This window comes from Hermetia illucens, chromosome 1 (genome assembly GCF_905115235.1).
Source record: "Hermetia illucens chromosome 1, iHerIll2.2.curated.20191125, whole genome shotgun sequence".
Classification (NCBI taxonomy): domain Eukaryota; kingdom Metazoa; phylum Arthropoda; class Insecta; order Diptera; family Stratiomyidae; genus Hermetia; species Hermetia illucens.
The window spans coordinates 146,882,067-146,940,453 of NC_051849.1; the positions used below are offsets into that span (position 1 = coordinate 146,882,067).

At 42.9% G+C, this 58,387-nt stretch overlaps 6 protein-coding genes across 6 annotated transcripts; 2 read left to right on the forward strand and 4 right to left on the reverse strand.

Annotated features, from left to right (window-relative positions):
- Positions 1-567: 567 nt before the first annotated feature.
- Positions 568-1,609, reverse strand: LOC119653391 (farnesol dehydrogenase-like). Its single transcript, XM_038057951.1, has 3 exons — positions 1,037-1,609; positions 744-881; positions 568-691 (listed from the first exon to the last, which is right to left on the reverse strand). The coding sequence occupies exons 1-3, from the start codon at positions 1,607-1,609 to the stop codon at positions 650-652; spliced, it is 753 nt and encodes a 250-aa protein (XP_037913879.1). The 3' UTR covers positions 568-649.
- Positions 1,610-11,138: 9,529 nt separating this feature from the next.
- On the forward strand, positions 11,139-12,352 carry LOC119653448 (farnesol dehydrogenase-like). Its single transcript, XM_038058055.1, has 3 exons — positions 11,139-11,736; positions 12,072-12,206; positions 12,260-12,352. Exons 1-3 carry the CDS (start codon positions 11,164-11,166, stop codon positions 12,299-12,301), a joined length of 750 nt encoding a protein of 249 aa, XP_037913983.1. The 5' UTR covers positions 11,139-11,163; the 3' UTR covers positions 12,302-12,352.
- Positions 12,353-25,288: 12,936 nt separating this feature from the next.
- On the forward strand, positions 25,289-26,512 carry LOC119653384 (farnesol dehydrogenase-like). The gene is made up of 3 exons (XM_038057937.1): positions 25,289-25,969; positions 26,179-26,316; positions 26,372-26,512. The coding sequence occupies exons 1-3, from the start codon at positions 25,397-25,399 to the stop codon at positions 26,411-26,413; spliced, it is 753 nt and encodes a 250-aa protein (XP_037913865.1). The 5' UTR covers positions 25,289-25,396; the 3' UTR covers positions 26,414-26,512.
- Positions 26,513-31,428: 4,916 nt separating this feature from the next.
- Positions 31,429-32,651, reverse strand: LOC119653445 (farnesol dehydrogenase-like). Its single transcript, XM_038058043.1, has 3 exons — positions 31,994-32,651; positions 31,611-31,748; positions 31,429-31,555 (listed from the first exon to the last, which is right to left on the reverse strand). The coding sequence occupies exons 1-3, from the start codon at positions 32,564-32,566 to the stop codon at positions 31,514-31,516; spliced, it is 753 nt and encodes a 250-aa protein (XP_037913971.1). The 5' UTR covers positions 32,567-32,651; the 3' UTR covers positions 31,429-31,513.
- A 9,145-nt stretch (positions 32,652-41,796) lies between these two features.
- On the reverse strand, positions 41,797-43,384 carry LOC119653436 (farnesol dehydrogenase-like). Its single transcript, XM_038058020.1, has 3 exons — positions 42,660-43,384; positions 41,964-42,101; positions 41,797-41,903 (listed from the first exon to the last, which is right to left on the reverse strand). The coding sequence occupies exons 1-3, from the start codon at positions 43,230-43,232 to the stop codon at positions 41,862-41,864; spliced, it is 753 nt and encodes a 250-aa protein (XP_037913948.1). The 5' UTR covers positions 43,233-43,384; the 3' UTR covers positions 41,797-41,861.
- Positions 43,385-53,618: 10,234 nt separating this feature from the next.
- On the reverse strand, positions 53,619-54,931 carry LOC119653369 (farnesol dehydrogenase-like). Its single transcript, XM_038057915.1, has 3 exons — positions 54,260-54,931; positions 53,768-53,905; positions 53,619-53,714 (listed from the first exon to the last, which is right to left on the reverse strand). Exons 1-3 carry the CDS (start codon positions 54,830-54,832, stop codon positions 53,673-53,675), a joined length of 753 nt encoding a protein of 250 aa, XP_037913843.1. The 5' UTR covers positions 54,833-54,931; the 3' UTR covers positions 53,619-53,672.
- Between the last annotated feature and the right edge of the window lie 3,456 nt (positions 54,932-58,387).

Genomic DNA, 58,387 nt, shown 5'->3' on the forward strand with positions numbered 1-58,387 from the left:
TATCTGGGAACAGATTCGATAAACCTCCCCTCCTGGTCGTCGCCGACATATTGGGACTGGACTTTTGACCATCGCAATTCTGATTTTACCATCACAGGTGGTTATAGGAAATGCTTGCTAAGTGCTAAATATTCCGACAGTTTCACATAAGCTTATTTTCCATTGTAAATGGTTTCTGAAGCAGGAACGCGCTTTAGGGATGCTCTAAAAATAAAAGCAAAATCCCATATTGCATTGAAAGGAATACTCAGGTCTGAGGAACGTTGGAGCACTGCAGATGCCAATGACGAAATAAAACCACCGCCGAGAATATAAAGTTCGTTGACCCGAATCGGAATCCTTCTTACGATGCAATAAATCATGTTGCTCTCCAAGAGGTGGTTCTACTGGGTATAATAAAATACACAGTTGCAACCTGGTGCAGAAAATTTCCACATTTTCGTCAAAAGAAACTGCTTACCCCCATTACCTTGAGAGTTTTCTCTATTCATATCCGTAACGCTTACTACGCTTATTATATGATATAATTAGTTATTAGTGACTAAACTTAGGATAGGATAAGGATAATTTTTACAAAAAATTCGTAATAAATGGACCACTTTATTATGTGTTTAAATTTACAACTCATATAAACATCTGTGCTAATTGCTCACATTTTCTCCCCAATAGGTTTTATAGTCAATTCGTGAACCTGAAAGTAAATTATTTAAAATTCCCATAATTTTTCAAGAACACTTTCTTACCTGGACATGAGGAGGGGTACTCAACACATATAGGACGGCATTAGATATATCTTCAGCGTTCAACAGTGGGTGACCCGTGTCTCTAAGAGCTCCCATATCCGGTATTATTTCGGTTAAGACACCGCCAGGGCTGATACTCTGTAATAGGGAGTGAACATGGTGTCAGTTGATTATGTTTGCCTTTTCAGTAGGTACAAAGTTGGATTCTGTTCTTACTGAGAACATTTTTGAATGGATTACAGCAATAAGTAAAATTGTTCGTACATAAGAAAGTCAATAGTGCAAACACTTACCGTAACTTTCACTTTCGTCCCAGCGTTTGCAAATTCCTGACGATAGGTCTCAACCATTGCGGTCACCGCAAACTTAGAAGCAGGATAGATATTCATTGAGCCTGTAGGCACCACGGGGATGTAATGTCCAACGATGCTATTTATGATCACAATATGCCCGTCGAAGTTCCGCTTTTTCATTGAATTGAAAGCTTCCCGTACACAATAGACAACGCTCATAATATTCGTCTCCACAATATTCCGAATGGGCGCGGTATTATCTACGCCTGATAGCTGCACGTCTCTAGCTACAACACCGGCATTGTTGACAAGTATGTCAGTTCCTCCAAATTTCGTTTCGATCCAGGCGAAGGTATCCTTTACTTGATCTTCATTAGTAACATCACATCTTCTGGGATGGTACCGAGATTGCAGATTTTCAGGAAGAGTCCGTTGATTCTCTCGAAGACGTTCCTCACGTCGGGCCAAGGCAACAACAATAAATCCATTTTTCACTAAATCCGCAGCGATTGCTGCTCCAATACCGGCACTAGCACCTGTCACCACAGCAACTTTATTTTCCCAGCGTTCCATTCCGCTTTTCTGATTGTTTAGCCTCCGCTTACGAACTGATTGGAAGATTAGAATTTTATTAGTCAAACTGAGCCAGCTTCCGGCATAAGCAATTCTCTTAAATAGAAAAATCTGGAAGAATGAAGGTAGGGGTTTATTAACAAATCATGCACACTCAGCATTAATAGATTCCGTGGCCCATTCGCAGTGAGAAATAGATTAGAACTGCTAAATGAGCGAGAGTTTCTGCTAGATTAATCTGAGTGTACGTTATGCTTTGCGAGTATATTAGATATGGTGATATCAGAAACGAAGCGCCGTTTCCCCTAATATCAAGTGAGCATTTTGGCGCCTATTGCCAATATTTAGGCATGGGAAAGATACTCTTATCATACGGACTATTTTTAGCTAAGTTACTTTCATATCTTCATACATCACATCATATACATACGCTACAAGATCTAAAACCTTAAGAAATTTATGTAATTTTGGTTCATCTTACAAGCTAATAGATGACCAATGACCAACCAATCTAACATAAATTATTAAATTTTATGATGCCTCAGCATGCGATCAATTTACGGAAAAAATAATTTTGACCTCCTTTAACTCTTTGAAAAATAATAATATTTGTAACAAACTCTCGTAGTATCGCGTTCTTTATCCATTACTTCTAAACTGAATTAAAGGAAGGTTTCCAGTAAATTAACGGAAAGTATTAAAATAAATCCCGTTCATAAAAGGAGCAGGTATGGATAGCCTCAATCGGAATGGCTGTAGGTCACCAGAATATCTCAGGGGTAGGTAGGGAAGGTGCAGCAGCTTGTATGGTTGCAGAGTACTCACAAAAAGCTATCACCGCACCTAGCAATTAGCTATTAAATTCAAATCCTTTAAATGCGGAGAAAGAGAAACCTTAGGTCCAGTACGGATAACCATAGGGAATTATCTGCCTTGGTGACTGGGTTGGGCTCCAGTAACGGACATCACGGCCTCGAGCCCGCTAATCATGGACGGTTCGACGTCGAAGAATTTTCGGAAATGCATCCTTTGCATAAGTAATGTATTCCCAGGGTTTATGCATCTTCAGCAACTCCGAGAATTCTACCTCAAATCAATGATGAGATTGCATCTGGACTGTGTGCTGATATACTGCAATTACAATGTGCACGAGGAACCAGCGGACTCTTTCCAGATCACTGAACGACTCTCAATAGGGCCGCCAGACAGTGCAATTTTCGGTGACTGAAGCAAACGAATATTTAGATCAAATTTACTCACCCAGCATGCTGAGCGGACTATCGCCAAAGGCACTCGCCATGCCACTACGCCTGGCATGAATTTTGCAGATATTAGCGAAGAGAAGATTCGATGAGCCATAAACAGCTAGACACATTGAAAAGGTCCTAATCTTTATCGGGTGCAGAATTTCTGGTATGAAAATTTCACCAGTACACACAGTCGGTTGGCGCATAGCATAAATCAGGTCATCAGTCAGCCGGAGGAATTTTACACCCTTCCACAATGCGGAAATTACCTACCTCGTCCTTTTAAAGGACACAGTGCAGAACCCCACTGACAGACGGCGGATTACTTGCTCGCCAAGACTCTAGAAATTCATAACGTCCATTATTAGTGGAAAGATTAATGCGCACCTCAAGACCAACAACATTCTCCCCGAGGAGCAGAAAGGCTGCCAAGTTAGATCAAGGGACCGCAAAGAGCAACTCATTATAGAATCGGTAGTTGTAGGACAAGCAACTAGAGGCCGGAGGCATCTCTTTAGCTGCTATTGGTGCCGCACGCCTGGCTAGTCGGTGTCCTGCGTCTGCACCGTATTGATCTCAAAATATGATAGTTTTTGGCGATTCTCATGGAAGGTTGGCAGACCATCTTGTCAGCGCGTTCACCTAAGGATACCATCTTACAGGCCTCTTGCAGAGGGATTCGTCTTGTCCACTCTGGTTTTGCATGGCATTAAACCCCCTTTCATGGCCGCCGAATGATGCTAGATTTGATTTTTCTCATGCTGTCGTGGAAGGATACACATTGTATTCGAATGGAAGTTTATTGAAACAAGATGTCTAAGGGGATGCGTACAAAAGAAAAGATCTCCTTGGCATTCAGACAGATCCAGCAACTACCAACGGTTCACAGTCAACCAATTCCTAATAAATATCACCCTGAGGAAAACTTCCGTCCACTCCACCCATATAATCACGTCGTTCCATACTAATTACTACTCGGCCAAACGGCCTCAAATAGGGAATCACTCAATCGAAATGCCAAACCCCTTCATATATTTCTAGTCATCTTCTTCCCTGACTTCCAGTGAAATTCGAAACAGTATAGTTGCATCAAATAACGCAGTGCCACAACTGGCAACGAATTGGACACGCTTCGTCCAACTGCAACATACCCTAACGTTAGGTTAAGTGTAATACCCCACAAGTTCTGCACCAGTACCCCAAGAAGAAGGAGGGTAATCTTATCTGTATCAACGAGTTAAATACACATCCGGCGAGTTATCGTAGCTACCCGATGTCTGTGCAAGCCCACGCCGGCCAAACTCAGTCCATTCTTCATGCCAAACCAAGCCTCATCGCTCTTGCCAAAGCAACCCCTGAGGCTAAACCCTCCCAAACCTTATCTAACAATAACCACCAAAGCCACCCTTTGTCCTATGCATCCATTACGAGAAATGCTCCTCGTCCCCAGACCTGGTTTAACCTAAAAGCAGAAATCTAAACCCTCTTGAAATCGCGCACCTCCCAACTCAACCGCCCAAATCAATTCCTCCCCCTTCAGGAAACAAAAAAGTCATGAATTAGAAATTATACATCCCCGAAAATTAAGGAGCTGTCGTTAGTAACAGCTCCCCCTTTACGCCCAGCAAATTTTCATTTACACCGCCTCAAGGTAGTGAGCCAACTGTCATCCCTGTCTCCACCCATTCATCTGTTGAATTCTTTGCAAGCCTCTACTGTCCTAACTAATCTCTAGACCCTGCCGATATTGCGCATCTTGCCTAACACCTGAGGAGCCTCTCAATAACCCACACAGAGTTCATGGTACAACGCCGCTATGAACCCAAACGAGAATATATATGTCCAAAATACTTTCCCTTCAACGTCATTACCCTGAACCTAACTTCGTTTCACTGCCCAAACATACAACCCTACATTTACCTCTTCGTAGTTGGCAACCATCTCCGGACCCCCACTCCTCTAGAGCTTTGACCCTATCGTGAGACGTTTCGAACGGAACAGGTTTTGTAAGCTGAAATAGGCTCTGTTGGCTGTCAACAACCGTGCGCGGATTTCATCATCGTAGCTGTTATCGGTTGTGATTTTCGACCCTTGATAGGAGAAATTATCAACGGTCTCAAAGTTGTATTCTCCTGTCCTTATTCGTCCTGTTTGACCAGTGCGGTTTGATATTGTTGGTTGGTTCGTCTTCGGTGCTGACATTGCCACCATATATTTTGTCTTGCCTTCATTGATGTGCAGCTCAAGATCTCGCGTTAATCGCCGCCTGCTCGATCCGGATGAACGCAGTTTGTACGTCGTGGGCGGTTCTTATAATGATGTCGATATCGTCAGCATAGATCAGTAGTTGGGTGGACTTAAAGAGGATCGTACCTCTTGCATTTACATCAGCATCACTGATCACTTTCTGGAGGGCCAGGTTAAAGAGGACGCATGATAGGGTATCCGCTTGTCGTAGACCGTTGTTGATGTCGAATGGTCTTGAGAGTGATCCTGTTGCTTTTATCTGGCCTCACACATTGGTCAGGGTCAGCCTAGTCAGTCTTATGAATTTCGTCGGGATAGCGAATTCTCTTATCACCGCGTACAGTTTTACCTTGGATATGCTATCATGGGCGGCTTTAAAGTCGATGAATAGATGATGCAACTGTTGCCCATATTCCAATAGTTTTTCCATCGCTTGCCGCAGAGAGAAAATCTGATCTGTTGTTGATTTGCCTGGAGTGAAGTCTCTTTGGTATGGACCAATGATGTTCTGAACATATGGGGCTATCCGGCCTAGCTAGATAGAGGAGAATATCTTATAGATGGTATTCAGCAACGTTATACCTCTATAATTGTGCTGCACTGTGTGATATCTCCCTTTTTATGTATGAGACATATAATGCCTCGTTGCCAATCGTCAAGCATTGATTCGCTGTCCCATACCTTGAGCACAAGTTGATGAACCACTTGGGGTAACTGGCCGCCTCCGTATTTAATCAATTCACCTGTTATTCCATCGACTTCTGACGGCTTATTATCTTTTAGCCAATAAATTGCACGGACTGCCTCTCCTAAACTTGGTGGTGGCAGTATTTGTCCGTCATCTTCAGTTGGCGAGACTCATCAGAGTATTCAACCCATCGCTCTAATATGCCCATTCTGTCGGAAATCAGATTTCCCTCTTTGTCTCGGCAGGATGAGCATCGAGGTGTATAAGGCTTCATCCTGCTGACTTGTTAGTAGAACTTCCGCGCCTAATGCGGTTACTCCCTGTACTTTTCTAGTTCACAGACTTGTTGGTTCTCCCAGGCTTCTTTTTTCCGTCTGTGAATTCGCTTCTCCGCTCGACGGAGTTCGTGATGAGTGTCTGCGCATACCCGCGTTCTTTGAGAATGCAACATTAGTCGGTGTGCCGCATTCTTCCGTTCCGTTGCTAGCTTACATTCATCGTCAAACCAGCCGTTCCGACTCCTTTTGCGGCTGGGGCAAGTATGTTTGTGGCCGTATCTATGATAACGTTCTTAATGTGGTTGTGAAGATCATTTAGTGATGCTTCATATCCATCTCCCTCTCCATTCCCCTCTTATATGTGTCGCGGAGAGTTGTGCTATGGATGGCTTCAGTGTTCACTCTCACCTGATTGTCAGAGGGGATTCTAGGTGGTTTTGTTATTCGAGCTCGGACCACCATGCCAACAAGATAGTGATTCGAGTTTATATTAGCCCCCCTATATGTTCTGACATTCATCAAGCCTGAGAGGTGGCGGCGTTCCATCAACACGTGGTCAGTTTTGTTGAAAGTGGTCCCATCTGGAGAGGCCCACGTACGTTTGTGGACCGCTTTCCGCGCAAACCAGGTACTTCCAACAACCATTTCGTGTAACCCTGTGCCCTGTGCTTCGTGTGCTGTGCTCTTCTTGAGGAAACCGGTCCCTGTCCAACGCATCTCCTGTAACGCTGTTACATCAGCCCTATATTGGGAAAGGGTATCGGCTAACTGCTTATGAGCTTCACTGTACAGGGAGCGCGCGTTCCATGAGAAAATGCGCAAATCTTTATTCTGTTGTCGTTGCCGGGTTCGTCGTTGTATAATCCGTCCAGTCCGAGGCTCCTGTTGTCGCTTCGTAACAAGTTGTTTTCCGAGTAGGGTTACCAGCCCTACCCAAAGCACAACCTTGAGGACCAGTTGGTACGATTTGTCCGGTTTTTAGGCGCGGGAGACTCGCCTTCATCACTCCGTCTGCAGCTTTTCGTTAAGAAAGAGCTCCCAGCGGTCACCACGTGGAAGTAGAGATAGGGTTAAGTTTTAGAGCTGTTGGTGTTGGTTCAACAGGCATTTCCTAGGTCTTATACTACATCGTGGGTGCCAATCCACATTTCGCCCCGGAACCTACACTAATCTTTGACCACCAAGTTACACCCATCTTAAAGAAACGACAGTTGCTCCTAAACATCACTCCTTAAAATGTTTGCACATGTTCTCCACGATATCATCCTCCCTCATATTTCGGATAGCAATATAATCCTGTGTCCGGATAGCTGAGTGGTTAGAGCGCAAGGCTGTCGTACGGAAGGTCGCGGTTCAAATCTCACTGGTGACAGTGGAATTTGTATCGTGATTTGACGTCGGATACCAGTCGACTCAGCTGTGAATGAGTAACTGAGTGAAATCAGGGTAATAATCTCGGGCGAGCGCAATGCTGACCACATTGCCTCCTAGTGTACCATTACGGTCTTGAATGAAGTGCCCTAACACACTTCAAGGCCCTGATCCAGCATGGATTGTTGCGCCAAGGATTATTATTAGCAAAATCCTACCCTTCCAATTTGCAATCAAACGAGTCGTTAGCAACCGACATATGCTCCAATCTAAATATCAATATAACTACTGCCGCCTGTCTATTAAATATGCGGAAGGCATGAAAGCATAATCTATAAGTTATCTAATTTCCTTCCTTCCCTCAATATGGTAGATATCCCTCTTGAACACCCTGCCAACACGCGCTAAGCTAAGTACGCTGATGGCTTAATTTTGTACACCGCATCGCGCAAATTTCAGCTGTTCAAATCCACCTTAAACTTTCCATCTAATCCCATAATAAATTCCTCTCCTCCTGGGAACTCCTTCTCAACCCGAGCAAGTTGAAGCTATCGTCTTTTTCACGCGGAAGATGACAGCGGACGCACGATACCTGAATTGAAGGGGATTGATCCCTCTCCGTCTAGCTACGCCTGATTCTCTTACCCGTTCTAATCACTTCACTCTATGACACTGTGAACTTCATCCTTGTCGACAGATTTCCCTTCAGCGTTTATCTCGTTGATTGGCTAATTCTAAACAACCGCCAATAAAACAGACCCGGCCTTGTATACTCCAGCGCACAATAGCCTCAAGTTCCCCTATAAGCCTATCCTATTCTTTTTTCTTTAACCTTTGCCCCGTTCACAAGCGGGGTTAGCTCGTCATTATGACGTGGTGTAGTCGCGAAGCCATCAAATCATCATCCAACGTATGAGCCGACTATTGTTTCGCCGGCCTTTTTGTCGCTTACTATCTACTACGCTGTTCAGAGAATTCTCGTTAGCGTGAATTACATGTCCACACCACCGAAGACGCCTTTCTCACAATTTTTTCACGATTGGTGCAATCCCATATCGATCGCGGATATCCTCATTTCGGATGTGTTTAAGGCATGTCACGTCACTAGTCCAATGCAGCTCCTTCGCCTCCTTTACCGCAAGACGCCGTTCATTGTTTTTTATAGTTGGCCAACGCTCAGAAAAATAGAGGGCGGCAGGGTGGACGACATTACTGTAAATTTTAGATTTGAGACGTTTGCTGATAGTTGTGGAACACCACTTCATCCAGGTTGCGCTTATGCGTGAAGCAATTTCATTAATCTTTCATTTCTGGGCAGGTCACTGCCATTGACTGCGATAGTGACTGTTTCATAGGGGTCGGTCGTCAAAAATCTAGTTTCATTCAGATTCAATCTGAGGCGATCTTTCCAAGTCCCTCGAAATCATTTTTGCTATGAGACAGCAGGAAAACATCATCTGCATAAAGCAGCGTATAGGGAGATTGTATCTAAGGGAGTAGTAAGAGGGCGTTTTCTTGATGAACACCGACAGAGATACGAATCGGTTTTGATACATCTACCACACTTTAAACTTTACTTTTCCGATCGTGGGAGAGTAATTTAACCCAGCGCAAGATTTCTCCTGATATTAGATGTTGTCGTAGAGCATACCAGATGAGTTCATGTGGCACACGGTCCAACGCTTTCGCCAGATTCAGAAATGCAATGTTAAAAGGGTGATGCTTCTCACATGTTCCACCATGAATAATCACGCACCGTGTATTGCGTCAAGACTACCACATTTCACCACAAACCCGGCGTGATTCACTGTTATTTCATCAACTTTGCGAATACCATTCTCATCTTCATGGTATGGGACAGCAACCGGATCGGACAGTAATTCGAACATTCTGCTGGACAACACTTCTTTTGCCATATTGCCACTCAGATGGTGTTCTGCCTTCCTCAGGAACCGGATTGAAGAATTCACGGCGGGCCAGTACATTCCTCACACTCTTTTATCGATGGCTTGATTCGCAAGACGCCAACCAACGGCTGATGTTGTGCAATGGTCTCATAGGGAACGGCTTTGGTAAATGTCGGCGTCTTATTAAAATATAGTCGATTTGTGTTCTACTGTTCCCACTATAAAATGTTTGATGAACCATGTATTCCTAATTAAAAAGTAACGGCTCTCCGCAAAATTGACTTTCCGCTCGCCTTTCTCATTGGATGGACGCTCCAAACCCTTTGATCCATTGCACCTGTTGCTGTCTGTCTTTTTACTTACATCACCGATAAGGTCAGCTGCAATAACGGTCTTTTTCGAGTTCCTCGGTCTTTCCAGAGAGGGTGCCAATATTTAGTGCGAAGATACGTTTTTGATTTGATCGGATTGATTTACTTATGTCCTGATGCCACCCATACATCAAAAACCCTATTTCTCAACAGGACCGGGGCCAGCCCTACGGCGTCGACGAGGGTGAATGGCCTAGCATTTTTCCAAGGCTTATGACTCAACACGATCATTTTGTTTTTAAAGTCATTGGATGCATTTGCTTGGTCGGTCTATCATAGGAACTGTCACCAAGGGGAATTAAGTAGGATTTAGCAGAGTGGAATAACTTCAATAGTACTTTATTTATCTCTTTAACTGATCTCCACACCTTATTTTTGTTTTACTGAAGATAATACAAAGTACGTTACCTCCAACCCTCCTCCTTAACCTAGGGTTGAGACCAGTATGCTATGTAAATAACATAGCGGAGTTAAGCATCCTACCCTTATCAAGCCACGTATTTTATTTACACAACAGTCCTTAATTCAAGAGGGGTTTGCCCCGACTTTCTTTCCCCTCTGTAGTCGTAAGTCTTAGTTAAATTAGTATTTCGTCAAATTGAACAAAGAACTAAAGAATAGATTAATTTTTAGGTATAATGTAAAATTGTAAAAGGTAAGTCATATCGTTAAGTTTTAGTCATAAGCTATATGTACTCTATGTGGGTTAAATAATTTGAACGTGTTAAAAAAAGCCAACACTATAACTAGCAAATTGGGACGAAGCTACCACCGGCTACCTTTGAAACTCTTGAAATGTGTGCCAGAGCACCAAGCATCGCTCGCAATGAGGAGACTGGGAGAAAGGCTCGATAAGGATCTGTCCGCACAGTGGTAAGGTCAGAGTCAACATTATTTGTCAACACAACCACCAAGTCAACTCTGAAAAATGAAGTTGCAAAGAACTGACGGCCTCTAAGGTGGAATTAAACAGGTAAAACATGTGTACATTTTTCGTGAGTGATATATTCGGACTCACAATTTATAAATAAAATTAATAAATATTATGAAAATTCAGTTAAAATTGTTCATTCTCTTAGAAAATAGCATGTCTTAAGATACATTCGCAAATATCCTCCCCTAATTTTCAGAGCTGACGACGCTTTCTTCTTGATATACCGGCATTTAATATTATGTATTAAGGGACAAAGTTCATCTTTTCTCGCGCTTATCACTATAGATTGATCCACAAACTGTTGCAACCAATCTCCCGACGGACCTTGAAACATTAACTAGATAGCTCTAACTCTTCGGAAGTGATTTGTAAGCATGACTTGCTGAAGAAGCCCTAGACCACAGTCTCCTAGTGTTTTGTATTTAAGAGAGCGTCAGCTGGTCAGTCTGACGAATAAAAGCTTGAATCTCACGATCAGTTTGCACAGTAACAGCTGAACACTTGAAGAAGAATGGAACGTTGGCAAAACAAGGTAGCCGTAGTAACAGGAGCAGGTGCCGGAATTGGAGCCGCAACCGCCGCGGAGTTAGTGACAAATGGTTTTATTGTGATTGCTCTCGATCGACAAGAAGAACGTGTTCAGGAGAATCAACGCAAACTTCCTGAAAATTTACAATCTCGGTACTATCCCAGAAGATGTGACGTTACCAATGAAAGTCAAGTAAAGGATACTTTCGCCTGGATCGAGACCGAATTTGGAGGGACCGATGTTCTTGTTAATAACGCCGGTATAATAGCTTTGGGAGTAGAGCTATCAGGCCTAGATAATACCCAGCCTTTGCGAAATACTTTAGAGACCAACACAATGGCTGTCGTGTATTGTGTTCGGGAAGCATTCAATTCTATGAAAAAGCGACACTTCGATGGGCACATTGTTATCATAAATAGCGTCGCTGGCCACAGAGTTCCAGTGGCCTCTGTGGGTTCGCTAAACATCTATCCTCCTTCTAAGCATGCTGTGACGGCAATGGTTGAGACCTATCGTCAGGAATTTTTTATGGCTGGAACTAAAGTCAAAGTTACGGTAAGTGTTCTCGATTATCAAATTTATTATACAAGATGATTTCTATTCAAATTCAACGCATCAAAGGCACTTATGGGCAATAAGGGCAACAATCTTTCACTCCTAAGGAGTCCGCCAAATTAAAATTTATGTTATTTTTTGTGCAGTCCAATCTAACAAGATGCATCTAAAATTTAGGGGATGAATTTATCATATATTCCTAGGAGTGAAAATAGAAAACGTTTACTTGCAGGGATGGGCACAATTGTTCGTTAAGGGCACAGTGCGAACTCCCCTGACAACATTAGAGAAAAGTCGAATACTACAAAGCTTTTTCTCTCTGCTTTTTATTACAGAGTATCAGTCCTGGAGGTGTACTAACCGAGATTGTTCCAAACATTGCCCTTCATCTGGCGGATCATCCACTTTTAAACGCCGAGGATATATCGAATGCGGTATTATATGTATTGAGCACGCCGCCACATGTCCAGGTAAAACAGAATTTTTCCAAGAACTAAAGAAGACTGAGGAACTCTTTTTCCAGGTGCACGAGTTAACCATAAAGCCTGTTGGGGAGAAAGTTTGAAATGATAATTTGTGCAAGAGCTGTAAATAGATGTATATATAATAATTGAACAAATACATGATTTAGTTTTGCACCTGAACTACGGTTTGCCTCAAAATTAGAACGCAGGCCCGTACGTAAAAATTTGTGAACCCGTTTTCAAATTTACTTTCTAAACGAGATACACTTTGTTCATTGGATTTACTACCCATGTTGTCATAGAAAAGAACCCCCGGCGTATTATAAGCTACAAACTGGCATTTTTATGAACAATTTTAAGATTTCCATCTTAACCCAGCGCTTTTCTGCCAGAACGCTTCTCGCTTCTCAATGTTTTGAAAAATACCAAAACCTTGTATAAATCCCTAAGCGGAAGAGTGGAATAGTACCCACGGTGGAACACAAAAGCTTGAAAACGTCTGCTGAAGCAACACCAACATCTTTGCTACCAACATCTGTCTCCGCCTCCACATGAGTTAGAGTTATTTCTTAGCGAAAACTGGCAATGCAGAGAAATGAAGGCTTAAAACGGGATGATTGTACCAACCAGACCTGAAGGTGAGGGGCGGGGTATTGTCAACGCAACGACGGATTGGCAACGAAAACGGGCAAGGGATTTACAGGTTTTCTACTCGCTTCCTAAAGTGTATAGCCGACCCCGCTTGTGAACGAGACAAAGGCTGAAGAGAAAAAGAAGAAGTGCGCTTCCTAAAATTTCCTAAAAGCTGCTCAGCACCCAACCGATACCTAATATAGGGCTACTGCCACAGCATTGCAAGAATTAAGCTAGACGGAAATTGATTACCCGGAGAAGATCCACTACTCCTTATATTATAGCGGCCATCCATGTGCGAAGTAAGTTTGCTAGTCAGCAAAAAAATGCAATCTTTTGTCTTCGGCTTTAGAAGCAAAAAGGAACGTCTATGCACTCAGCGCTTGTGAAGCAAATTTTGAAATATATTATTCTCATTAACGTTCGACAGCCAGAGAAAGATATCTTCCACGAAGCAATGGAACGAACCCTCGAAGGCTTCCCCCTGTATAATACCAAAACGGAACGGAAGGGAGCTAGTATTTAAGTGATAAGTTCACTCCCATAGCTTTCAGGACACCAACAATCACAAAAGACTCCGAATTATTTAAAATTCAATCAAACAAATTGATCACGTGTTAATCAAACGTTATACCTCTCAGCTTTAATTAAGGTCAGAACCTATAAGAATGGCCAATATAGACTTTGATCACCATCTCGGGTGAATCCCCTTTACAACCAGAGTTAACACTAAAACGATTCACAAGAAACCAGAATCTCAATGAGTCCCACCAGCGGTCGACGGCAAAAAATAATGCGACTAGCAAGGATGGAAAAATACAAGTGAAGCAAAGCACTCGGACGCTAAGCAACTTCTGCAAACAGGAAATGATGGAAATGTCGGAAATGGTCATTGAGCATTTCATAGACGCTTCGATTCTTTTCAGGTGGTCCGTGGGGTCCACGTTATAGCATGTGAGGACCAATTCTACAGGGACTTTCTCTGTTCATGCATCACCAAGATCAACGATGCCTGAGGGAACGAGAAGCTCAAACCCATCCCCAACAAATCGCTCACATTTAGTTACCGAAGATCCACATGGATAAGGACAAGGTCGTCTAATCCGCCCCTTATCCAGGAGGAAAAACCCGAGATGAATAGCCAACTTTTCCTGCTCTGTATAAACGGAGAGTGCCTAGAGGCACTGGGAAAGGTGAACTACAAGGTGCGGTTTGGAGTGAGGAATGCAAAGCTGAAAGTGTTCCGCTGAGCAAAATTGGACGACGACCTGGGTCCAGTCGACGCTGCCAACGAGATGTTGAAGAAGATGAGCTTCAACGATCCGGCGACTGGCGAACCATATACGCAAGCCGGTCATGCTGAGCGTAGCGCAAATAAATCTATGGTACTCGAAGTGCTTGCCTTCCTCCTAGAGGAAAACTTCAACATCACACTAGTACAGGTGCCCTGAAGCGAGGCGTCCAACCCATCAAAGGCCTCCAAAGCAAATATTATAATTTATTCCACAGCACAAGAGACGCTGATCGGGACAGGCCCAGAGCATATATCCTCGCCTGGAAGAGTCTGCCGGCTTTTCTGTGTCCAGCCTGAGTTCCATCGACCAAGTCATGGCCAAATTGGAGCAGGTGGTGGAAGAGAGCGTGTATATTTCCTCGGCCTACATGGCTCACATTTGACGATATAACAGCAAAGAAAACTAACTGTTGGTACGCTTTGTACAAAACTGGAGGCAATCTGACCAGAGATCCCTTTCAGATTATAATTGGATACTTTTCAGTATAGTCCTCGCGGCAGAGGTCTACGATCCTTTCAGAGACCACAGGTGGATCGACTTCAGAGCCTTACTTGGTGGGTATCCATAATGGCTGGGTTAAAAACAGTTTGTTCGCATATAACTCTCCGGCCCAAGATGACATAATGCCATGCATGCTACAGATGCAGCAGGAAAGGGTTGTGTCCCTTTAGGATAAATAGAACAATCTGATACGAGTGGTTTTCATACCGAAAGCGGGCAAACGCGGCCACAAGCCAACAAAGGAATTTCGACCAATCAGCCTCACTTCTTTCGTGTAGAAAAACCTAGAACGCATCCTGGATTTTTATTTAAGGATTATTATGGAGAGAACGCCCTCGAAATACTCGAGTTTTAATTGTTTTTTTTTTATGAAAATGGCGGATTTTTCGTCTATTGAATTAGATATTTTGAGATATGTAACTCTTATTATTATTAATTTTTACATATAGAATAAGATGCTTTATGACCTCAATAACCATAATTGTACGTAAGGAGATACCGCGAGAAAATTAGATTTCTGCAGATTTATGCGAAATGCTGATGTGGGAGAGCCTAATTTCGTTAAATTAATATTGTGGACTGATGAATCAAAATTTGATAAAGATAGGATTACGAATTACCACAAGGTTCACCATTAAGCGCCAAAAGAACAAGGAAATTCCAACAAGAAGAGAGTAAAGGGGTCAGAACGTAGACATGTAGCATAAGAAGCTAAATTTTTTCTATGAGTTTAAATAAAACCTTAGATTGTTATACCCCGTTGGATAGTCGATAAAACATAGATATTTTTAGGCACATCTGCAAAGTAGTTGCCATATTTTTTTTTTGTTTTTTTGAGATATCCTGTAAAGAAAATTAAACTTTTTAAATTTTCACTAACTTTTTTAACTTTCAATCGTCTCCAATGACGTTAACTTACGTGCAATTATGGTTATTGAGGTTATAAACCATCTTGTTCTACATATAAAAATTGAATGTAATATCTATCTGGTGCTCTAGTTAATAGTAATGGACGAAGTTTTACGAATATTGGACAGGAGCCACCGCGGAATTGATGATCTTAGTGTTAAGGATGTTTCGCTCCATTATGGCTGACACCATGGAAGGAACGTTGGCGGCCGTAAGATGCAAACTGGGCATAAGTCCAAACAAAACGAGACTGATTCTATTCACTCCTAAGACAAAAGTACTCGAATTCCAGCTCCCGCGGCTGCATGAACAAATATTGGTTCTTTCCTCCAATGTAAAGTATTTGGGTGTAATCCCGGATACGAAGCTTAACTGGAAATTGAACTGTACGTTAAGAAGGCCAGTATAGCCTTCTATACTTTGAAGAAAACCTTTGCAAAGAAATGGTGGTAGACTTTAACCAAAAAAAACAATAGAACGAAGCTTAATAGGATTCAAAGAACCAGGTATGCTGGTGTTACCGGGGCTATGCAGTCCTGCCCGGCAATGTTCTCCTACACCTTCTTTCCTTAGACCTCCACATTAAAGACGTTATAGCGTGCAGTGCTGCCAGGCTTCTTACGTCCAAATGCTGAAGATGATGTCCTAGGATCATAGTAACATCTCAAAAGAATTACTTAAGGAATTCTGGGCATTTTGCACGGACTACCCAAACGAAAATTGAACACGAGAAACTTTACTGATGAGTTTTCAACCAGGGCAGAGTGGAAAACCGACGCGATGGCATGTTGCATGGCAATGACGTCCATCGAATAGATGGTCTATGGAGTTGAGTTTTCTCGAATACACATAGTGTATCCGATTCGTATGGTCTCCTAAGTTTCGCCAGTGTATTCCAAGTGGAAGTACTGGCGATACTAAAAGCCTGTCAATGGCTGGGGCATGATCCGAGCCCCAAGCGTCGTATAGCCATTCTGACCGACAGCCAAGCGGCCATTGAGGCCTTGTGTTCAGTGATAACAGCCTCCAGGCTAGTGGAGCAGTGCAGAAATGTGCTGAGCACAGTCTGGGCGGCACGCTAAAAGTCACCCTTCTCTGGGCCCCGGTTATAAGAATATAGAGGGGAATGCGCGGGCTGACAAAACCCGATAGCGAGAGATCGTATGTCAAATGCATGCAAATGCATACAAATGCGAAACATGTAAGGGACCATGCTGTCAGACCCTGTGTACCCTACAATTTGTATTGCCGAAACTGGAAAGAAAAGGAGGGAAACCCTCAGGCACTTCCTTTGCAATTACCTAGCTCTAGCTAGAGTCAGGCCACGCATACTATGTAAACCATTCTTTGAGGACCTCTGAAAGATCGTTGCTAAAGGTGGAACAGGTGCTTCCAATCGTGATTGCTGCGGACTGGCTCTGCAGATTTCAACGCCTGGGCTCTGCCTCCTTGCTCTCATAACAGCAGTGATGGTCTTAAGTTTGTGGAACATAGCATTAATTAAACTTCTGGGAACGGCTACTGATATCTACCTACTCTACCCTACCAAACATGGAAATAACGGTGCGTACAACCCATGGGCCTAAGTATTATAAGTCGTCAGAAGTAGATCGAATTACAACCGAACCGGTTATATATGGAGGAGACTAACTACACCAAGTGCTTCATCAGCTTATGACCAAAGTTTGGCCCAGCGAATCAACGCTTGGTAACTGGCAACGAAGCATTATCTGCCCCATTCATAAAAAAAGAGGGTACTACACAATGTAACAATTATAGAGGTATCACGTACAGTACTATCTTCCCTCTATTCTCCGCTATCGTACTAGGGCGTCCCATAAAAACAAGGCATTACAGACCCATACCAAAGAGGCTTGAACATGACAAACAACCCCCATGAAACTCCCACTAGGAGGCCAACCGCAAGTAACCGAGCTGTACTTACATACAACGAGAATTCACCCGAAGTATGAGAGTTCAGGGGCTATCGCGGTTCCCATGGTACCAGTATACCCCTGGTAAGGTTTCGTGACCAATTGCCACTTCAGATGAGTCCCCGTGCAGACTAGGGTCTGATCGCCCTGATTAGGGCTTTGGAGTATTCGCCTTCTGCATCACGGCCGGCAAGCCAAAGTGAGTACAGCGTCTCCCGGTGCCACCACTATGGAGGTTCTCCTCGGCCACTTGGTTTTGGTTCAGCCGACAGGGTTGACTCCCCCGTCTTCCTCACCGCCACCTCTGAGCACCAAAAAGGAAGACCAGATAAAAGAAGCAGGATCACTCTTGCATATCACTGTCAGCACTTTAAGAAATGAGTATCTTTGTTAACCTGGCCTTGGAAAAGGTGATCTGTAGTATTAATATATATTTCAACAGCACTCTCCTCTTCAAGTCGACCCAACAATTGGCCTATAATGACGATATAGACAAAATGGGAAGAACAAGCCGAAATGTACAAATTCTCATCATCCAGATGGACCAGCCGGTATGGCGGGAGATCTCAGGTTGCACATTTATGAGGAAACCCACGCTCGAACACCCTCCCCCGTCGTCCTGTTATATAGTGAAACTAGGTCACTTTAGCTAAACTTCCTTTTTTTGCATATCGTAACCGTGCTTTCCAGATATTTTTCACTTGTCATAATTTATCCTGGATAAATCCGATCATCAGGTTGACCACATTCCAGTTCTCCTGACATTCCCCTGGCCGCTGCCGCAGTTTAAACAATCCGATGAAGGTGTGTATGCCATGTGAAAAAACGATGAGTTTATAATTGATCTACTTATGCTCTCCCCTTAACTACACTCCGATGGCAAAGGTTTTGAGCGTTTACGTTTCGGTTTCCATCTGTTTACAGGCCCCCCCCCCCCCCTTTCGGCATTCTTCGTTCGCGACAGAGTACATATAGATTTTATATTATTACATGTGTGGTCAACATCTTGTCTGACAATGAAAATGGAACATGATCTAATGCGGCTCTGAAGGCAGAACACATCCTGAAGATGAAACTTACTACCCTGACTACATACAACCCATGTGTAGACAGTGCCCCTCTTACGTTTGGTATCATCATCATGCCAGAGACGTGTACTGCAAATAAAGATGAGTACAATGGAGAAGTTATCATCTTTTTTTGAAATATTAGCATTGAATAATACACAGTTAATTCTTCTATGATAATATTATTTTTATGATTAAAATATAGAATAAACCTACTGATAGATGTGTGACCTATCCACTGTCACTTCTGTTTTCTCACCGACACGTTGATGGGTATCTAACTCGTATGCTAATCAAGTTCCTTCGTCAGGTCAAAATGCCCCTTCACATGATATGATGCAGGCATGAACTGAGGAAAACTAGGAATTTCCTAGTAAAAGCGATGGCCACAGTCAGACTGACACTATATTTTCTTCTTTCTATTAATCCAGTACCAAGATCCATGGCTCGATGAATGAACAAGCAGATGTTATCAGCGCCCTCCAGCGTAAATTATTTCATATGCACTATTGAAAGCTTTCTCAAAATGGATGCAGCGCAGGTGATGTGACTTAAACTACGCACGCTACTCTATAATTGTTCGACCACCTGACAATGCATACATATATCTAAATGGGTTTTATTATTGACGTCTACACCCAGCGAAAGTTCCCCGATCTTACCAGTCATACTCCCACAACACTATATAAATCTTCAGAATTTCTGTTGGTTCCCGGTTATAATTCTTCTATGTTAGCTTGGAGTCCAGATGTACTCGTAAATCCTTGACTATATGTACCAGTTGGATTTCCATTCCTGATAAGGTCAGGATAATTGCCCACCTAAAGTTGCTATCGAACATGTACAGTCCAGGTCTTTTTAACGTTAACCGTATATCCGTTAGGGAGGCATCACCTGTGAAATTTTTGTTTAGGAATTGAGGGATTCCTCAAATTTTTATTTAGGAATTGATTCCTAAGACCGCCATCTATGGCGGAATTACAGTCTTGGCCGGCTTAGGCCTAAAAATTTACACATGACGTGTTTTTGAATAAATAAGAAGGGGCCAATATCACCTTGTAAACACTTCGGTTACACTGCTCCCAGGGAAGCGTCTGATGAGTTGCCTCTGGCGCGGACAAAACCGCATTCAAGAGGTCATGTACTGTGTCCGCAAATTTACCGATAATTAATTCGGCTAGCTTATTTGCAAATCTTTGCGCAGAGGATTTTGTGTCCCCTTCAAGCCATGGTAAGGTGTCCACTACAAGGAGTTATAGCAAACTAAAAGTAACCCATCCACGGGAAGCCTTTAAGATATAATTTGTCAATAGATATCCATTCAGCCAATACTTGGACCTTTCTTTACTTCAGCATATGGGTAATTCTACTGATTAATAGCGGGTCGAATCCACGACATTCTGGTGCAGTACAAATTGCTGCAAATGAAGCAAAGTTGAAGGCGCCTTCGATGCCCAAAATAAATTCTTTTTCAAATATTGACTTCTCAATTGTCGGCATAGGCTCGTGGATGATCCAAAGTAAACTGCGAAAAGTTGAAGAAGCGTGGAGAGCCCGTTTACAATCGTTGCGGATAGGAGAAATAACCTAGCTAAAGTAAGCTAACTCCATATGTGTTTCTAAATAAACCTTGAAAAGAAACGTTTTTAAGGTTTTGTTTGTAAAACAACACCGGTTCAATGTCTGTCTGTCATAGGCACTTTTCTCAGAAACGGCTATACCGATTGACACGAAATTTGGGAAAATTGAGTAAAACCCCCCTTAAGTTTATTTCAGAGTTATAAAGTTGGTAGTAGTATAAAATGTAATATAAAGCATGTTGTCTCCAAGTTTGATCAAAATCATACTATTATTAACAAAGTTACAGTAGCTCAAAGTTGCCTTTACCGTGTAAATTTACAACCCGTAGTAACTAAACCGTGGTACTAAATCTAATATGCTAAATGCATATTCTTAACGGGCTACGTACAAATGAGATAGTTCTACACTCAAATATACTCACAGAAGAAGCAAACAAAACCGTTCATACCTGAAGCGCCCAGCTTCGGGTTTCCCGACTTGTTTGTGTCTGGCAAGGGGAAATAGTTTATCCATTATTCTGTTAGGGCGAAGTCGCACCGCATCTTTAAAGAACTATTATGCGCCTTTTACTATAGTGTGCTTTTTAAGGTTTTGTGTGAAACAAAACCTTATTAGAATCGAGACGGTGTCTGTCTGTCCGTCTGTCCGTCTGTCTGTCTGTCTGTCTGTCTGTCTGTCTGTCTGTCACACCCGATTTATTCGCAAACGACTAGACCGATTGTCACGAAAATTGGTGAGAGTATGTAATCTGGTGATCCCTTTACATGCAGTGAGTGGCGCCATCTTGTGTTAAGTTTAAGGGGGGGCTCCCCATACATGTGAATGGAGGGTGCAAATTTTTTTTTCACAGAATGTAGCCGTGTAGGGTATCAAATGAAAGGTCTCAATTAGTACTTTTCGAACCTGGTTCAATATTTGATATTAGATGAAACATAGGGGAGTGAGGGTTCAAAATATGACCCACAAAAAGTGTAACAGGTCTCGTTCTCAGAACCTATCCAACCGAAAAATCTGAAAAAAATCACAGTGGTGTATCTCTACGAAATCTAGGCCTCAAAATATATCCGGTTCCGATATCTGCACAAATAAAGTTAATAATAGTATATTTCCACATTTTAGAAATTTGCCCGGCACCCCCCTTATGTTCATCCCAGAAGTACAAAATTTGGCATGCGTGTAATGAAGAACATAATGCACAGTTTGGTCAAGTTTGAAGAAAATCCAACAATTATTAACTAAGTTATAGGGGATGAAACTTTACAATTTTTTGTGAATTTCGTGCACTCTACAACCTGCATGACGTCATCATCATATATCAATTCGTCAATACCACAACGAAATGAGTTCTTATGAATTGGGTCCCAGAGAATTATTTAGTTTTAGTTTTTTAGTTATTTGTCAGCCAGACATGTGTGTATGTAGGTATATAATAGATGCGTGCTAATGAACTTTGCGGGTAGTGCCTAATTCAAATAGATATAAGAAGTAAATCGGAAATATGGGTACGATACGTGCATATATGTGTACCGTATTCGGTAATAGGCAGTTTGTTTGTTTAGGGTGAGCGTGATATCTATGGCTGTAATAAGTACGTATGTCTCGTAGTTTGGAAAAATATGAAGGATTATGTTGGATTTGTAGCTATATACGGACAGAAAAATGTGCGTTGAAGTTTCTCACATAAGATGAACACAAAACCTTTATACCCGAAGCGCGAGCTTCCGGTATTCCGACTTGTTTACTATAGTATCTCAAGCAAGCCTATAACCGTTAGAAATTTTAATATATTCCCTACATCCAAATCTTTCAACTTTGAATCTGGTATTAAGGTGATAGTTCAGTCGGCAGGGACCAGTGACAATTTCCACTATGATGGTGAGGTTTAAACAGTCCTTTGTGCACTTGATTCGTATCCCCCATAAACACCCGGGCCTGCTTCATTCCTGGTAGATCCGCCCAATAAAGTTCCCTCCGTTGTCCGCTGCTTCACTGCCTTCTAACCCAACATGGCCTGGAATCCAGACTAGCCGGACCTTATTGAGCGTGAAGAGCATATTCAGTCTCACAAAGCACTCCCATACCAATTTAGAGTTCACGTGGTTTGACCTAAGTGCCTTGATCGCCGCTGCCAGTCCGAATAGCAATGTTCTGCCCCCTGTAGTTCCTTTAGGTATTAAAAGTGGGCTGAAATATGTTAGTGTGCTTATCTATTGGCCCCAAGTGCATTTTCCTTTGGCCAATGACCCCGCACCCGCTCCCTCTGCTGTAAGGGATCTGCCAATATTCCAAGAAATCAGCTGCTAGTTTAAGCCGTATGTCACAGCTACGCTCTCTCTGCATTGTTATTCCGTGTTTCAAACTTCTTTTCGAAATGAAACCTCGTTGTCCCTTGGTGTCAATAATTCGGGGTAGAACTTAGAACGAATATCAGTCTTCCTTCGATTTACACAGCTCCCCGCCTCACTAATACCCCTGGCCATCCCAGAAACTGCCCTCCTTTCCCCCATCTGTATGTGCAGATAGAGAGGGGTTAGTCTCAGAAGGACCTCCAGGGATGTCGCTGGACATGTTCTCATTACCCCACTGATGCACACGCAAGCGAATCTTTGAAGTTTATGGAACTCCCTGGTTTTTGTACTGAGTTCAGTTCTGCCCAGATTACCGTCTCATTGATAATAAATCATTGGTCTTACTATTGCAATGTATAACCGAAGCAGCATCGTCGGGTTGCAACCCCATTTTTTCTTCCTATGGATCTGCGACTTTCCGACAAGTGTTTCCGACATGCGTCTTCCAGAGTAATTTTTGGTCTAGCGTAATTCCCAAACATCTGACCTCTCTTTCTTGTTTCACCGTCATCTCATATGGGCTTTATGGATTAGTGCTGGGAAGATGCCATCCACTCCCGGTGATTTCAGTGGTTTAAAGGTTCTCACTGCCCACCTAAGCCTAGCTTTCGAGCATACCTCTTTTGTTAGTTTCAAATTCTCCCTTCTTCCCCTTTTATTCGTTGTTGGGGTGTCATGCAGAATATGGTCGTCGTGGGGTAGGGCCCCAGGAAATGAGCTCTGAAAAGCAGGTATATTCTGCCCTTTTCATTCTCGGTAAATATGCCATTCTGCTTCTTCAAACGGACAGAAGGTATTGCCCCGTCTTTGGCAACAGCTTTGTAAAGCCTGGTTGCTTCTGTGATTTGTTCGAGCCCTTCACAGAATTTCCTGAATCTGTTCGATTTTGTTTCCCTGATCGCGATCCCCATCCGTTCTTCTGGGATTCCTTATTATTCCTTTCATCTCGGAGTTGCCCTTAATGTCGAATCTGATTATTCTGTAATCCGACATAGGGGTCTCAACCAAAACCCTCCAATTCTCCACTAGCCCATTCACTAGAGTATTTCCCAGTGTAATGTCTAGTACTTCTTGTCTAGTGCCGGGCACGAATATTGGAGTGTTCCCAATGTTATATATTTCTAACTAATTGCTTAGAATAAATTCGAGAAGATACTCACCTCTTCGATTGGTGTCGCTACTTCCCCAGACTTCGTGATGAGCATTGGAATCGCAGCCAAGGAGAAATGGTAACGTTCTCTTCTCACAGCAGTTCCCCAGTTTAGCGGCTAATTCCAGTGGGACCCGGTTGTCGTCCTCTGAGAAGTAGTGCTATGGCACGAAAGCCTCACGAGTGCCCCTTCCGAATTGCAGTGAGACAAGGATAACCACAAGGTCTCCGGTAAGGAACTCTGAGAGACATATATATTTTAAATTACGTTTTAGAATTATGCAAGCTCTTGGTTTTCCGCAAGAGCAGTCCCAAATTACCTGCATGCTTCCTCCTTGCAGACCGCGAATTTGCCCCCGGTACACCCAGGGCTCCTGTGCTAGTACTATTACAATGTTCTCCTTGGAACTTACCCTTGCGCGTTACTGTCGACGCTAAGACCAAGATGATATAGGCCGTCCAGCTTCTTCTTTTCACTGGGTAACAGGTCTACTTCCCTGATTGATCCAGTCCTTTCCACCTTTATGGCTTCCGAGATTTCTTCGGGAACCTCGGTGTAAGTTTTCCACCTGGTGTGTCCTCCGAGGTATGTAACCAAATCGATTGTTGATATGATAGCTGCGACGTTTAATTGCCTCCTCTTCATAATCGCGTATGCAGATCCTCATTCTGAGCGATTAGGAGATCCATGACATCTTCCGTCTCTATTGTTGCGGCATTCGGGAGAAACGCTGTCACAATGTGAGCTCCTGGTCTGTCATCCCCAACACATGTTGACAGTTCTGCTCCTTCCGAGCCAGGCAATTTTGAGACTATGGTCCTAAGCCACTCTTCAGTGTCCTCTGTCGTGCAGTCCACCAGTATGTGACCTGGGCGAAGGCGTATCGTATTATCCGGTGAATACGATTTTCAAGTCCTTGCACATCTGACGATAAGGTCTTTGATAGTTTCCTGCGTCTCAGGATTGAATATTTACTTCAGAAACTTTTTTGGCAGTATGGCCAAATGTTTATCCAGTAAGTTTTCTACTATTTCCAACTGTAAGTGCCAATTTATCACATTGGTCAGGTGTTTGGCATACAAATCAACGTCAAAATTTAACTATTACTGCTGTATTTCCTGGTCAGAAAAATTAGGATAATGAAGAAATAATTTTGAAAAAAAATAAAAAGCCTAAATATTTAAAAACCTTCTTTTTTGGCAGTCCCCATATTTTATTCTATTAAATACTACTTTACAGAATCAGATTATCATTCACTCATGCTTTCGTACATATGTTTTGGGTAGCAGATAGCATAAATGCAAGTCATACATTAATAAGAAATATGAACATATCTTTATTTTCAAGGTTAGACTGAGAATTCTCGTTATCTTAGTCAAATTTATTTGCAAAGTATAGATAAAGATATTATTAAATTGGCCCAAGCGAAGTATTACCCAATGATTACTGATTTTTCTCACAAATCAAATCTCTCTCTGGCACAATATTCTCTTAATTTTTTTCCAATTTTCTGCCTCCTGTTATCTACATTTACATTAAAGAGTATCTATGATAAGAGTCTTTTTAAACCCAAACCAGTGAGTAGCAAAGTCGTGGGTGTAGCCATTCAAGATCGCGCTTATCAAGCATGACTTGCTCTTTATAGAGGGTATATAAGACCATGCGCTTTCTGAAAGTGATAATCATTAATGCCCCATACCGACTAGAGGCCACAATTTAGATTTTTCTGTGCAATTTGTGATTTAGTGAAAGAAGTTTCTTTACTGGAAAAGATACAATGGATCGTTGGCAAGGTAAAGTTGCAGTTGTAACTGGTGCAAGTTCGGGAATAGGAGCCGTCACTGCCACAAAACTATTAGAAAATGGACTTTCTGTAGTTGCCCTTGCGCGACGTGAGGAGCGTCTCCTTGAAAACCAGAAAACTCTTCCGGAAAACCTAAGAGCCCGCTACCATCCCAAGAAATGTGACGTTACTGATGAGGAAGCGGTGAAAAGCACTTTTGCTTGGATTGAGGAACGTTTCGGGGGAGCTGATATTCTCGTCAACAATGCTGGTGTTTTGACCCATGGTGTGAATCTCTCAGCCCCGGACAATACAGAAGTCGTAAGGAAAACTGTTGAAACAAACATAATGAGTGTGGTTTATTGCGTGCGGGAAGCATTCAACTCAATGAAAAAGCGGAACGTGGACGGTCATATCGTTATCATTAATAGTGTCCTTGGCCACAAAATCCCTATGATGCCCAACGGTTCGATAAACATGTATGCTCCTTCGAAATTTGCGGTAACTGCAATGGTGGAGACTTACCGTCAGGAGTTCGCAAATGCTGGAACAAAAGTGAAAGTAACGGTAAGCATGCTGATTTTTTGTGGTACTTTTTTCATGGGAAATATCTTGGCAAAATTGACTTTCCTAAGCTTTATCCATTACTTAAAAAAAATGTAATCGTAGCCAATAAGAAACAACAATATCTCAGGGCAGTCCCCGCATCATGTTTAAAGTTTATTTTGAGTACTTCGGAAAGGATAATTTATTCATCTACTTATTTCCTACTCCAGAGTATTAGCCCTGGTGCTGTTGAAACCGAAATTGTACCAAACATGGCTGCCTACAGGAAAGCGGGAATGTCCCTGTTGTATCCAGAGGACGTGAGTAACGCTATATTATATGCCTTGGGTACTCCACCACATGTACAGGTAAGATTATTACCAACAGAAATTTATGCAAGTCTAATTTTTGCTTATATTTTAGGTTCACGAATTAATTATTAAACCCGTGGGAGAGAAAAATTAAGTTAAGATAGTATTGTAAGAAATATGTTTTTGGAAAATTTATTTATTTTTGAATTTAAGTTCAGACTTAATTTGCATTCTAATAAAGTGAGGGGCTCTATTAAGGCATTTTGAAATTTCAACCATTATATAAAGCGTTTTCAATTTTCCACAATTTTATCACGAATATTCAAACAACTGCACACTTTCCACTTTTAGTAAATTCCAAAACAAAACAAAATTACGACTACATTGATTGTCTCTATGTAAAATTCAGAAAAATTAATAAGATTATCAAAAAGTATCCGAATAGGTCCCAGGGCGAAACGTGGATTGATACACACGATGGAGCATAAAACCTGGGAAATGCCTGCTGAACCAACACCATCAGCTCTACTACCAAACCCTATCTCCACCTCCACGTGGTGACCGCTGGGAGCTCTTTCTTAACGAAAAGCTGCAGACGGAGAAGGATGAAGGCGAGTCTCCCGCGCCTAAAAACGGGACAAACTGTACCAGCTGGTCCTCCAGGTTGGGGGTTGGGTAGGGCTGACAACTCTACATGGAAAACCGATGTTACGGAGCCACGAAAGGAGCCTCGGCCAGGATTGAGTTTACAGCGACGAACCCAGCAACGACAACGGATTAACGATTTGCGAATTTTCTCATGGAACGTGCGCTCCCTATACAGAGATAAAGCTGATGAGCAGTTAGCCGATACCCAATCCCAATATAGGGCTGATATAACAGCGTTACAAGAGATGCGATGAACAGGGGCCGGTTTCCCGGAGAAGAGCCGCTACACCATATATTATAGCGGTCATCCAGTAAACCATGAGCTCGGAGTAGGTTTCTTAGTCAGCCAAAAAATGAAATCTGGTCTTATCGGCTTTTAAAACATAAGTGAACGGCTATCCACCCTGCACTTGCGAGGCAAGTTTAGAAATATAAGTCTCATCAACGTTCACGCCCCTACAGAGGAGACTGCAGAGTCGGAGAAGGATACCTTCTACGAGGCAGTAGAACGAACCCTCGAAGCCTGTCCCAGATATGATATTAAAATCATACTTGGGGATTTTAACAGCCAAGTAGGAAAGGAGCCCGTATTAAGGCGATACGTTGGCTCCCATAGCTTACACGAAAAAACGAATAATAACGGACTGCGGATTATTCAATTAGCAGGGTCACACGAAATGGTTATTGGAAATACCTGGTTTGCGCGGAAAGCGGTCCACAAACATACGTGGCCCTCTCCAGACGGGACCACTTTCAACCAAATTGACCAAGTGTTGATCGAACGCCGCCACCTCTCAGCCTTGATGAATGTCAGAACATATAGGGGGGCCAAAATAGACTCGGATCACAATCTCGTTGGCATGGTGCTCCCTCTGACAATCAGGTGAAAGTGAACACTGAAGCCATCCACAACACAGTCCTCCGCGACACCTATAAGAAGGAAATGGATGCCGCAATAACCGCAGTCAACAGAGGACCTGGAGATGAAGCATCAACAAATGATCTTCACAACCACCTGAAGAACGTTATCATGGATACGGCCACAAACATACTTGGCGCCAGCCACAAAAGGAGTCGGAACGGCTGGTTTGACGATGAATGTAAGTTAGCAACGGAACGGAAGAATGCCGCATACCGAGTAATGTTGCATTCTCAAAGAACGCGGGCACGCACAGAGACATCTCACGAACACCGTCCAGCAAAGAAGCGAATTCACAGATGGAAAAAAAGTCTGGGAGAACCAACAAGTCTATGAACTAGAAAAGTACAGGGAGCAACCGCACCAGGCGCGCAAATTTTATCAACAAGTAAGCAAGATGAAGCCTTATGCACCTTGATGCTTATCCTGCACCAAAGAGGGAAATCTGATTTCCGACAAAATGGGCACATTGGAGCAGTGGGTTGAGTTCTTTGATGAGCTACTGAACAACCAGAACATCGGCGAGTTGGAGGTCCCGCCAACTGAACACGACGGACAAATACTGCCACCACCAAGTTCAGAAGAAACAGTCCGTGCAATTCATCGGCTTAAAAATCATAAGTCGCCAGGAGCCGATGGAATTACAGCCGAATTGGTTAAATATGGAGGCGACTAGTTACACCAAGTGGTTCACCAACTTGTGCTCAAGATATGGGACAGCGAATCAATGCCTGACGATTGGCAACGAGGCATTATCTGTCTCATACATAAAAAGGATCCGGATAGCTGAGTGGTTAGAGCACAAGGCTGTCGTGCGGCAGGTCGCGGTTCAAATCTCACTGGTGGCAGTGGAATTTGTATCGTGATTTGACGTTGGATACCAGTCGACTCATATGTGAATGAGTACCTGAGTCAAATCAGGGTAATAATCTCGGGCGAGCGCAATGCTGACCACATTGCCTCCATTACCATGCATACCCAGGGTAAAACTGTACACGGCCATGAGAGAATTCAGTATCCCGACAAAATTAATAAGACTGACTAGGCTCACCCTTGCGACAACTAAAGCTCATCAGAAAACGACGATTTTTAGGTTAATGCAACCTTAGGCATTTCTGGTTGTTGGTTTTCATATCGTATGTCGCCGCGGGTATAATATCCACGAAAGTTCCACTTCCTGCGAATTGAAATGACCAGCAACCGTAGCATCTACTTCTCCACCTAGTAGAAACAAAAAAGAAAGATGGAAAGATGATGAAATAACTAAAAAATGCCCGAAATGCCACAAGGGAAAACTTGAACTCGATGACTACAAGAACACCGGTCTCATCATTGTGGAGCAGCGTGCATCCCTGCTCCACCGACATATCCCTATTCACAGACGCTTCATCAATTCATAAACCGCTTTCGCCGAAGTCGACAAGGGGTTACAAAAGGCAAAGGGTCTAAAGGATTATCGCGCTTTCCCATTTGCCTCAGAGAGACTGAACTGACAGCTGCGCTATCGCAAACGGGTTTGGACTTTTGGATTGTGTGCATACTCCTCGGCAATCGTATCGCGAGTCTTCACAATTGGGGGAAGTTGGGAAAATTTCGAGGATTTACGCTAAATATTTTGGACCTAAGTGAGTGCGCTGGTGAGGCTCTGGAAAATATTCCACCCCTCTTGGGGCATAACGCTTTTGTATTCTGGACAGTCATTTAACGATCTTACTGACTGCCGAAACTTGAATTTTAATTGATGAACGCAAGGAGCAGATAGCAGATAGCTCTGTGGATCACGGCAGGCTAGAGTGATTGTGACGCGCTGGAGACCCGTTACCGTGAAAAGGCAAGCGAAGTTTGGCAGTGCACAGTGTACATTATGGCGGCCTTTACATTGGTGAAGGAAGCCGATGCTGCGCATATAATAAAAAATTCGCTGCTGCCTACTATATAAGCTTCACTAAAGAGGAGGCAGATGGTAGAAAGTTCGTTGGTCTTATGCAGGAAGTTATTAGGGATTAAGTTATGTGTTTTCTTAAAACTACGTGGCTTTCGCTCAGAGTTATTGCAACTACCCACATATAATGCAATTCGCGGGTTCAACTTGTTTTTAAATTCCGCAGAAGTTTCGTATACGTTACCTCATTCTATGTGCAATAATCAGCGGATCTTATCATGGCATTGCCTAAATCCCAGATTTTTTAACTTTAGTCTAATTGAAGTACTTCCTTCGTTTACTTATCTCAAAAAAAATTGCCGTAGGTTCCTAATTTCGTTTTTAATTTCGCGGTGCACCAAGTATAGAGGAACCACAAACTATCAGTTTTGTAATTATTGCATAATTTGCAACGTTAATGTCCGCCCCGTCGGACACCCCTTTGTCGTGGTGTAGTTCACTTGTGTGCCTAAGTGTGTCCTAAACATGAATATGTAAATTAAGGATTTTAACTCTCCAAGTGGTAAGAAGTAAAATACTTCGAACCTACCCACTGTCATAAGCAAACAGGTCGCGGCCGAGGCGCTGATTTTGGAGGCCTCACAAAATCCATGGCCTCCAGCAGATAAATATGTAGAAAGCGTGCTTTCCAGCTCAATAGACGGGGGGACTACAGACTGAACCCTGCCTGTCAAAACCTCCTCCTTCACCCTTAGCAGGAAGAGAGAGCGAAAATGGAAGCTGGTTACGTGTACGCTGCTGGTTTAACGCTGGTATGTGAAACCAGACACATCAGTGGTGCGCAACGCTTTATTGTGCTCCGCACCAGAGTCTACATCCACGCTTTCCGCGGGTATTAAGAGTGATATACGGAGAGCTTCTCAACGAAGCTGGTGGGAGCACGAAGGTGGGAAAGAACCTGCAACTTCATTTATGACCGCTGCCTTCCCTTGAAGAAACGCGGGGGACATCATCAGTATGTTGGGTGAACAGATCCCGGACGTGGACCTCGGGCACAGGAGAATAAAGTTTCAGAATCCCAGGAAAGAATAATCTACAAAAGTGGAGGGGTTCAGTTTGATATTCCAAAGAGTCTGGTGATGCTCAAGGATTCTGCTCCACTTTTTCCTCGATAGATTGATATTCAATCATATCAGGATATTGTAGAGCATCATCTCTATTTTGAGAGCGAGGAATAGTGATGGTATTCGACCCGACAGTCGTTTACTCATACAAGCTTTTCTCGAGATTATTATATGACTCAGTGCGCGATATGCTTTCATATTCAATACTACAATATTGCAATATTTATCAAACTACCCAATCAATTTTCTGACTGGCGCCAAAGGTGTTCTTGGGGCTAACAATGTTTGATTCCTCGAGGCTCCCTTCATTGTAGCTGCAACAACAAGGTAATTTGATTAATCTCGTTTTGCCCAACACTTTTTGTACGTTTTACAGCTCAAAAAGCTTTTAACATCTTCTCTTTTTATCTAAAACCGATTCTTCTTGTTCTGACTAAGATTTGTTCGTAAATTTACTAAACAGAAAGCTAAAGTCGTTATGTAGATTGATAATATAAATTATGGATAATATGTAGACGGTATTCTCCAGGAAACCTGGAGTTTTTCAAGGCTAGAAACATTTCGAGTATTACTGGAGCAATCAAATATCATAATGGTTACATTGAAAGATTTGTTTATTTAATTTAAATTGAAAATTCAATTCGCTTTCACAAAACAAAGTTTTCAAAACTAAATTCTTACTTAAGCTTTTGCACCCATGGCCCTAATCATTAATTCGTGAACCTAAAGTAAAGGAAAAGGTTAGCGCTGCATAAAATCACGTTAACCGTTTTCTTACCTGTACATGGGGTGGGGTGCTGAGAGCGTACAATATAGCGTTAGTCACGTCCTCTGGATACAACAAGGCTACTCCCGCTTTTCGAAAGGCTGCCATGTTTGGTACAAGTTCAGTTTCAACACCTCCAGGGCTAATACTCTGGTAAAGAGAAAAAGAAAAGAATAAATGATCCGTTGCATACTACGTAAAATAAATAAATGGTGGAAGAATTGCTTACTTCTCAGGTTTCTACTGTACCTCACTGTAAAACTATATATTATAGAAAATATTTTCAGTCACATATCTCAGAAGCATCTGAGTGGGATATAGTGAATCTGAGTAAGCGGTTGAATTGCTTATCATGAAAATGTAAAGTAGTACCACAAAGAAAGACGCATACTCACTGTTACTTTCACTTTTGTTCCAGCATTTGCGAACTCCTGACGGTAAGTCTCCACCATTGCAGTTACCGCGAATTTCGAAGCGGGATAAATGTTCATCGAATGGTTACCCATTACAGGGATGTTGTGGCCAAGCAAACTATTAATAATGATAATATGACCGTCCACATTTCGCTCTTTCATTGAGTTGAAAGCTTCTCGAACGCAATAGACCACACTCATTACATTTGTTTCAATTGTATTCCTAACGATATCTGTATTCTCTGTTGCAGAAAGACCTACACCTATGTTCATAATGCCAGCATTGTTAACGAGAACATCAGCTCCTCCGAAACGTTCCTGAATCCAGGCAAAAGTGCTTTTCACTGCTTCCTCGTCAGTAACGTCACATTTTTTGGGGTGGTAACGATCCCGAAGGTTCTCGGGAAGTGCCTTCTGGTTCTCAAGGAGTCGTTCCTCACGGCGCGCAAGAGCAATTACCGAAAGTCCTTTTTCTAATAGTTTTGTGGCAGTGACGGCTCCTATTCCCGAACTTGCGCCAGTTACAACTGCAAATTTTCCTTGCCAACGCTGCATGGTATTTTTTGAAATAATGAAATTTTTATCACTGAATCACAAATTGCGCGGAAAGACTGAAACTCGAGGTCGACTCTAGCTGGTGTGGGGCATTAATGATTACCTTCTCCAGAAAACCCATGGTCTTATATAGCGTCGGTAAAGAACAAGTCATGCTCAATAAATGCAATTTTGGATGATAAGCACCCAAGAACTGGCCGAATATTTAATCTTTAGAAACTCTCTTAGCTAATACTCTTTCGTCCAAGATGATTAGGCAAAATGTATGATCACAAGATACGAAAAAATAAAGAGAAAAGTCAGTACAGAATCAGAGAGAGGCACTATCGATGATCCATCCATGTTTGACAAGATTAGAAAATACGCTCCCGGAGGCCCTTGAAAATTATTAGAGGAGAAGGTCTAAATGTGGCCCCCCCCTTTTGTTTTTCGAGCATGAAAAGAAAAATGAAGATCGGCATGTCAAGTTTCATGTGCTATGCATTTCAATATTCTCCTGGTCATTGATTCGTAAGGAAAAAACATGATAAAATTCCATATATTTTTAACAAAATCGTATATTTCGACGTATCCAAAATTTTGGTTTTGATGTAAAGTGTGGGTAATATGGCACCCAGGGGGCCATATTGGAAGTATGAAAAATTCTTTAAAAAATATTCTCCAAAACTTAACAATTAAGTAAAAAATAAACAATAAATTACCTTCTTTTCTTAAAATTAAGTAAATCCATTAATAAAAAAATAATAATGAACATAATAAAAACGAAATCAAGATAAAATACATATAAAATAAAGTTATCGGCAAAAATCGCAAATATAATAATCTCCTTCGTTTCCCGCACAAACGCAATGAGCCCATAAATTGCATCCCTGGCATTGAATCCACTCCTCCCCTTGTTGGTCATTTGAATATCTTGCATCACAAAATAAGCATTCTGCATCTAAGCTCGTTGGTATTTTATCATTTGAAGGTCCTTCGTCGAAGCTGTCGGATTGTGTGTCTAAATGATTTTCATCTGAGACAGTGGTTTTCCCTCCACGGCTACGACTTTGGATATTGTCAGGATTCTGATTTCCATCTGAAGCACTTGATGTACCTGCCAGGCGTGTTCTATATGCAGAAGAAGTGAGTACTTTTGGTGTGGTACGTTTTCGCCCTCGATTCGAAGTTTTATTTTTAGGTTTTGGTATTGGTTGAATAATTTCTGGTGAAACTATGATGTTTAACTGATGATGCAACAACTCATCTCTTTGCGATGCAGTCAAATTTTCCTGTGTGTTGCTCCCTGGGCGGTTTTCGGAAGTGTTTTCATCGTTATAAACTTGAGCTTCTGCTAAAAAATCTGCGTCAGAAAAAATCTGCGGATTAAAGGGGTAGATTCCGGTGACGCGAAATCCATTTGCAGCGATTTCTCCTGTTGAGCTTCGTAGATAGGCTCGACCAAACAATTCGGCGATATCGTAGGGTTTAAGCAACCGATCGGAATGCAACAAGAAATTTCGGATTTCTTCACTATAATAGGTTTTTAGTGCCCCCATAAAGGTTTTATCCAGGGGCTGCAATTTAGGCGTGGTGTGAGGTGGAAGAGTAACTATTGTTACATAGTTCTCATGAGCTAACTCCAGAAGTTCAATGTTACGAGTGTGGCTGTAATGCCCGTCGAGTATTAACAGTACAGGCGACTTCTTAGTTGGATTTGTTTTAGAAAGAAAATGACGAAACCAATCGGTGAATAAATTCGTTTGAATCCAGCCGGATGGGTGGACTTTGCCGATAGCACCATGCGGAGCTCCTTTCATAAGTATATCGGAATAATTTTTTCTGGGGAAAATCATCATGGGTGGTCATCAATGATCCTCGTTTCGCAGCAGTTAAAGCACCTATTTGTTTTTTGCCTTTCTTCCCAATTATTTGAGGAACTTTAGATTGAACGATTGTCAGCCCGGTCTCGTCAACTTTGAAAATGCGATCAGGAGGGTATCGAATTTTTTCCATTTCCGCCTTCAAAATCTCAAAAAATTCCTTTACTGCCTCACGGTTAAAGCCTTGAACACGGGCAAAAGATGTTCCTAATGGTTTCCTTAAAGAAAGTTCGTGTTTGTGTCTTCGTAGAAAAAGGTCTAACCACGAACGCCCTGCTATTTCCTTTGTAAAATTGTTGGATATGTTATTTTTCAAAGCTAACTGATAGGCCATTCGCCGAACATCTATTCGTGTTAGACCATAGTATTTCGTTTCCATTAGAAGAATATACTCCACGAGTTTCTTTTCTATATTAGGTGGAAGTACAGTTTTCCTGCCTAGCGGTTTTTCAACAATTTTTTCAGACTCTCCTAGATCGTGCACCAACCTTCTTAATGTAGTCCTCGGTACGCCAAACATTTTTACGGCTTTTTTGTAACCCATCGTCTTACTCCTGACTGCATCTATAGCTTTTTTCATTTGTTCCGGGTCCCATGTTTTCCTCTTTTTGGCTACGGTTAACATAATGCTGTTCCGGGGCATCTATAGGAAACAATACAGCAATCTTTAATACTTTTGTGTTTCAAACATCGATTATGGCCCCCGGAGGCCATAATCGAAACCGAACGGGGGGCCATATTAGACTTATGCAATCACAGAAAAAAAAAGCAAAAAATAAAACGAAAAGTAAGCCGTGCTTCAGCATTACCTTGATATGTAATACTGCTGAACCTGTAAAAACTTTTTAGCACAAAACACCATTTAAACATGCCACATTTACAGGAATACCGACAACAAATATCTTCTTGGAAGAAAGTTAGAAGATCACAAAGAACAGAAACTAGAATTTGTCTCTACCATTTGTCATTTAAATGACATATGGATACATGAAAAAACAGCTGTTAAGATTTTGGTTACAAGCAACAAACAACAAACAACACAAAGAAGCCAAGCAATTACCTGTGAGAATCTAAAAATGAAATTCGGAACCTTCAAAGCAACTACTTAATCTTGCATAAAATGTTTGTCGATATCATCCATAACCAAGATTTGCTTGACAACTGAAAACGGTTGTATCTGATTTCCTGTATGCGGTAAGCAATAGAAAAACTGTTGGAATATGGCCATCAGCTACATCACTTTTTCATTGACTTCAAGGCCGTCCCTTGATCACCTATGATAGCATAACCCCTACAAGGGGATTTTCGTTGAGAAGGGACGTTCCTACAAATTAATATTATTAATAAAAAGAATTTAAAATTTAAATTAAATTTTAAAAATAATATAAAAATAATATAAAGAAAGGTATCCCCACACCTGGTAGTTAGGTATAAAACGCAAATCCAACTATGAGAAGAAGAAAGAATTAAAGGTCCGGTACGGATAACCGGCGGGAGTCGTCTGACTTGGTGACTGGGTCGGGCCCCCGTAATGGGCAGCACGGCGTCGAAACCGCTAGTCGTGGGGCGGTTTGACGTCTAGACGCCACGAAGACCAGGAGCTGTTTCGCTACAATCTGTGGCGCCCACTTCAGCAGGTTCGAGTAGGCAACGAATTAAGTGGACTGAAGAAATTAACCTCTTCATCATCTGCTCCTACTACTAAATAACGGTGGGGGCGGGTACAACATCTTACCGCCTCTTGCTACACCAGAGATTCGTAGAGCGTTTCCCGCAATTCGGGCACGTGACTGTGCAGTGAGTCGCAGACCAGTATCGCTTTATTACTTGCAGCGACACAATTCCGGCCACCTTCAGGAAGCGTGTCCGACTTGAGGTCATCGGGGAAACTGGTGACCGAGAATCGATGGGGGTGGAGGCGGCGGTAGCAACAACACCACGCCGCACTGCAGGTAACAGTTTCAGTACTCGCCGAAGCACTCTTCTCCACCGTCCAGCTGAGGTTTCCGCTAAGGTTCGGGACGAATTCCAAAGAGCGTGTATAGAATTCTCGGAAATGGATCCCTTGCATATACCAGGTATTCCCAGGCTCTATGCACCTCCAGCAACTCCGGGAATTCTATCTCAAATCAATGATGAGATTGCATCTCGACTGTGTGCTGATATATCGCTGCTACAGCTACAATCACTTGTGTATTGTGGTGCAGTTGCGGCTATCATATTGCACGGTCAGAAGATTCGCTTTCGTGTTATTGGTTTGAGTGACCAAAGAGATCCACCATGGAAAATTCGATTAGAACGTCGGCGGAACTCGCTAAGGCACGACATTGCTAGACCGATTCAGATCAGCAGACGGGTGAGAAATAAAGTGCTTACTTACCAACCCTCTACAAATTCATCACGTCCATTGTTAGTGGAAGCATCAATGCCCACCGCGAGACCAACCACATTCTGTCCGAGGAGCAGAAGGGCTACCGAGTTGGATCAAGGGATTGCAAAGAGCAACTCATTATCTACTCGGTAGTTGTAGGACAAGCAACTAGAGGCGAAAGAAACCTCTCTAATTGCAATAACGATTATGCCAAGGCTTTTGATAGCGTTCGGCATAGCTGGATAATCGATATTCTACATCTGTATCGCATTGATCCGAAACTAATAAGTTTTTGGCGACAGTCATGGAAGGTGGCATACCACCTTATCGGTGCGTACATCTAAGGGTGCTCATACCTTAGAGCCCATCCGTATATGGAGGGCCATCTTCCAGGGGGAATCGTCATCACGAGCCGCACGCCGAACATAGCATTGGTGACCTCCACATCAAAGCTATGACCGAAACAGACTTCTACAAGTACCTAGGAATTCTGCAAGGAACCCATGCTCGAGTTGGTGATTTGAAGGATGCTCTCCTGTCCTAATTCCTGCGATGTGTAAAGCTGGTGCTGAAATCACATCTCTGGAGGAAGAATAAAATAAGTGCGTTGAATGTATTGGCTATACATTCGGAATATTGCCGTGGACGAATACCGATCTGGAAAACGTCCAGTGGCGGATACGGACAACTATGTCCAAATTCCGAATACATCATCCAAAGTCTGCCGTGAAGCGGAGGAACCTGCCTCGTGACATCGTGGGAAGGGACGTGGTTGACGTGGCGGCGCAACATCATCGCCAAGTCGACTCGCTGGGCGCTTATTTTTATAGGAAAGAGCAGGCGAGTCCCTTGCATGCGGCTGTCTGTAAGCCAGACTGTGGACTGACTCCACTTAACTTGAAGGATCGAGCTTTCAATCCTCTGAGTGGGGTGAAGTCGGACCAAGAGCGGATCGATGAATGGAAGTCGAAGGCAATGCACGGTAAACACGTGAATTGTTTTTAGCAGCCATTTGTCGGTTTGCATTTGTTGAACAAATGGCTGTGTACTGGGGAGCTCTTTGCTGAAACGGAAGGGTTCATGTGCGCCATTCAGGACGGCGTGGTCGCCACCCGAGCTTATAAAAAGCTCGTCATGAAAGAACGGGTGGAGAACGACCAGTGCAGATGTGTGGTTCAGCGTAAAAGACATTGGACCACCTCATTTCTGGCTGTACTGTTATGGCACCGGTGCAATACATCACCAGGCATAATGCTGTATGTAAGGTTATCCATCAAAACCTTGCATATAAGCATGGGCTGATCACGGGAACATGTCCGGTTTACCGATATAAGCCGCAAGCAGTACTTGGTAGTTCTGCTTACAGCATGTATTGGGACCGGCAAGTTCTGACTGATCGCCATACTGCACACAACAAGCCTGACGTACTGTTAGTTGACAACACGGGTCGCTCCGCGTATATTATTGATGTTGCTGTCCCCCATAACAGCAACATTGAACGGAACTACGTGGAAAAGAAGGTGAACTATGAGCCACTGGCTCGGGAAATCAAAGAAATTTGGCGTCTCGAGCGGGTGGTTGTAGTTCCCATAATATTGTCAGCTTCAGGTATTGCACCTAAATCGGTCACGGACTTTCTCACAGTCTGGTTCAAACCATGCAGAAGTACACCATTCTGGATACGTGCTCGATGTTGCGGAGAGTTCTCGACGGATTCTCCCATTAACCTACTACCGCCCACCACCACCAGCGCCCCTTTAGTTTTTAAGTATGTAGGAGCCTAAATGCTTTGCACTTAATGCTAGTATTAGGTAAAATTCGGCATCTACCAAGATTGTGATAACTCGGAAGTAATAATAATCGTTGGCGCAACAATCCATATTGGATCAGGGCCTTGAAGTGTGTTAGACCACTTCATTTAAGACCATAACTGTACACTACAGTAACACTGTAGGAGGCAATGTGGCCAGCATTGCGCTCGCCCGAGATTATTATTACCCTGATTTGACTCAGGTACTCAATAATTTAGTGCGTAGGTGCTTGCCTTGTAAACATTGAGGAGGCGTTTGATACCGTCTGGTTGGATGACCTAATCTTCAAGCTCTTGAAAAACGAGCTTCACGATTACCTCATACCGATCATGTGTGGCATGCAGTACGGCAAATGCTTTGTCATCACAGATGGAAATCTCACTACTAATACAGAATTTCATGTTCTGAATGGATTGCAGCAGAAAACAGTGACTGCGACGGCGAATTACTAACTTGTTTGAATTTAATTAATCTCCTAAAAGGTCGATGGTTGCCTCTGGTGGCGATTCGATGGCCTATATGGCACATAATGCAAGTTGAAAGGAAATGTGTGCGCGCTTGCAGGGGGTAACTAATAAAGTGATATACTGCTACTGCTGTGCCGAGGATCGACGCTATCATTTGGTATTGGTTCCTTCAAAATGTTTACCAAATGGGCAAAATATCATGCTACTGCACTTCCAATTTAACGGCCACAGAAAGGATCTATATAGCGGTATTCTGTTGCTTAACATTAAATCCGTGCACTTGAAACTAGTTCCGATTAATGATCTGGGAAATTTTTGGTAGCGCCTAGAAGAGTCATTGGACGATGAACAAATTTCGTAAAAGCATCAAATCAACACACCCCCTTGATGGCAGCATTTCGTCGCTTCCGATATTAGGTAGCGATCAACACCCACTTCAGCACACAACAATCTCTGCGTTTGCATAGCGTAGATCCACTTTATTAAAGTTTCGTAACACCATGCTCTCTGGCGGCGTCACAGAGTCTTTGGAAGGCGCCTTCAATGTCCACGAACACTTCCATCGCGTACTCACCCTTCAGAGTTCCATCCTCTATTTTGAAATCAAAGAATGAAGAGGAGATTCACAGGACTTTCCATGTTGGTACACATGTTGGTTTTCATTTAGGGGGAGCGACCTTAGCGCCCTCTCGCGAATGTGATGTTCAACCAGTCTCTCCAGACATTTCAGCTAAAATGATGTTTAACTGATTTGCCTGAAGTTCTTTAGATTTGAATAGTCATCTTTCCCAGGTTTTGGTATGAAGGCTGTCTTCACCGCTCTCTCAGTATCCCAATTTCTCTGGCAGCACCTTCGTGTTGAAGGGTTTGCAGTAACCGCCAATTCACTTCTTCCCATTTCTGAGACCTGTTCTCCCGGGTGGTGTATTTCCAAGAGAGTCTGTATAGACTCAACTCTGAAGAGAGTCCAACTTGGCCGACTCATATTTATTAAGGACTCTGCACAACCTGGAAGTCTCCCTTCCACCATTCAATTCCTCACAGGATGGTATAAAAAAGTTTCATTTCGGACGTTTTACGAGCCTATTACATTCACGTTATGAGTTCCGAAAGTTTAGCGAGATCTTTATTGCTTTTGCAAGCATGATTTAGAAGCCGTCTTATTAATTTCCTGAGTCTCTGCAGTTCTCGGTTCCACCATGGAACCGTTTTGCCACATTGACCACAGGAAATAAGATAAGCGTAGGGGCTCACCCTGCGTTCGCGGTCATCAGACCAGCTGAAGTGATAAAATCAACCAGCTTCTCTACCAGCTCCCTTAGTTCTTGGGTCGGTGGAGGGCACAAAGAATCATAGGATAAGTAAGCAAATGCAACTATGACATTTTTCCTCTTACCATTAACCTGTTATTGTTAGTTAACCACTACAAGGTCCTGGGAATTGTCTCAGCATGGTTGCCTCTAACAATTTTGACGTCAGAACGCAGGCCCTCGGTCTCGAGGAACTTTCATCGAAGAAGATCCTAGACCCCTTGACTGATCCAATACCACAGATTCTGTTAAAACGAACACATGGCTCATGAACCTGAAATATATAAGGACAGTCCTGCAACTTTGGCAGCTTTGCCGCCAATAGATAGGAAGGAGCTTTGGCATGCTGCAGGTTGATTTGACCGGGGTTACGAGCTTGTCCTCGCCTTCCGCAGAAAGTTCCGCTTTCTTGCGTCCGATTTCTCTAGATATCGCCACACTTGGTGGTGTAGCAACTTTCATGCCCTCATTCCCAAGAAACTTCGCCTTCTTTCGCAGTGCCTTCCGTTGTCGTCGGCTAGAAGCCCTCCCAGGTTCGCGGAGTCCGGGCTGCATGGATCTGTTTTTACGTACCGGCGTTAGACCAGTTTCGTCCAAATTACCAACTTAACTTTCTTCCGTTTTTCCTGGTACAAGCGGAGGAGAAGGTTCTGACAGGCAACCCTCTAGTCCCTTCTCCATTGCGGCTAGAGTTTCCTTCTGCTGAGCCTTCCTCCACTTTATTTTAGAAGAGTGTCACCGACAGGCCAGCCGTAGTCAGATTTCCAGTTCCTCTCGTTAAGGGAGTTGCTGTATTATCCTTTTTGGCTGACCGCGCCATAGTCACCGGGTGTAGCTTTTCCACTGAAGTGAAGAGCATGTCGTCCACAGATTTCTCCGTGGGGGAACATGAATTTGGTGAGGCCTCCAAAATCCGTCCCTCGGTCACGACCTGATTTCTTAGAGTCGCGGGTGGATTCGAAGTCTATGACTTCTTACCACTTGCAGAGTTATGGAAGTCCAATAACTACCAAATAACCTGACATTAGACCAAAGATTCGAATCATACATATATATATGTATACGGTTGCCATTTACTGTTGGTGGGGTACAGCGCGTCAAACACACCTACGCGCCATCATTGGCGGTTACCTCAAGTACGCTAGCAGGGTTGGTAGCAACGAACTAGTGAATAACCTCAATACGAGGCTAGACCCTCGACTCTAATTAGATACTATTCTACTAACGAGTTTTATAGGAATGAGGACAATCTGGGGGAGAATTGCTGTAAGTGAACAAAGGATCTCATAACCTAATCGACGGGATGCTTAGGTCTGGGAAAAAATTGAATGTATTTTGTGAACTACAAGAAAATATAGACAAAAAAAAATTGCAAATCCAATATCTTTTTTTTTCTTTTCTTTTTTTTACAAAAGCCGCAGTATTCTCCGATAAGCACACAAATATGTTTACAGCTCGAAGACACATTCATTTTTCAAATTTTCTCCCCAACAGGTTTGATAATTAGCTCATGGACCTGCAAAATATGATTATGTGATTATATTTCTTCTTGAATTCACATAGAATTTTTCCTTACCTGGACATGCGGGGGTGTACCTAATACATATAATACCGCATTCGATATATCCTCTGGGTACAAAAGTGGATGGTCTGCATCCAGATGAGCTCGCATGTTTGGTAATATTTCGGTAAGTACACCACCGGGACTGATACTCTGGAATAGGAAGTGCAAATCAATTAATTTTCGACGCGTATAAACCTGGATAAAAATGTCGGCTACCCGCTTTTGTCATTTTAATTTGATTCTCGAAAAGAAATGAGCGAATTGACCCTACACATCAAAACACCCCTACAGGAGGGACTAATGCATCAATGTAAGAAGAATGTAGTTGTTGTTATTCTAGCTTGTTGGGAGGAAACGCATTACCACACACTATTTTAAAGAGTGAATGATATTGCTTCGTTTGGACGTCGCTTTAGGGTGTACCAAGAACCAACCTTTTCTGTACTACTTTCTACTTTCGCTGCGAATAGCTCGAAGTATGTAGATAAGAAACACTGACCTCCGTTAACAGACAAAATGTTGGAATTCAACAAAATAAGGACACAATGGCATTCCCCAAACTGGCCAAGAAATAATATTCATTTGTATTTGATAAGAAGGATATGGATCTTTATACACAAACGATTGCTAGTTGCCCAGTATTCACAATAGTAATATATCAAAATATCCGAGCTAAAGTTGCCTTACATAATAACTGAGGAAACTCACCGTAACTTTAACTTTTGTTCCAGCATTTGCAAATTCTTGCCGATATGTTTCAACCATTGCCGTCACTGCGAACTTGGAAGCAGGATAAATATTTAATGAACCCACCGGCACCACGGGAACTTTGTGTCCAGCGACACTATTTATGATCACAATGTGTCCATCGAAGTTCCGTTTTTTCATAGAATTAAATGCCTCCCGGACACAATAAACCACACTCATTGTGTTCGTCTCCAGTGTGTTTCGAATAGGTTCGGTATTATCCAGGCTTGATAACTCCACGCCTGCAGATATAATACCGGCGTTGTTAACAAGAACATCAGTCCCTCCAAATGTGGACTCGACCCAGGCGAAGGTATCCTTTACTTGATCTTCTTTAGTTACATCACATTTTCGTGGATGGTATCGGGATTGTAGATTTTCCGGAAGAGCCTTTTGATTTTCTCTAAGGCGTTCCTCCCGCCGAGCTAGGGCAACCACAATGAAACCATTTTTCACCAAATCAGCTGCGACTGCTACTCCAATACCGGCACTAGCTCCTGTCACTACAGCCACTTTATTTTGCCACCGTTCCATTCTACTTCCTTCACAAACTGACCAGAGAATTGATTAATCTATGCCATCATATATAGTACGGGGTCAATCCGCGAGTCATGCTCACTGAGCATATTTGAAAAGCTTATCACACCCGCAACGAAAAATGAGTTAGAACTATCCATTGAGTGACCAATCCAACTCCATTTGGGGGGAACAGTGCCTGCACTTTAATTTTATATGAACTTGGAATTAGTGAAGGAAAGTAATCACTGTGGATATATTAATCGTAGGTCTATCAGATAAGGTGTCACCTGCTCTGATAACAAGTGGAAAATATTCAGGTTTCTATATTTAGGTGTGGAGCAGATGTTGATTATGAAAACAGCCAATTTGACTAGGCAATGTTAAAATCGGTATACGTAATAAAATGGGATACATTTTTGCATTTTTTTATGCAAAAATTAGCAGTTGACCTTCAAAGTACGGATGAAGTATGAAGTTAACCAAACTTCTTTCAACAATCTTTTTCGAAGTCTAGTGTTTTAACCTAGATTCACCCAGATGAAAAATTAATACATATATTCTGATCTACGAATGATAGAGGGTCAAGTCATAAAAATAAGGGGGTCATCGCGTGTGAAGGCCGGCTTTTCGCCGAATTTTTCACCATAGATTTATTAATATCCTGAGCGTCCATAGTAATTTTTCCAGCCCGATAGAATGCGATTTTTACCCATAAACATCAATATCAAACATAAAAAAAAATCACTTTGCCCATATATTCTATATCTAGATACAATTGATGCCAAAAAAAATCGATTCGTCGGATCCGACCCTTAAGTGTATTTCTGACAAGTAAGGGCTTAATATAGGCGTAATGTAATGGTAATGTGGGGCATCAAATGAAAGCACTTAATTAGTGCTTTACGAAAGCGATCTTATTTCTGACATTAGGTGAAGCGCAGGGAAATGAGGACCCAAAACAGATCTCGTTTTCAAAACCTACCCAAACGAAATATTTGAAAAATTCACAGTAATGTACCTACACAAAACCTTGGATTCGAAATATATCCTATCCCGTTATCTGGTTAATAAAATTAAAAGCAGCATATTACTATATTTTAGAAATTTACTTCAAAGCCTTCTTCAAGTTTATTGTAGATACACATCATTATTATAATTAATTATTGTACATGAAATTAGTACTTTTAATGAGAGAATTACCAATTACTATGTACTCGTAACCAATTGTGGATGCATACCCTACTCCACAAATCATTCCATTACATTCCCAAATTCTGAAGACAATTTTCGGTGTGTGAATTAGCTTAGTGTGTGAAATGCGCGATCGACTTAACCGCTTTTTGCGTTTTGTAGTATTTTGATGGGAGCCATCTGGGATTTTCATTTACACTTTTTTGTTTACTTTACACTCAATTGTAAACTCAATTCATAAGAAAACATCATCATCATCACCAAACGCGCAACAACCGATACCCGGTCTAGACCTCCAGACATACCAGTTTTGCATCAAGGTTCACCAATTCGATATCCTTAAAAGTTGTCTGGCGTCCTGGTTTACGCCATCGCTCCATCTCAGGCAGGAACTGCCTCTTCTTCTTTCTCGATCATAGATATTGCCCTTATAGACTTTTCGGGTGTGATCATCCTCATCCATACGGTTTAAGTGACCCCCACCGCAACCTGTTCAGCCGAATTTTACCCATAACCTGACGGTCGTGGTATCACGGATCACTTTCTCCTGGGCCAGGTTAACGAGGGTGTATAATAGGGCATCTCCTTGCCTTAGACCGTTGTCCATGTCGAATGGTCTCGAGAGTGATCCTGCTGCTGGCCTCGCTCATTGATCAGACTCAGCCTAATCAGTTTTATCAATTTTGTCGGGATACCGAGTTCTCTCATGGCCGTGTAGAGTTTTACCTATGCCATGCTATTATAGGCGGCCTTAAAGTCAATGAAAAGATGGTGTAACTGATGGCCAGATTCCAAGAGTTTTTCCATCGCTTACCACCGAGAGAAAATCTGATCTGGTGCTGATTTGCCTGGAGTGAAGCCTCTTTGGTATGGGCCAATGATATTCTGGGCATATGGGGTTATCCGGCCTAGCAAGATAACGGAGAATATGTTATAGATGGTACTCAGCAACGTGATACCTCTGTAATGCTGCACTGTGTGATGTCTCCCTTTTTATGTATGAGACAGATAATGCCTCGTTGTCAATCGTCAGGCACTGATTCGCTCTCCCATACCTTGAGCACAAGCTGATGAACCACTTGGTGTAATTGGCCGTCTCCATATTTAACTAATTCGGTTGTAATTCCATCGGCTCCTGGCGACGTATGGTTTTTATGCCGGTGGATTCCACGGACTGTCTCTTCTATACTTGGTGGTGGCAGTATTTGTCCGCCGTCTTCAGTTGGCGGGACCTCCAACTCGCCGATGTTCTGGTTGTTCAGTAGTTCATCAAAGTACTCAACCCATCGCTCTAATATGCCTATTCTGTCGGAAATCAGATTACCCTCTTTGTCTCGGAAGGATGCGCATCGAGGTGTAAAAGGCTTCATCTTGCTGACTTGTTGGTAAAACTTCTGCGCCAGGTGCGGTTGCCCCCTGTATTTTCTAGTTCACAGACTTCTTGATTCTCCAAGGCTTCCTTTTTCCGTCTGTGAAGTTCCTTCTCCACTAGACGGAGTTCGTGATAAATTTCCGCGCGTGCCCGCATTTTTTGAAAATGCAACATTACTCGGTATGCAGCATTCCCCTGTTCCGTTGCTAGCTTACATTCATCGTCAAACCAGCCGTTCCGAGTTTTCTTACGGTTGTGAAGATCATTTGTTGGTGCTTCATCTCCAGGATCTCTGTTGACTGCGGTTATTGCGGAGTCAGTAACTGGAGTCGTGGGGCCAAAATGAACCATACTGTCCGTATTTCTGCTCTAATATTTATACTTTTTAACTAGTGCCCAGGTTCATTTAAGTAACCTCATTATGTCACGTGCTGCGGTGGATGCCGAAAGTAGGGCGGTTATTCTTTGCCGGAAGCGGCAATACAAGTGGCTTGGAGTCCCCGCGATACCGGATGCCCAGTTTTATCTAATACTGCCATTAAGTGATAAGCAGTTAGGCTCGGACGATCCTACCTACTTGAAAGATAAAGGCGTTGGTGGCGGTGGCTGGGGTAGGTTAGAGAGGCAATCCGTCGAGAACTCCCCGCAATATCGAACACTTATACGGACTGGTGTATTTCTCCATGGTTCTGTGTGAGAGTCCCAAGACCTCAAGGGGAACCGTAAGGGATGGAATTTAGGTACAATACCTCTGGCTGGCCGTATTATAGAAAATACAACCACCCCTTAGAGATGCTTAATTTCTTTGATTTATCGAGTCAGTCCTCCATAGTTCACCTTCTTCTCCACGTGTTTTCGGTAAACCGGATATATTCATGTGATCATTCCATACTTATATGCAAGGTTTTGGGGGATTACCTTACATACACCATTATGCCTGTTCGTATATTGCACCCGCGCGATTGCAGTGCAGCCAAAAATGAGATGGTCCACCGTCTCCAGCGCCGAATCATGCATTCTGCACTGATCGTTCTACATCTACTTTTTCGTTATGAGCTTTTTATAAGCCCGGTTGGTGACCACACCGTCCTGAATGGTACACGTAAGTCCCTCCGTCTCAGCGAAGAGCTCTCCAGTACACCGCCATCTATTCGGAAAACATGATCGTGTTTACCGTGCATTGCCTTTGACTTCAATTCATCTATACGCTCTTGGTCTGACTTCACACCACTAAGCATATTGAAAAATCGATCCTTTAAGTTAAGCGGAGTCAGCCGGCAATCTGCCTTACAAACAGCCGCATACAAGGGAGTGCCTGCTTTTTGCTGTAAAAATAAGCGCACCTTCTCGACCTGGCGGTATTGTTTTGCCGCCAAGCCAATTACGTCTCTGTCTCCGATGTCACCAGGCATGTTCATCCGCTCCACGGCAAAGCTATGGATGATGCATCCGCCACTGGACCTCTTCCAGATCAGTTTTCGCATTTAACACGTAGGTCATATTTGATTGCCAAGTCATGCCTTCTAGCATTCTTCAGTAGCCACGAAGAGGGGTCTATTGCCATGCAAAACCAAAGGGGACTCAACGAATCCCCTAGAAGATGTCCGGTACTCCGGTACCATCAGATGAGCGCACTGATAAGTTGGTTTGAGTAGCTATGCTATGTAATAATCAAAAAGCGCTGCTTTTCAATATCATGCTATTCCATTAACTGAACAAAGTTAGCACTTGGTCTCCTTTCTGCTCAGCGGTCGAGAACAGAGTTCGTTGACAATACTGTGGACAAATGTCATACTTGATACCCTCCAATCAATGTCAGGCTATCCGTTGAATTTACTGCGGCTATTAATACAGCGGCAGACGCGAATCCACAATGATTCGCGGCTACTATGCGCCGCCACAGGGATATGCGACACTTCGAAGACTGTCGCCAAAAACTTTATTAGTTTTGGTCTCAATGCGATAGGGACGCAGGTCATCGATTTGCCAGGTATGGGGGAGGTTGTTGAAAGCCTTGGTATAGCAAGTAAAGAAATTTCTTTGGCATTTAGTTGCCTGTCCTACTACTCCCCACTCGATAATGAGTTGCTCTTTGCAACTCCTTGACCCGACTCCTCAGCGCTTGTACTCCTCGGACAGAATTTTGTTCATCTCGAGGAGTGCATTGGTAGTTCCACTAATAATGGACGTTATGAATTTGTAGAGGGTTGGCAAGCAAGTAATCGGTCAAGGTAAGTAATTCCTGCAGTGAGGGGGAGTGGAAATTAAACCGGTCGGGTTTCACTGGGGATGGCATAGTTCCTGCAAACCCTCTGCACTTTACTTTATTTATTTTTTTTATTTTACACCTAATTGCTAGGTGTGGTGATGGTTTCTTCATTGGGTAATCTGCAAGACTGCGAAGTTTCTGCACTTTCTCCACCTATCCCCTGAGACGCTGGAGTGACGTACAGCCATTCAGACTGAAGCTATCTATCCCTCCTCCTTTGACAACCGGGCTTTGGACCGGCTACAGCGGAGTTATTGTAATTATTATTATTTTTAGTAACTGCGGAACTGTCGGTGCGATATAGGCGGCTTCGTAACTGAGAGGCAACACGCTCTTTGTGATGCTCTCCTGGATTTAAAGAATTCGTTTTACCATGTCCCACGTGAAATTATCTGGTATGCAGTGAAGCAATGTCTGATAACAAAGGATTTTATGCGTTGGGTTAAATGGTATACTGTCGTCTCAAGATTAAAGTTCGAAATGTGGCCGATATACCGAAATTGATCCGTATTCCTCCCGCTGCTTATCAAAGAAACGCCCCTCGCTATTCCCCTTTTAATTGTCATGTACACTATCACGCGGGACATGCAACTCCCAGTATCCTACACACTGCTTTGCGGTCTCCATCTGAATCTGAAAAAAACAGAGTGTGGTGTATTTTATCTCAACGTGTTGTCCAAACATTTCATTTCATTCCATTCAATTCCTGAAACATTTCTTTCATTTTATTAATTCCATTTAGATTCAGCAATCCATTCAATTTCACTCAACTTCATTCAATGCATGAGCTGAACATTTTAAATTCCCACGGTGCACACACCGATATGCCATAAATAACAACAATTATCATAATCTGTTGACGTGACCTACACCAAATGTCAACAATAATTTATAGCTTGGAGAGGCACCCGCTGATGTAATTGGAACCGATGGTAAACATACATGCCCTGACTACGGGATTCCATAATAAGTAGCGAGACATAAGAAATGCACTTCTGACAATGATTTTCAATCGTTACTGCCCATCGAACATACTTATCGATGGAGTATGCCGTAAAGTTGTTAATTTACTATTTTAAGCTTTGACGAAAAAATACAATAGGATGAAATTTAATACCATTCGAAGAACCGCGTGTGAAGGTGCTACTGGGACTCTGCAGTCCTGCCCTGCAGATGCTCTGAATGTACTTCTGCATATCCTCCGCCTAGACCTCCACATTAAATACGTTGCAGCGTGTAGTGCCGTCAGACCACGTGAGTCTGGATGCTGGGCCGCAAAGTCCTACGGCCACAGCAACATCCTAGCCGAAGTACCTCGGCAAATCTAGGCATTCCCCACGGGCTATGCCACACGCAAGCTGAACTTCGCGAGAAACTTTGTGGTGGACTTTCCAACCAGGGCAAAGTGGAAGACCGGCGGCGTGTTGCAAGACTATGACACGGTATTCTTTACGGACGGATCAAAGATAGCCTGTGGAGGCGGCGCTCGGATTTTCTCAAATACACACAGTGTATCCAAGTCGTATGGTCTCCCAAGTTTCACCAGTGTATTCCAGTCGGAAGTACTGGCAATATTGGAAGTCTGTCGATGGCTGGAGCGAGATTCGACCCCCAAGCGTAACAGAGCCACATAGAGAGGAATGAGCAGGGCGACGGATTGGCCAGGCGAGGCTCTGCTCTTGGCAGTCCCTCGGCGAATACAGTCGGTGTTTCGCTGGCGGCTGTCGGGGGTCGAATCTACTCGCACTACTTAGCAGTCGTTGGCCTAAGATGGCGAAGGCTTATGAGCTGTGCCAAGTCAAGGGGAATTTGGTCCGCTTCTAACATAGCCCGATCACGAGAGCTGCTGTGCCAGACGCGTGCCAATGTATTCAAGATTACGGCAGTCAGTACGGGGCGCCGCCCATAGGGGACCATGCCCCTAGGCTCGGCATACCCTACAATTCGCATTGCCGAAGCTGCGGAAAAGGAAGGAAGACCCTCCTGCAATTGCCAAGCTCTGGCTAGAGTCAGGCTGCGGGCACTTGGCGACCCGAGAGAGATTTCTAGCTGCAGGGTGGGAGAGCTGCTTTCATTCGTGAGTGCTACGGGCTGGCTTTGAAGATCCGAGCCCGCTGGACTCTACCTCCCTGCTCCCATAACAGCAATCATGGTCTTAGGAGTTTGTAATATCAAAACGGCACACCAAAGCTCTAATTGGGCTCCTCGGAGCGGCCACTGATACCTACCTACCCTTAGTATTTTAAGAAAATGTTGAATAGTATATAAGTCAGAGGAAACCTCAATAAAGTATTCATTATACTTCAAACACGCGGCAAATTGCTTTTTCTCTGACATGATTGATTTATGTGGGATCCTAGTGATAACATTACACCCCCCTTTTGCATGTATGGTGACCCCCGCCCCTAAATGCGGCGTAGAATTATGTACCTTACTGTATACTTCAGGGCAACAGTTCGCACCTTTTCACCAAATTTGGTGTCAATCGCTATAACCGTCTCCGATGCATAGACACACAGATATACATACATATAGACAGACAATAAACCGATTTTAATAAAGTTTTGTTTTACACAAAACCTTAAAAAAGCAAAGAAATATTATCACATATGTGAGAAAAATCTACATATTTTGGAAGAATAATTCCTGTCATCGATCTTTCATGACATATTTACTTATTACTTACAGTCTTCGATTTTGAGCACCAGTTTAGGGTTTTATGTCAAGCAAAACCTTATTAAAATCGATTCAATGTCTATCTGTGTGCCTGCCACACCCAATTTATTCGAAAACGGCTAAAGCGATTGTTACTATATTTGGGAAGGTGTGATCTGTGAATCCCTTTATATATGAGGGGTGCTCCCCATACATGTTAAGGGGGTTGTAATTTTTTTTGACTTTAATACTAGGGTCTTTGAATAGAACATGCTTTAACCAGACTTCAGAGAAAAACTATTCCTGGAAATGGCGTCGAGAACTGGGTTCGCACCTTTAAACGCCGGACTTACCCGAACGTCCTGGCGGCAGGCATCGAAGAATATATCTGTGACGTAACGTTTGCGTCATCTTCGATGGACGGTTGGCGAATTCTAGATGAAGAATCCATCATGTACCAGGCGCTCTTCCGTGATTGGAGCGCCGCAGGTGTGTACATCGGCACAGAGGGGCGAATCCTGGTGGGAGGTCACTTTAATACTAGTGTCTTTGAATAGGGCATGCCTTACCCAGACTCTAGAGGGAAATGATCCTGGAAATGGTGGTGAGTACCAGGCTCATATCTTTAAACGCTGAATCCAAGCGAACGTCTTGGCAGCCAGGGTGAGAAGGAACCATCTCTTGCATAACGTTCGCGTCAAAATCGCTGTCACCGTCGATAGACGGCTGGTGACTTCCAAAAAACTTCTCAGCAGATGGCTACCATTCCATCTTATTCGCAGTAGTTGACGCTATTTGTCGATGTGCACCAGCCCGGCGTTTTCCCCATACGTGGGACGTCGCGGGGGTGTATATCGAAGGATTTATCGACGCGCATGGAACATACAGAGTCGTGATAGAGAGCACAGCAGGAGGTGGTAGCGTTGCAGCGGATACTATAGTAAATTCAGTGATAACAGCCTTAACAAGCCTCCTATGCACTAGTGAACGGCAGAAAATTACTGTGCTTGGAAAAGAGTATCCCAAGCCAATCATAAACAGCCAAAAGGAGACTCTCCAACACGATAAATAGAAACAAAGATCGCGGTTGTCAGAACCTAGTAAACTAGGCAAATGGGGATCTGTAGGGACTCAGTTAAAGATTGGTCACTGGGCAAATTGGGGCTCTGCGGAAACCCTACGTATTTAGTACCGGCCAAATGAACAGCATTGTCCCCAGACAGACGCGGATCTCGATGGGTATTGCTTTTCGTAACGCTTGATGTCGGAAATTCCTTCAATTACATGAGATCATCAAATGGCTAGAAAATTCATTCTGCGAGTTATCTCTTGCAGATATGAGACGTCTGAGGAGGATGGAGATCATGTCGGGGTAGCACAGAGATCTATCCTAGGGCCGAACTTCAACCTACTCAGAGTCAGGGGCAGGGACCTCTGAAATGCTTTTTGTGATAATCTCTCAACATGCCAGAAGAGCTGCTTCTGGTCGGTCATGCAGATGATGTTGTGACCATACCGTTGAACAGGCACAAAGCTGACCTGGCACATTGATACGATGGGTAAGCGGAGGGAAAAAACTGAAGTAGACACCTTAACCAGAAAAAGAATACCTAACCTGCATCCCATATCAATCGGCGAGTTGACTGTAGAGTCAAAACCAGAGGTCAAATACCTTGATTTGACGCTCGGCTCGAAGATGAGGAGATATGGACTGATACCCTTGGCATGGAGATGTACGTAACCGTCTTACCCAAGTACAGATACGGGAGCATTACGAGAGGCGTCTGCCTATCACTATCTGCAAATCGGCAGTGATGGTGATCGCGGGAGTGATTCCCGGTGTTCTCCTTACTAAGAAACATAAAGCTATATACAGCTGCAAGGGCGAAGACTTTTAATAGATGGTTGCCCATAATAAACGGCAGCACCCACTTACCGAGTGGTGACTCTTTTGGCAAAATGTACCAGTGAGCAGATAAACTGCGCGGCTCATCGGCAATTTAGATTATTAGATTATTTTTTTACCCAACATCTAGGTTGGCATGGAAGTTTTCAGTCTTTCCTGCACAAGATTTGGAGCACACGATGCTGATCACACTTTTTTCTCTTGTGATGAATTTCGTTGGCAACTTTACGTAGACACAGGGGCACTCTTTCCAGACAACGTTGCCAGAGAGATGCTGTAGGGCGCTGAGAGATTTAGCCGTGTTGCGTATTACATTGAGGTTCTTATCTTTGCGAAAAAGATTGAGTTCGACCGGTGATGGGACCGGAGGGCAAAGGGTTCCTTGAACTTAAAACTACCTTCCTCCTCTCCTCTCCCGTAGGGGAAAGAAATTCCTTGGCTTGATGGATCTTTAAGCCGAGAGATCGGGAGGGGTAGTGCGGAATAATGTGTCAAACCGTTCCAGGTTGCAGGTCTCTGATAACGGGAAGGTGTTTAGTTGGTAGTCGGATGGCAAAAGGTTCCTTGAACTAACAACTACCTTCCCCCTTTACCCTCCCATTGGGGAAGGAAATTCCGTGACTTGAAGGCGCCTTAAACCGAGAGAGCAAGAGGGCTAGTGCGATATAATGTGTCAAGCGGTCTCAGGTTATTTCTCTGATTGCGAAGCTCTCATCGTAAACGCATTCACCTACCCTACTAAAGGAAAACCCGATCAATGTGGGATCCGATATATAGAACATATCTCCTTTCTTAAAACTAACTGCTTTTATTTTTACCTTTTTGGTTTTTACGCCAATGTTAAGGCCATCTATCAAGAAATTGCCAACTATCGCTGGTATCTGGTAATCACTTTTCTTCGGTGGTTCAATTACGGTCTAAAAATAAAACACTAACACACTTTAGGATTTATATTCAAATTGGACCGTTTAGTAATCAATTTATTATCATTCGCATTGAACAGCCTCACAAGTTTTTAAAAAGTTCAAGATAAATGCAACAATTGTCCATGTATGTAATTGCTCACAATTTCTCTCCAAGAGGCTTGATTATTATTTCATGAACCTGTAAAAAAAACATCTTTAGATTCATGCAGCTCGTCGAGAATATTGTTTTACCTGGACATGAAGAGGCGTGCTCAATACATACAGCACGGCATTAGATACATCTTCAGGATTCAAAAGTGATATACCCGAGTCTCTCAACTTTTGCATATTCGGGACTATTTCAGTTAAGACTCCCCCAGGACTGATACTCTAGAAATGGAAATTCAAATGCGATCATTTTATTACGTTTGCCCTTGTTGTCGCCGCTTTTATTTGAAGCATTTATGAAGAGGTATTAAAACCCAATGAACTTTCATAAAGGCGACTATGAGTAGAAAGTTCGATAACTTCCAAGAACTATCTAATCCAGGCTTGTGGTATAAAGGTAGCCTTTCTGTTAGCGTCCGAAAAAGGAATCCTCGAATTTATAAATCAGAAGTTTGCATTCTACAAAGACTTTTTGATTACTCTTTGAATTACATCATATGTGAACCTAGTAAGAACATGACTAGTGCATCATCCAAATGGTTAAATATATTGAAGCCGATGACAGGTAATACTCACAGTAACTTTAACTTTCGTTCCAGCGTTCGCGAATTCCTGACGGTAGGTTTCAGCCATTGCGGTCAATGCAAACTTAGCAGGAGGATACATGTTCAACGGTCCTACAGGTGACACGGGAATATGATGTCCAGCAATGCTATTCATAATGATAATTTGCCCATCGATGTTGCGCTTCTTCATCAAATTAAACGCCTCCCGGACACAATAGAGAGCACCCATAATGTTCGTCTCTACAATATTGCGCATAGTTTGAGTATTATTTGCGCCTGTTAGCTCCACGCCCGCCGCTACTACTCCGGCATTGTTAACAAAAACATCAACCCCCTTAAATTTAGTCTCGATCCAGGTAAAGGTGTCCTTTATCTCGTCTTCATTTCTAACATCACATTTTTTGGGATGGTAACGGAATTGTAGATTTTCTGGAAGAGCACGCTGATTTTCTCGAAGGCGTTCTTCGCGTCGAGCCAATGCAACAACAATCAAACCATTTTTTACTAAATCCGCGGCGATGGTTGCTCCAATACCGGCACTAGCTCCTGTCACTACAGCCACTTTATTTTGCCACCGTTCCATTCTGCTTCCTTTGCAAACTGATCAGAAACTCAAGATTTTACTGGTTAATTTCTGCCAACTTATAGTAGGCTCCCAACAGAAAGATTGCATACGGGAAAGGCGAGCTGGCTATTTAACGAGTTTTCCAGCTCCAGGGATAATTGCAGTTGTTATCTTTCGATAACCTACGTCCAATTTGAACTGAACCTAGAAGTCGGTCTGTTTACAATTTCTGAGAAAGAAGAATTGCTTTTATACAGAAAATTAATACAGAACTGAGTCATTGAATCAATTTCAATATTTTTGAAAAATAATCTTTTTCCTCATAAACCATAAATTTATACATTACGTATAAGTAGTCAATTAAGATATTTGTGGTTATAGGGAAAACCCAAGAACTCATTGCCCTCCAGATTTGGTCACCCACCTACGCAAAATGGGGCTTCAAAGCTCTGGGAAGAAAAGTCCTCGAACAAAATAATTATAATGTCAAAAACGAGATTAAATACTGATCAAGTGGAGAACCAGGAGTTCGTAACTTCGGGTATGAAAGGTTTTGTGACTTATTTATATGAGAATATGTGGGTACTCGATGGTGCAATTAGAGGAAAGCTCGAAGTGCATATGTGTTAAGTACATAAGCAGACTAGTCACTTTATGGTGATATTGATATTCCATGTGTGTATGGTACAGTGGTGGAAATTCACATGAACTCACTCCAATTGTTGATTAAATTGTTAAAATTTTTGACTCTATTTCTTACAGAGCGAAACTTCAAACTATTTTAAAAGTGGAGCAAATAAAACTTCAGCTTATTTGAAAAATGGAAAAATATAGTGGAAATTCATAAATTCACTAGCAATATTTTAACAAAAGGAAACCAATAATGCACAATTACACGTCTTAGAGTGCAATATTTTAACCATCTATAACTTTGTTACTAATAGTTGGATTGGCTCGAAACTTTCCAAAACTATGTTTAACATTATCACCTATACTGATGGCAAATGCATCTGGAATGAAGATAAGGGGGGTTTCCGTGTAAATTTCTAAAATATGTTAATGTGCTGTTATTAACTTTTTAATTGATATCGGAATGATATGTATTTGGAGGCCCAGATTTTTAAAAGATGCCTCATTGTGTTTTTTTTTCAGATTTTTCAGTTGGATAAGTTCTGAGAACAAGGCCTATTTCTTTTTTTGGGCACTCATTTTGAGTCTTCACTCTCCTATGTTTCACCCAATGTCAAAAAGAATATCAGTTTCGAAAAGTACTAATCGAGTCCTTTCATTTGATACTCCGCATGACCATGTTCTGTGAAAAACAATTTTACACCCTGTTTTTGCATATATGTGGAGCCCCTCCTTAAACCCAACACAAAATGATGCAGCTCATAGCGGTTAACGAATAACAACAAACACCAAATCCCCAAACGACAAATCGTGCAAAAGACAGTCAGGCAAATTTGTGAGGAGTTACCAGATTTTCCATCAGGCGCGACTCCAGATGGCAAATAGAGCCATGCCTATTGATATGTAAATATAGGTGTACTATGCACGGACTGACTCTGAACCCCAATCCCGTGGCTTTTGAAGGTGAGCAAACGGGTTTCCGACCCTCGGCATCCCTTGACGACAGTGCCTCGGTGATGGACAACTTGGCCATCTTCGCATCAAATACTGCAAGTAATTTAAATTTGGGGAAGGGGGTGTTCAAGCGAAGCAAGATCTTGCCAAGAGCTCCAATAACGAAGACGCTGGCTCACCTACCGCATCTGTCCAAGCAAGAAGATCGTAGCAGATACTCCAAGATGAAGGGATTGACCCATTCGGGAGGACCTTTTCAATTCCCCGATATCCACCAATTCCAAACACGGCAAAAAGTCCGATAAGTCATTAAAAGCTACGGGTGATGGAGAATTTGAAAAGGAGCTCCGGCCAGGACTCATCGAGAACAGAGCTCTGGCATACTCTGCTGCCCTTCATAGAGTTTAGAGTAAAAATAGTTGAGCTGTCCGAATTCACCAAGGACAAGCACAACGTGCACCAAGCTATTAAAACCCTGGGGAGTCCTCTATAATAGCACGCAGTAGGAGGAAAGGGCGGCGAAGCAAAAGTTGAAACCGGTCGTCCAAACAGTGGCCACGGCGGTACAAGTGACATCTAGCTGTCGCGCCACCAACCTGCGAGAGAAAGATAGTGATCCTTTAGGGAATCAGCAGGGGTTAAGAGGAAGAAAGGCGAAAAACGGAGCTAAAAGCACGGAAAGAAGGAAGTCTTAGGAGTTCGTAGTGCGAAATTAGGCGACCAAAGTGAAGGTGATTCACAAAAAGCCGAATTCGCCCAGAGACAATTGTTATCTCCACAAAGGGCAATCTGTCGTACATGGAGTTGGTGAAAAAGGTCAAAGAAGAGCTAAAAGATCTAGGCAGAAATTGTGATCGGGCCGATCGATGCAGAAAATGCGGGGAGAAAAGCCATATTGCCAAAGAATGCAATGAATGGACCTCATTATGTATATTTTGCGAAGAAAAGAAGAGATGGGATAACCGGCATATTGCTGGAAGTGGTAAATGGTCAGAATTCAAGAATGCATTTGCTGCAGTGAAAAAATGAGTTTCATTCAAATAAATCTCAGTCATTGCAGGGTCGATCAGGATTTAATTGAGCGGACCCTCTACGCATATGAGATGGAAGTTTCCATCGTAAGCGAACTATACCGAAAACGTAACGAGGGCGTACGGATCACAGACTCGACTTGGACTTGCAGGGGAAGCTATACAATACACCATAAATCAGTCGGCTAGCGGTTTTGTGTGGGCAAAAATAAGCGGCATGTACGTGTAGAGCTCTTGTGCCCCACTCAGTTTCACATACTTACGACGCAAGGGGATGAATTTCGAAGGTGGTTGCTGGTGATTTTAATGCGTCGGCCTTGGAATGGGGTAGCATGGAAAAGAAAGGGCCGAAGTCTATTAGAGGCTTTTGTCCAGTTAAATATTGTTCTGGCCAACGAAGATAATGTAATGTTAGTTTCGCAGTGTCGTGCTGTATGATCTAGTACGTTAGCGAGGACTACACTCAAAGCGATCTCCAGGCAATTATCTTCGAATTAAGGAGACAGCCACACGGTGGGGAAATAACATACTCAAAAACCGAGCGGGAAGTCAAACTGGTCGACAAAAACACTGGATGAGCAAACCTTCATGGAAGTGTAGCTAGACCAACATGCTAAGGCTGGCGACTCGACGGAAGAACCTCTTCATGTCGCGCAATGCATACCTAAGGCATATGCGCGTTCATCAGCCTGCCACCAAATCAGAAGGCAGGGTCAATGGAGGGGAGGTAGGATCGATCATGTGCGAAAAGAGCATGCATACAAGGAATCCCGCAAAAATCTCAAGTTCACCATCCAGCGGAGTAAAAGGGAATGTTTTAAGGAGCTCGATTATCAAGCGGATGTAAACACACGGGGAGCGCCTATAGAGTTGCGATGGGACGATTCAGAGGCTGGTCATCTCCGCAAATCATATGTACTACTCTCTTGCTGAAAATCCTCTAAGGGTTATTCCCGCA

Excerpts from the sequence above, each read along its gene's own strand:
- LOC119653391 (XM_038057951.1), bottom strand. The coding sequence starts at position 1,609 with ATGGAACGCTGGGAAAATAAAGTTGCTGTGGTGACAGGTGCTAGTGCC. Across the intron at positions 882-1,036 it reads GGACGAAAGTGAAAGTTACG|AGTATCAGCCCTGGCGGTGT; the intron begins GTAAGTGTTTGC and ends TCCCTATTACAG. Across the intron at positions 692-743 it reads GTACCCCTCCTCATGTCCAG|GTTCACGAATTGACTATAAA; the intron begins GTAAGAAAGTGT and ends ATTTACTTTCAG.
- LOC119653448 (XM_038058055.1), top strand. The coding sequence starts at position 11,164 with ATGGAACGTTGGCAAAACAAGGTAGCCGTAGTAACAGGAGCAGGTGCC. Across the intron at positions 11,737-12,071 it reads GAACTAAAGTCAAAGTTACG|AGTATCAGTCCTGGAGGTGT; the intron begins GTAAGTGTTCTC and ends TTTTTATTACAG. Across the intron at positions 12,207-12,259 it reads GCACGCCGCCACATGTCCAG|GTGCACGAGTTAACCATAAA; the intron begins GTAAAACAGAAT and ends CTCTTTTTCCAG.
- LOC119653384 (XM_038057937.1), top strand. The coding sequence starts at position 25,397 with ATGGATCGTTGGCAAGGTAAAGTTGCAGTTGTAACTGGTGCAAGTTCG. Across the intron at positions 25,970-26,178 it reads GAACAAAAGTGAAAGTAACG|AGTATTAGCCCTGGTGCTGT; the intron begins GTAAGCATGCTG and ends TTCCTACTCCAG. Across the intron at positions 26,317-26,371 it reads GTACTCCACCACATGTACAG|GTTCACGAATTAATTATTAA; the intron begins GTAAGATTATTA and ends CTTATATTTTAG.
- LOC119653445 (XM_038058043.1), bottom strand. The coding sequence starts at position 32,566 with ATGCAGCGTTGGCAAGGAAAATTTGCAGTTGTAACTGGCGCAAGTTCG. Across the intron at positions 31,749-31,993 it reads GAACAAAAGTGAAAGTAACA|AGTATTAGCCCTGGAGGTGT; the intron begins GTGAGTATGCGT and ends TCTCTTTACCAG. Across the intron at positions 31,556-31,610 it reads GCACCCCACCCCATGTACAG|GTTCACGAATTAATGATTAG; the intron begins GTAAGAAAACGG and ends CCTTTACTTTAG.
- LOC119653436 (XM_038058020.1), bottom strand. The coding sequence starts at position 43,232 with ATGGAACGGTGGCAAAATAAAGTGGCTGTAGTGACAGGAGCTAGTGCC. Across the intron at positions 42,102-42,659 it reads GAACAAAAGTTAAAGTTACG|AGTATCAGTCCCGGTGGTGT; the intron begins GTGAGTTTCCTC and ends TTCCTATTCCAG. Across the intron at positions 41,904-41,963 it reads GTACACCCCCGCATGTCCAG|GTCCATGAGCTAATTATCAA; the intron begins GTAAGGAAAAAT and ends CATATTTTGCAG.
- LOC119653369 (XM_038057915.1), bottom strand. The coding sequence starts at position 54,832 with ATGGAACGGTGGCAAAATAAAGTGGCTGTAGTGACAGGAGCTAGTGCC. Across the intron at positions 53,906-54,259 it reads GAACGAAAGTTAAAGTTACT|AGTATCAGTCCTGGGGGAGT; the intron begins GTGAGTATTACC and ends TTCCATTTCTAG. Across the intron at positions 53,715-53,767 it reads GCACGCCTCTTCATGTCCAG|GTTCATGAAATAATAATCAA; the intron begins GTAAAACAATAT and ends TTTTTTTTACAG.